This window comes from Coptis chinensis, chromosome 3 (genome assembly GCF_015680905.1).
Source record: "Coptis chinensis isolate HL-2020 chromosome 3, ASM1568090v1, whole genome shotgun sequence".
Classification (NCBI taxonomy): domain Eukaryota; kingdom Viridiplantae; phylum Streptophyta; class Magnoliopsida; order Ranunculales; family Ranunculaceae; genus Coptis; species Coptis chinensis.
In genome coordinates this window covers 10,555,887-10,607,818 of record NC_141458.1, presented here as the reverse complement: position 1 = coordinate 10,607,818, position 51,932 = coordinate 10,555,887, and the positions used below count along the sequence as shown (strand labels likewise).

Genomic DNA, 51,932 nt, shown 5'->3' with positions numbered 1-51,932 from the left:
ACATGCAGAATTTGTAAGACTAATGAGCCAAATGTATTGTTGCGACAACAAATGTTATGCAAAGATTGTTAAGATTCCAAAAGAGTCGTGGTGTTGTGCTTTTGCTAAAAGGAGAAGGCATGGCATTTGTTACACAAATCACATAGAGCTGGAATAAGATGATACTTCCAGAGAGAGCTATGCAAGTGACATCTCATTTTGTCAATGGTATCAGGTTGAACATAATGAAACATTTCTATGACTACTGGGTGATGGCGTCAAAGTTGAAGACAAAACTGACTAAATCAGCCGAGGATGTGCTCATCTCGTCGAGATATACGAGTAGACCTTTTACAGTGGTAAGGGCAAGTGAGCACGTTTACTCTGTGCAATCAGTGGATCGTACTGACACCGTAGACCTTTTGGAGAAGACTTGCACTTACAGTTTCTTTTTTGACTTGGTCTTCCTTGTAGCCATGCTATGAAGGCAATCGATGACGGTAAGATATGTGCATATGACTTTTGCATGCATTGGTACACAAAGGAAACGATGATGGATACATATAGGAAGAAGTGAACGCCATTAAGAGGAAAAGAACAGTGGGTTTGGGTTTATGATGACATCATTGTCCTACAAGTGAGAGACTGACAAACTCACATGCACTGTATATCAGCAACTTTACTACTGTTATTTGTTTTCTAGCTAATAGTTTTTCGGCTCAATTATTCCCGCTTAATAGTTTTCCCGCCAAATTCATCTGTCTATTTTCATCTTATAAGTGAGGGACTGACAAACTCATGTGCATTGTATATCAGCAACTTTACTGACGTGCGTTGTACATTGACTAATAATTATCCCATCTATTGATGAAACTATTTCATGACTTAGAATTTCGATTTTGTTGGATTGATGTAATAAATTTGAAAAGAATATAAATTTTATCATTTTAATGGAATATATATTTTGTTAATTTTATTATGAGGTAACTTTTATTATTTTGCAAGGAATATGAATTTTGTTATATGAATGAAGATGGATTGTGTTAAATTTATTGTTTTATTATTTATTATTTATTTTTATCTATTATATTTTTAGTCATTTTAATTAGTTAAGAAATAAAAAAAAAACACTCAAAAATAAATGATTGAGTGTAAGAGGAGAGAGAGTACTGTTTTGTTAAAAACAAACTCAAATAGGTCAACATCATGGGGACAAGGAGAGAGAAAAGTGTAAGAGGTGAGAGATTGTAAAAGGAGAGAGAAAAGTGTTTTGTTTTTATTTGAAGGGTAAAATTGTCAAAAGCCACGTTGAAAAGTCAAAATTAGAAGTGGGTTACTACTTGGGAACACATTGACATTATGGGTTACTAATTGGGAAATTACCCTTCTTAAGGCCGTCAAGGGGATGAAATTTCAAAAGTTAATGACATTTCTAAGGCATTACTATGCAACACGCTGGTTCTGCAAAAGATTTGGTCTAATCCAAACAGGTGGAGAGTACCGAGAAAGAACATCAACCCCTTCGTATAAAGGCTCAACTGTGTCAGCTTTCATATCGTAGATCCCATATCATTACCTTGTAGATGTCCATTACTCTCAACGTCATCGGTGAAGTAGACACAATTGGGCTTGCACCCAATATATTCAGTAGCATTTAGAGAGAAAGAAGTATTACTGCCAACTAACAGAGCATAGTCACCCAAAGTTTCCAGCTCTTCCCACTTGTAAGTGCACATGTTCATCTTGTAGACTTCAAAATAGATCGTCTTCTCAGGATGGTGGAGTTCAACGAGGAGAAATAGATCGATTTCATCATAATGCAAGAACCTCACCGCTAAATGAAGTTACCCATCAATTCAACAAGATAATATCTCTCTACTACTCCTAGCAAATCTTCTGGTGGATTTGCAAAAACATCCGCCACCGGTTTAGGATCATTAATGTTACATATCGAAGTAAACGTGTGAGAATCGATCTTCGTTTTTGAATTGGTTGAAGAAGACGGATCAATAGTTACGATTACCTTGCGTAAGAAATTCATGCGATCAAATCCAGCTGGAGTATCAGTAGAAGAGGTACGTTCATTGAAAGCTGATAATGGCTACGTGATAAATAAATGGTTTAAAATGTGAAGTTGTTGATCCAATCCTAAAGTGAGAATCCAACCAAAAGGTGTACCCCAACAATGGCATCCACTATAGGTTGTTTAAAAGTCCATAAAAGTTGGAGTCGGATCAGAAGTAAGTAACATATATGCGCCTCAAATTGGACTGAGTTTTTGACACATAAGATCCTCTAACTGTTTTTTTTCCCCTCACAGCTCTCTCTCTGTACTTTCTTCTTCTCTCCCTCTCCCTCTCTCAACTTGGTTCTGTTGGCAATTTTGCGTGTGTTTAACAAGATGCTGATCCAGAATTGGTCCGAACTTCCTGAGGAACTTCTTAGAGCCATAGCAGAAAAAATAGAATCAACAGAAGATTTTATGAGATTTAGTGGAGTTTGTCATTCATGGAGATCTTCTGTTTGGGCACTGCAAGATAAGCCTCACTATTCATCTATTCTAAAGCTCCCTCCAGTTAATGCTAACTGCAGACGAAAATGACATAAAACGAAGATTCTGTAATGTACTCCATGATAAAATATACAGTCTTGATTTTCCTGAAGCTAGATATCTTTTTGGTGTTGTCGTGTTGATCCTGTTCATATACTCTAGGATTTCATATTGGTCCAAGCTTCCTATTGAGCTCCTAATGGAAATAGCTAAAAAGATAAATTCAATCAAAGATTTCAATTTTCACAAGTGTGGTTAATTTGCCTCTAATCTCGGACGAATTATTCATTTCTATTTCTTTCGATTTCACAAATAAAACCACAAGCTTTCTTTCTCAAATTTTTTTTTTGGGCATACTTTATTATAAGGAAGTGATAAAAAATAATAATAATAGCAAAACAATAAAAGCTATCACTTCTTATAAATAATCAATATAACCTGGAAGAAATTATTATGTTTTCAAAACCAATTCCAACACAAATAGTTCTTAGAGCATCTCTAGGTGGTGGTAGCATACTCTTCAAATTTGAAGAATCTTTACGTATCTCGATAACAAAATTTCGACCAACTCTGGGTGGTTGTCGAAATTCGCCGGTCAAAGATTCATTGGAGATGACCCCTCGCGACATTAGAACCGCCCCGATATCATTGTCGTAGCGACATTACAACTGTCGCCCCCAAGTTAAAAAAAAAACTCACGCGACATTCCCACTGTCGCATCAAATTGAAAAAGTAAAAAAAAAAAACCTTGTGCGACATTAGTAGTGGCCGCATTTACCGGGCTTGGCGTGGTGGTGTTAAAGTCAAAAAAAAAACTTGGGGCTTACATTAGTATGTTGGCGACATTACTATTATTCGCTCAAGATCCGCATCCAAACCTCCGGATTTTGCGAACAAGAATCGCGAGCACGATTGGGTTATCACGACCACGAATGCGACCACCTAGAGTTGGAATTCCGGGAAATTCCGACGCATTTCTTTAAATTTGAAGAATGCGACCACGGATACGTCCACCTAGAGATGCTCTTAGATAAACATTTATAGAAGAAATGATACCAATTACCAAACAACCAAATACAAATCAATTATGGATTTAATTATGAAACAAAAAATGGAAAGAGAAATTACTAAAAACCAAAAAGAATAAAAAATATGGCAACTCATTTAAAAAATAAAACTCTATAATTTTTGTTTCTCATTATTTAAGCTGTTTTGTTTTGTTTATATTTTAATAAATGATCCCATTTTGATTTTTGAAAATGAGATATGGCTTTTTAAAAAATTGACCAATTTTTTTATTTATATCCAGAATCAATTATAGAATTCATAATACATTATTTTCCATATAATACATTATTGCCAAACTTTATTAAAGAAATGATAAAAATGATTTCACACTTTATAAACAGAGACAGATGTCAAATGTCATTAACCACTAAAAGGTATCTTCCCTTGCCTCTAGAATAAAAAAGGGCATATCCAATCTCTTGTGAGTTTACCAATATAAAATATTTTCTCAATAGTAAATTGTTTAACTTTCCTTGACTACCAGCTGTTGAAATCCTCCTAGTTAAGTCGGATAGATTATGATTCATGAATATTATAAAACTGTTATTAAAAAAAATAATAATAATAAAATAAAAAATTGGAACATAAAACATCATGGACATGTTACATGTGGCCTTACGAAAGAGACATGTGTTGTGGAGGGCTAATTCATTCACACTTGTCTTTGTCCTAATATTCTTATTTAATAATAATTGCCAAAAAAACTTTACAGTTCATAGTCTCTCACATGGAAATATAGTCGACCTAATTAAATGATTAATTACTTGAGTTCTGAGATCTTTCTTGATTTAATAATGTGTTTGATAAAAAAAAAATTCCAAGAAAAACTGATTTTTTTATTAATTTTTTTGGCTAGGTAAATGAAAATATATTAAAAAGACGATGTAAAAAGATATACAAGAGCAACAAATTACAAACCACTACTACTATTGCTTAAGATATTATTATTCAATCAATCACTCATTATTTGCCATATACTATCTTCATTCTTCAACGGTCGCGTACACACAATTAAAATCCAGTGAGATAATATTTCAAGGATTTACTTAAATATATATATGGACACCTCATACACATAGTAACGTCAGCAAACAATCTCCCTCTCTTATTTTTTTTCTCCTCTCAGTTTTCCAGACCACCCACACTTCTCTCCATATTCTCTTATTACAGTTTGATATCAGTACTAGTAGTACTAGTAGACTAGTAGTACAACACCCTGTCCTTATTCAAACCGAAAACCAGACTAGACTTAAAATAAAGCAAAGATAAACTGGTCTCTGTATCTGTACTTATCATCATCTCTTCACTTTAACTTGAAAACTAAGAAGGAGAAGAAGAGATTGTTATTTATTTATTATTATTGTTATTATTTGTTAGTTAATTTAGTTTGAGAATGGCGGGAAACGATTGGATAAACAGTTACTTAGAAGCAATACTAGACGTAGGACAAACGGGATTCGAGGATGCGAAGAAATCATCCTTGTTGTTAAGAGAAAGAGGTAGATTTAGTCCTACTAGATATTTTGTTGAAGAAGTTATTACTGGTTTTGATGAAACTGATCTCCATCGTTCTTGGGTTAAGGTACTCTATTTTTTTTTTTTTTTTGTTTTTTTTTTTTTTTTGCATGTAATATTTTTATTGATTTGATTGTTTTTTTTTTTTGTAGGCAGCGGCTACGAGGAGTCCCCAGGAGAGGAATACTAGACTGGAGAATATGTGTTGGAGGATTTGGAATCTCGCTAGAACTAAAAAACAGGTTTCTGCACATTTGAGTTGAAATTGTACTTTTTTGTGGTTGATTCAATTTAACTACACTGTTTAAATTAAGTATTGCTTAATGCAGTAAGGAAAGAGAATAATATGGTGTAAAGAATGGAACTTGGTGGATTTCGAGTAGCAAAATTAGTGTTAAACTTGCATTAATGTATTCTAGTAATCTTTGAGGTTTTGATGGAAGGAATGTTTGGATTCATGAACATGTGTTTTGGAATTTGCTTTGTTGCAGATTGAGGGAGAGGAAGCTCAGCGTCAGGTGAAACGTCGTGTTGAGCGGGAAAGAGGAAGGAGAGAGGCAACGGCTGATATGTCTGAGGACTTATCTGAAGGAGAAAAAGGAGACGTTGTCGGTGACATTTCAGCACATGGTGATAGCAACAGAGGCAGAATGCCTAGGATCAACTCGACCGACGTGATGGATTCCATGTCTAATATGTTCAAGGATAAAAAATTATACATTGTGCTAATCAGGCATGGACTGAACCTTTATGCTCCTTTATCACCACTATTTTGAACAGGGGGGGAGGGGCGCTAGTTGTATAATAGGGGGTTAATAACTATTATAGCATAAATTACGTCTGATCTATGTGACATCGCCACTGGTATGTAGCGCTCACTACAGCATTTTCAGAGCATTTAGAAATGGGGACACAATTGTGTTAGTACTCTTCTTTCTCTATTTTTTATTTTCCTTCTTCTTTTGAGTTTTGAAAAAGGTCTATCCTCAAAATGGTATGCATCACCATATGTCCATGTCTGTGCATATTTTCTCTGAATGTATGAAGTGTCTATGTTATTTAGCATCTGATGTTATTCAGTACATCTTATAAGATATTCACTTTGAACTTTTGATGTTGCATATATTGATGATATATATGAGTCTGCAATTTAAAGATCTTCCAAGAGAACGTTTGCCGTTTTCTGTCTTTCTAAGTTTGAATTCTGTTATCCTGATATGGATGTGATTTTTGTTTCCTGATCTATGGTCTCATGCAGTGTCCATGGTCTAATACGTGGTGAGAATATGGAGCTTGGGCGTGATTCGGATACAGGTGGTCAGGTATGTCCTGGCTCACACTTCCAGAAGTCCTTTGGTATGACTTTCTTGACACTAAGTTGACAAGAGCTTAAATAATCTGTCATTTTTTACTAGGTCAAGTATGTCGTGGAGCTTGCAAGAGCGTTGGGAATGATGCCAGGTGTTTATCGCGTTGATTTACTGACGAGACAAGTACAGGCACCTGGGGTTGATTGGACGTATGGTGAACCAACAGAAATGTTGACTCCATTAGGTTCTGATGGTTTAATGAATGAAGTGGGAGAGAGCAGTGGATCTTATATTGTTCGTATACCATTTGGACCAAGAGATAAATATGTTCCCAAAGAACTCCTATGGCCTCACCTCCCAGAATTTGTTGATGGTGCACTTAATCACATTGTACAGATGTCAAAAGTTTTAGGAGAACAAATAGGTGGTGGGCAACAAGTTTGGCCTATTGCCATTCATGGTCATTATGCAGATGCAGGTGACTCTGCTGCTCTTCTTTCAGGGGCGCTAAATGTGCCAATGATTTTCACAGGACACTCACTAGGCCGAGATAAGTTAGAACAGCTCTTGAAACAAGGGCGACAATCTAGGGAAGAAATCAATTCAACGTACAAAATAATGCGTCGAATAGAGGCCGAAGAGCTCTCTATTGATGCCTCTGAAGTAATTGTCACAAGCACTAGACAGGAAATAGAGGAGCAATGGAGTTTGTATGATGGTTTTGACGTCAAACTCGAGCGCAAATTGCGAGCAAGAATCAAGCGCAATGTTAGCTGTTATGGCAGGTTCATGCCACGTATGGTGGTAAGTAGCAAGTGATAGTATGTAATCTCGTGAAGTTCTAAAGTAGCAAGCAGCGTCTTATGTTGATAGATTTTTACTCCCAAAAGTAGAATTGATTTTTTTTAAGCGGCTTTCAACCATTTACCTATTGGTCTCCTTATTTGAATGATGAAGTTGAATACACAGATAATGTGAACATTCTGTGGTAATCTTACAGGTAATTCCTCCTGGGATGGAGTTCCATCATATAGTTCCACATGATGGTGATATGGATGGTGAAACAGAAGGAAATGAAGATAACCCTGCTTCTCCTGATCCACCTATTTGGCCGGAGGTTATTCTGCTTCTCTTACATGCAACATCCAATCGACGATTTATATAATTTATATATGAAGCTTAGACTTACTGCCCTGGAAAAAAATTCTCTCTTCATTGTAGGTCTTATTTGGTACTTTACTCTCATTTTTTCCTCTTCTCAAATTTAACTTGTTCTGCATTTGGCAGATAATGCGCTTCTTTACCAATCCGCGCAAGCCCATGATTCTTGCCCTTGCTAGACCAGACCCTAAGAAGAACATTACAACTCTGGTCAAAGCATTTGGAGAATGTAAACCGCTGAGGGAACTTGCTAATCTTGTATGTGCAATCATTTAATAATTGCTTTTTAGCTTATTGATACGCCTATTTTTACTTCTTTTTCCCTATGCGTTTGAATATTCTGTTCAGGAGATGATGCTAATAGTGAGTACTCTATGCTGTTATGCTGCAGACATTAGTCATGGGTAATCGAGAGGGAATTGATGAAATGTCAAGTACAAGTGCATCGGTTCTTGTCTCTATACTTAAGTTAATTGACAAGTATGATCTTTATGGTCAAGTGGCTTACCCCAAACACCACAAGCAGTCTGATGTTCCTGACATTTATCGCTTGGCAGCGAAGACGAAGGTATGATTGAGCTTCTTTGGACGAAGTTATTATTTCCAAGTGTTTTGCTTTCAAGCCTTAAGAATGTTGAACTATTTTGAAGAATTGAAAGCAAATAATTTTGTGTAGACAAGGAATGTCGGAAAAAAGATGGCGACGTGAATCTTTTCTTTACCCATTGTGTTTCGAACCCCTTTTGATACTTTTTCTCATTGCTTTTGACTCCTTGATGCTTTGTGTGGTTATCGTAATCCAACTCCTTTGCTAGTTAATAGTGTATGCTCTAGTCCTCACCTTTTGACGTGAGGCAAGCTTTATGTTTATTGAATGTATTTCCATGCATGTGTCCAATTGCTAGTATTCTCTCAGTCTCAATAAGTTTTCAATAAGCAAATGTACGCAAAACCTTCCTCAATCCTTCATTGCCTCCTTCCTGTTGAAATTGTGGAGACCAATTTGAGCCCAAGAAGCCCAAAGCCAAAAGACATAGGAGACACAATGCACAAAAAGACTTTGATATAGGGACTTGCTTGTTCCCAGATAAAATTCGTAAATGTAAGGTACATTGACCATTTTATTGGAATTCGGGAGGGGCTGGTTTCAAAATGTGCAAATATAAATGATTAAAATGAATGGCATCTGCTTTGAAATATATCGAGTTGTCATGTCTGGTTTCAAAAACTATTCGTGTGCTCCTGTTTTTATCCATGTGCATAAACTTACTAATAACACTTTTTTCCTTCTAATTCTTATCAATACCCTCCATTTGGGCTACATAATTCACTGAGCATTCTCTCTCTCTTTCCAGACACAAAATATCTCTTTAAAATTTAGAAAAATGATTTAGAAATCATTCTGCACCTCAGGACTACAAATTCTACATAAATCTTTTCGGATGGGCAGTGACTGTGGGACCCTCCATTTTGAACGCTTGTTTTTGTTGGATTTTGTCAGATACAATGCTTATTAGTTTTATTTACCTTATCGAGGCTTGCTACAGATTGGATGTTTCAGCTGTAATTGTAAGGATCTTTTTGGTCCCCTCCACCTTCTCAAGTTTTCTAATTTCTTTTTTGCTGTTACAACCTGCAGGGTGTCTTCATAAATCCTGCTTTCATTGAACCATTTGGACTCACATTGATAGAGGTGCTTATAGTTTATTCTTTATTGCTTGTAACCTTTTACAGTTCTATAGCTATATGCATATGTGTTAAACATGGTAACATAAGCTTTTCTATTTGCTGAGCAGGCTGCAGCTCATGGCCTGCCTATGGTTGCTACGAAAAATGGAGGTCCTGTTGATATAAATCGAGTGCGTCACAAGCTTCACTTTTGAGTTGAACTCGTTATAAATTTTTACATTGTGTTATGAGGTTGACTTTTTCGTAGTTCTAATGCCAAAGTCTGACAGGTTCTTGACAATGGCCTCCTTGTTGACCCTCACGACCAGCAGGCTATTGCTGATGCTCTTTTGAAGCTTGTTGCTGATAAACAACTATGGGCTAGATGTCGACAAAATGGGTTGAAGAATATCCACCTTTTCTCATGGCCTGAGCATTGCAAAACCTACTTATCCCGTATAGCCAGTTGCAGACCAAGGCAACCACAATGGAAAAGAAGTGATGAAGGGTTTGAAAATTCAGATTCAGAATCACCAGGTGATTCATTGAGAGACATACAGGACATATCTTTGAACTTAAGACTTTCAATGGATGGAGATAAAAATGAAGGGAGTGGCAATCTTGATAATACCTTAGATTCTGAAGATTCTGCTGGTGGAAGGAGCAAATTAGAGAATGCTGTTTTTTCATGGTCAAAAGGTGTTCTTAGAGATACTCGAAAGGCTAGTTCCAGTGAGAAAACAGATCAGAATATTGGTTCTAATAAGTTCCCTGCACTGAGGCGGAGGAAACAAATTTTTGTCATTGCTGTGGATTATGATAGCATTCCGGATATTGTCGAAATTATACAAATGATTTTTAAGGCTGCTGGGGAGGACAAGGCATCTGGTTCCATAGGGTTCATATTATCAACTTCCATGACCATATCTGAAGTAAATTCCGTTCTGGTCACTGGAGGTCTGAGTGCCACTGAATTTGACGCTTTTATCTGCAACAGTGGTGGTGAGCTCTACTATCCATCATCAAACTCTGACGACATGCTCAGTCCCGGGCTTCCCTTTGTAGTTGATTTGGATTATCATTCACACATTGAATATCGTTGGGGAGGAGAAGGGTTAAGGAAGACTTTGGTTCGCTGGGCTGCTTCAGTTATTGACAAGAAGGGAGAAAATGAAGAACAGATTGTTATTGAAGATGAGGAGAGATCAACTAAATATTGCTACGCATTTAAAGTGGAAAACCCGTCCTTGGTATATATGGTTTTCCTTAAAAATATATTCCAGATGTATTTTTTACCATCCTTATCAATTTACTAATGCAAATGTCTATTTTCTTTTAATAGGTTCCTCATGTTATGGAGCTTCGGAAGGTGATGAGAATTCAGGCTCTCCGGTGTCATGTCATATATTGTCAGAATGGTAGCAAGTTGCACGTGATTCCTGATTTGGCTTCTCGATCCCAAGCTCTCAGGTATATATTTAAGGTCATCAAGTTATGATCTATATTTTCCATGGTATCATGTTGTACGTTCTCTTGCTTTTCTTTTATACCTGAATATTCTTGGCACTGGTACTTTTTGGAAACCATAATATCAGTTAGCTATTTTTTAAGTCATGTTGAATTGTATTGAGATACTTGTTACACTAGGCAATGAATATATAGGAAGAACATCCCGTAATTGCTAAAAGAGTTTACCTGTCCAAAAATTTCACCATTTCCTTCTTCCACCACTTTGATGTTCTACCCTACATATACAGGCTGGACATTCTTTTACTTTTGATTAACAAAAGATTTTATTAAAATCAATCAAAGTTGATTACAGATAATTGCTACTGCACCTCATTTGGAGGGAGAGCAAAAACTACAAAGACGGACATCCTCTCATTCTACAGGAAAGGAAAATAACATAACAACCCAGCAACTATAATGATTAATTGAATAATGGTGTTTAGGGAATGTGTATCACAGTGCGGTATTGAGGTTGGATCTCGGAGTAGATCTTTAGTCTGTGTCTTTGCATGTAATGTACTCATTACATCATATATATGGAATTAACTTAGGGTTGGCGGACGGGTTTGACCCGACACATCTAGTGTAAATGTAAAACCTGACCCTTTACCATCCTTGAATTAACTCGCTCAAACTTATGATTAATACTTGTGCAATTTATCTATTTTACTTATTCCCCTTTTTTTTTCCCCTCATGAATAAGATGCCAATTTATCAAAAAAGAAACAATAATTAAATAGAAGAGCGAGTTAGTATGTTATTTTCTTGGTAAATGTGACTCAACTATTTTTCATACCTTTAAGAGCAAACATTTGCTAATTCTAATTGTATCGTATGCCTAGGTATCTTTACATACGATGGGGGGCAGATATATCAAAAATGGTTGTCTTTGTGGGGGAAGGCGGTGACACAGATTATGATCCTTTGCTCGGTGGAGTCCACAAGTCGGTGATACTGAAGGGAGTTTGCTGCAGTAGACGCGCGCCGCAGCCCCAATCGAGCATGAGCTACCCTCTTGAAGATGTTGTGCCATTTGACAGCCCCAACATTGTGCAGACTACCAATGAGTGTAGCATTGATGAAATACAAGTTGCAATGAGAAAACTAGGTGTTACTAATACCTAAATCATACAAGCCACTTTCCTGCTCCGATTGTACATGTGAACAATTCTGCACAGTTCAATTTACAGTTGTCTATTACCTTCTCGAGCTGTCTACTATGCTGTGATGTCATTTTCGCTTTCTGCTTTGGTATAGAGTTCCCAAGTTGAAACTTTGTGATTATTTGCCCTTTTCGAACCGTAGCCCTTTTCGATTATTTGCTCTTACTGTTTTTTCTGCAATAGTGCTTTAATTGTACAATACTCAGAAGATTGGGTTGGGGGGGGGAGTGTGGTTCGTGGTTTTGAAATATTATGTTGTCAAATACGAATGCTGGGAGCTATTTCAGCCTGCTATCTTAACAAAAAAATTATGATCCTTTTTCTCAGTATACACGTGGTGTTAGTTGTAGAAACTAGAGGACAACAATGTGATGACAGATGGGTCTAATGAGTGTGTTTTCAGGAAGATAGGATTTGAATTCAGAAAGAGCTTGCACACCATGGGTCATTTTGGGTCTAAATGAGTATGCTTTCATGAAGATAGGATCAGAATTTTGGGTCTAAATGAGTATGCTTTCATGAAGATAGGATTTGCAATTCAGAAAGAGGTAGCTGTGCAACTTGTAGCGCCACTTGTCTTTTACTACTTTTGTACTTTTGGATGATTTTTTCGATATTCAATTAACGCCAACTTTGTATTCTCTGTGTTTGGAAGTTTTAAGTGTAACAGTTGGTGGATGGTTTTATTATGCCAATACGCCGATCCAAACCCACAAAAGCACCCGCCTTCTTAGTTGTGAGTTGTGACTCGTGACGAGAATCAAAGATTCACTTAGAAATTCCAGGTTTTTAACCAATTCGCTTACTTTATAAAATTATATATATTTTTTGGCATTTTGATCCATGGGCCTGAGAGCATATTTTTAGGAGTGATATCAATCTAGCATCAAACATCAAATTTCCAATAATTTGGTGTTTTTTCAACTTCAAGAGTCACATGTTGATGAAAACACTAAAAAAACACCAAACCAAAGACCAAATTGGACAATATTTAGTTCTAGATTTGGTGTTGTATCAAATCACTCACGGTTTTGCCAATACCACGTGGGCTTGGGCTTATATGGAGCGGTAAAACCCTTATCTAAACTCATCTCCTTGAAAAAAAAAAAAAAAAAAGAAAAAAGTTTATGTGCGATATATGGTGCGGTTTTCTCAAAACAGTGTGGGTTTGGACCTATCATTTGGGCTTTAGTGGTTAGCGGTTTTTGGAAAAAGCTGCGTGGGTTTATATATCTTTATATAAGCGGTTTTATCCAAAACCGCGTAGTTTTGATGTCGAAAATTTGATGTTGCTTCTAAAGTTGCATAGTGTTTTATAATGTTTTTTTAGTTTAGTGTTTTTTTTGTTCAAAATTTTGGTATATTTTTGGTAGCTCTCCTAAAAATGCTATGAGACTTGAGCCTAGAGCAATTAGCTCGATCATTGAATATAGTTTGGACATTGGTTGAAATTGTGAATAACTAAAGGGTGTCAAGTTTAATTCATTTTCAACTAGCTTCCTGACACGTGGCTACGCCACGTGAACGGGCAGTTTTTGGGCAGTGGCAGTTCCGTAATTGTTTGCAAAAAGGAGGCTAATGCCTCAATTCTAAAAAGAGGAGTCCACGTGTCAGTTTTTTAGGAAGTGGTAATATTGTAAATATTTGCAAAACTGAGGATAATGTGCTAAAATGAGAAAGAAACGTCTAAATTTTACCGGTCAAATACCGGTCTTACCCTTTCATAATATATCTTATTACGAATTTACCTTTTAATAATAATTGTAATAACAAAACTTGTTCAGGGGTATAACCGGAAAAAAGCACTATTCACCGAACCAAACTCTTTAAAGTAGTTAGATTTGTCGCTATGGGCCTCATTTCCAGCCGGGACTCCAACGAAACGTGGGTGAAATAAGGCAATATGTTCGTCCTTAAGCCTACCGCTAATTTCGAGGTTTAGTGCATATTAAATGGGGCACATTGAAATGAGTTAGACCATAGAGGTTGCTTATGGTTGACCTTCTTCTCTAGTGTACTATCAGAATAAAAAGCCGTACTTGGTTCGATACTTCCATGTCAGAGACGTCTTTGTTTTCTGTTTTTCTTTTCGATAAACGCGTCTTGTTTTCTGTTGAAACTTTGTTAATCTAAATATCCAAAATAGCGAGAACACGTATTCCATATTTTGACCTCAAAAGCTCAAAGTGCAAACAAAGAGGCAGTGCATCGCCCCCCCACATGTATCATACCATTTATACGTTCATATTCTGCCAAATGAAAGAGAAAAGGTTCAACTTTTTCCATGATAGTATTAAGCTGTCCATGTGCCTTATATTCTATGCTAACACCAGCAACTTTATTCTTCTAAACTCAATTACTATTTGCCTTCACATGCAAGTTTTACAAAGAATGTTAGCATGTAAAGTGGGGATAGCGGGGGGATCCCCATAATTAAATTGTCCTCCATGACTCCATGAGAAACTGTTTGGCATCAAACTATCCTCTTGCATTGTAAGTATTAAGAGTATTTTTCAGGGAAGAGATAATATTATATTTGCTACTAAAAAATGATAAAATTTTGAAAAAAAAACAAAAAAAAAAAATTATTTTTTATTCACAACCAAACATCTTTAGGAACAACATCAAATTTTCGACATCAAACTTATTCAAAAGTTTTAGATAAACCGCGTCGTATAAATAACGAAGCTCCGTGACCATAACCAAACTATTATGTTTCTTGGTTTTGAACCACGTCACTAAAGCCCAACTGACAGACCCAAATCCACGCGGTTTTGAAAAAATCGCACCATGTCATAAACTTTTTTTATTTTTTTTCCTTTCCCAATCTTTTGTAAAACCGCGCGGTTTTCATCAAAACATTGGTTGAAACCATCATAAAACAAGTTTAATTCATTTTCAATTTGTCGCTATGGGCCATTTCCAGCCGGGACTCCAACGAAACGTGTTAAGGCAAAATGTTCGTCCTTAAGTGATTTCGATTTAGTGCATATTAAATGGGCCAAACATGGAACCAAATATTTGACCTTCTTCTCTAGTGTACTATCAGAAAAAAAAGCCGTACTAAATTGTTATGAAATTTTTGTGTTTTCTTTTTCGATAAACGCGTCTTGTTTTCTGTTGATTTGTTATCTAAATATCCAAAATAAAAATATTCCATAAGTTTGTAAATGGTCAAAGTGCAAACAAAGAGGCATTGCATCCACAAAATCTTTATCGTTCATATTCTGCCAAATGAAAGAGAAAAGGTTAGATAGTATTAGGTCCATGACACATTCTATCCATTTTTATTCAAACTCAATTACTATTTGCCTTCAAATTTTAAATGCATCCAATTAACTATAATTAAATTGGTCCATGTGTTTGGCAAAACTATGTCTTGTAAGTTTACTATTTTAGGGGTATATGGGTTCTAGTCTTGCTCTTGAGTCTTGACAAGAGCATAGTTAATTCGAATTTTTTTTTTTTTTTTTCGAATTCCGACAAATTGAAAAAATTTTAGAATTCATTAAATTTTTTTTTTTTTTTCCACTTTTTGTATCCATTTGGATAATTGAATTTGGATATTTTGACTGGTGTTTGTTCTTGGGTCGATTTTGAAAATAATCTAAAAATTCCGCTCCCAAAATCTCGGAGTTCCGTTTTTTATTCACTGAACTGAATCATCCGAACTATGGACAAGAGTGAACATCTTAGCGTTGTCCAAAACTCCCAATTCCCAAAATAGCATGGTGCCCTAAGCTAGCCTCACGAACTGGTGATTTGAAATATATGTATTTTGATAAATATAATTTTCAGATTTGGAATATTTCGGTCTATTCCTATAAAGTTATAAGATTATTTCCAGTATTATCAATTCGTCTTATTATATGTCGTTTTCTACCTTTGCATTATCGTCTTTTGTCTTATCATAGTCATGCTTATACCGTTCAACTATTTTGTTTTTTTCGATGAAATATACTGTTCTTCTACTATTCTGTGTCCACACACCATGAATCTATTTCATCATCAATTTCGTATCTGATCGTATGCTCAATACGTATATATATGAATATACCTTGAATTGAATATATATCAATCAATAGCTTCATCTCTATAGCCCAATCATCTTTTTTTTTTTGGTAACTGTATATCCCAATCATTCTAATAAGCCATGCATTCAGACGAGGAACTGAATTCTTTTAAGGCTCACAAGAATTTTCAATTTAGTTAACCATCAGATGGAGACAGATCACAGTACTCATGATACCCTACATGGGTTACTTGATGGAATTTGTTGGGCGGCTGGATATGTCCATTGCGGACTACTCTGTAACTCTGTTCAATGAGTCAATCGTCATTCTCAGCGCAACAGCAAAGATGCCCAAAACCAAGGCCCACATGATATAAGACGCCCGTCCACATTCTTTTAGAGTTTTAGCTAGAGTTTTACTTTTTTTTTTTTTTTTAAAAGATAGTTATTTATTTCATAACAATGCGGGATGTGGAGGGGTCTTAAACTATTTACAACAAATCGTGGTGGTCTCATCCATCAAGCTGAACATAGAGATGGTAAGAAAATAAACATATTCGCATTTACATCATCCCTATGTATATTAGGATTTGTCCACTATTGCTGATTAGCAACAAGGTTGGTCGCTCATTTAACAAATGCATCAGCTGCAAAATTCACTTATTTGTAAGTCCACAATATCATGTACTCATCTATCATCATAATCATTTCTCGTATATATCATTTGCTAGAATTTTACTTGTGAACCTGGTCTCTTGGATATCAGGAGGCTTTGCATATTGTGTTCAATTTGTAGGAATAATTTTCATGGAAAAATAAATTTTTATAGGTAATTGTGGATAAAAACTCTTGAATTTGCGACTTATTACTTGTAATTGGTTAGATTAGAGATTTTGAGTGGAAAATGTTCCCACTAAAATGGTTTATAGAATAGCCAATAATATCGACTGATATATCAATGATATATATCAGTTTTTGAGGTACTTAATATGTATATATCATGATATATCGGATGGATATATTTATACATTTGGGATCCGATATATATCAGATTTTTTGAATATATATCTACTGATATATCCCGTATATATTTTTGATATATATCGGTTTTTGGAAGGTTCGATATATAGCCTGATATCGAAATATTGGGCCTTGGTTTACATTAAATCAAACACACCCGTAAGCTAGAAAAGAGGTGATATTGGTCTTGAAACAGAAAAAAGGGAGGAGGCGGAGGGCTATTAAAGAGTGACAAAAGTATTGAATACTCTAAGTCTCTAAACAGTGCTTGACGGGCTGATTTTCCCTGGTCAAATTTGGGGCAGCCCTTTGGTTCATATCATCATAAATTTAAACACAAAGACTCGATATCTGACGGATTAACGGGACCAGCCTAATTATCTTAATTAAAAAAAAAGAAAAAAAAAAGGAAGCCAATTGCCACATTACTCAAAATATTGGCTGGAAGGTAGTTTATAACTTTATATAATAACAAGTTTCTCCAATACCATTGCCTTGAGTGGAATACTTTCCAGTTTAAGAATAAAAGAAACCCCAAAGAAGATAAACCATTAACTGAAGAAAGAAAGCAAGAAAAGCTATGGGTCTCTTCAGTGCCAAACCGTTGGTACTAGTTCCAGCTTTTCTTCTTCTCCTTCTCTACTTCTCTACTTTCAGTTTCACCAAACAACATCTCACTACTAATATATCTTTCTATTCTTTCCCTTTGTATCAAGAAAAACTCACCAACCAAACTTTTATTCCAATTCTCTCACCACTTTCATCCACAAACATCTCTTCCACTTCAAATTCAACTCATCAGAATGAAGCGTTCTCCAATGGCTTCTTTTCATTCAGTTCTTCCAATCTCAACACTAGTAGTACTACTAATACCACCAGTGGAGTCGAAAACGTGCCTGAAGCGCCCATTATTAAGGTTAGTTTTATCATATTTGAGTCATTAATTAACTATCAATCAATTACAGCTCAAGTGTTATCTGTTTTTTTATAGTACGTAGTAAGTTGATGTAGTTTTCTATGTTTATTAGGAGAAGACTAGTTTGGAAAGAATTGAAGAAGGTTTAGCTAGAGCTAGAACCGCGATTAGAGAGGCAGTCCGGACGCGTAATTATACATCTCCTAAGCATGAAGATTTCATCCCCAGAGGATCTGTGTACAGAAATCCATATGCCTTTCATCAGTAAGATCATAAACTTACAAAATTTTATTTACTTCAAGTTTTATATATCACTCAGGTTCTATACTTCTATGTCATAAACTCATAATCATGAAACTTTAGAGTCGTGTGGTTATATATTTTAGATTTTAATTATCAAATTCATTAAACTATTAAGTTTTTAAAAAGCTCATTAGAAACTTCCTAACATAACTCTCCCTTCTGTCTTCTGAAACGTGTTTTGAAGTTCTGAAGCCACACGGGCATACTGCGGTACTGCCACAGTCAGTTAACGTGATGTTTGAAATTTGAATTATACTAAATTCCATCAGACAATTTGTCGACTTAAATAGGGCCCCATTTTTATGTAGTAATAATAAGATTTTCCGGTGATGTAGAATGACCATCGTGAATGATCGAATAAAAATCAACTCGTAAGACCGGGTTCGGTTTGTCGTGAAGTGGACGGCAAAGTCTGATGGTTTAAATGGATACATCTGCGATTTTATTACATGGTTAAAGAACATCACCACTTGCATTAACGTGTGGCCTTGCGTTCTGTGCTCACGCACACTGCTATTTTTCTCTTGAAATTGGGTTAGCAAATAATAAATTAGCAGCTAACTAATCTAATGGACCACGTTGATTTCAGATCAAGTTTTGGGAAGTTGGGGTCCACTTGTTCGTACCCACTGACCCACATCAAAATCCTTTTACCTCTTAATGCCACATTCTGTGGTCCCATCTCAACCTACAATAGTTAGGCCTACTTGATTTTGTTTTCATAGCACATTTTTTATTACTGGGGCAACCTTCTTTTTTTTAATTTTAATTTTCTTTATCAGACTATATAAGCTATCAACTTTTCCAAGTGCGAAATTTATGGTCTGCCAACACAGCCTCTGTATATCAGCAGTTCAGCACTATCTTCAGAGATCTAGCGGTTGAAATTTTGATTGAGAGTTAGAAACTACAAAGTGGGTAATGTAGTAGACTATTATTATATCTATGGATTCATTCTTTTAGAAAGTCCACCCATAATGTATCCCAAGGTTTGAGATTAATGCGCCAATATGTTAAAGTCGTTAACTAATTCTATTCTGGGCTAAGTTAGTTGACTTGAAGATTCTGGTATATATTAATTTTTAACAAAAATGGTCAATGCTTAAAGTTACAGGAGTTACTTGAAACTAAATGATGGACCGCCTACTGAGTTCTGACCTCATTTATTCTGATCTTAATAGTTCACATGAACATCTAAGACGGTATGTTCCATACTTCCATGTCAAATATAAGGATAAGATGAATGGAAAGGTGGTTCGACGTAATTATTTACCCAAAGTTGGCGTTTACTATTGAAATATTTTTCTTGGGATACCGGTGTTTATTTATTTTTCTTGAAATGGCTCTAGTGTCTAGTCTATTTAAATTCGTATGTACTTGTAAAAAATTAAATAAATAGATGATTGTCTACTTCTGTCTCGTGAGTTCTGAGTACCGAATATGTTTTCAACGATATCTAAGGGTAACAACTTAAAATTCCTAACATTTATTTCATTTGAATTTATATCAGAAGCCACATTGAGATGGAGAAGAGATTTAGAGTCTGGGCCTACAAGGAAGGTGAGCCACCACTCGTCCACGATGGGCCATTGAACAATATTTACTCAACAGAAGGGCAATTCATAGATGAGATGGATAGTGGGAAGAACCCAATGATGGCGAAGAACGCTGACGAAGCCCATGTGTACTTCCTTCCTTTTAGTGTGGCTAATGTCATCCGTTATGTTCTCAAGCCAGAGAGAACCTTCAAAAGGGACAGGCTTCAACTCTTTGTGGAGGACTATATTGGTGTCATTGCCAACAAGTATCCTTATTGGAACAGAAGCAATGGGGCTGATCACTTCATGGTATCCTGTCATGATTGGGTACGTTTTTATAGCTTGATTTTCATTTTCATTTCGTAAATAACATGTGGAATCCCCATGAAATTGTGATTTGATCACTTGACGAGTTGATGTGGCCTCTTTAAGGTTGGTATCTGAGTCATCTCGAGAAGAGCTGAACTCTAAAATACTGTTCAGGCACGGCTCATATTGCAACACGGGCGAGCTCAAGCAAGCCATAAACGAATAGCACCCCGAGTAGCTAGGTCACTTAACCACTTTAGAATAGTATAGGGGTCGAGCCTAGTCGATAAGTATGTCACGGACCCAACTCGTTCAGGCTCAAGCGCTCAACTCATGTTGTGAGTTGTGACTATAGAAGAACTCTCAACTTGTTTTCCCCTACTAGTGTAATTGATGGAGTCACACTCATACCAAGTGTGAGGGAGTAATATTCACATCCAAATATATCATATTGTGACTATAGAAAGAACTCTCAACTTGTTCCCCACTAGGCCTGAATAGAATTAACAACCAATTTGAAGTCCTTGTCCTCTTAGTTCGCTTCATAGTGACTCAAGACAGTAAACGACTTAATCAGCTCACCACCAGTTTGATGTCCCCTCTAGCATTCGACCTGCGATCTCACTTCATAGTGACTCAAGTCGAATGGACGATCTCGCCCAAGAGCGACCTCAATACACTCACTCCTCTCATAACGGCTTGTAACACATATTTTTACTATAGCCATCAAGACCGGAGTTTCATAACTACATAAGCCCTTTTCACTATAGAAGTTGAGTATATTGCAGCCACTGAGTGTTTCAAAGGGATGCTATGGATGAAGATATTCTTCGATGAACTAGGGTTAAAGCATGAATAGTTTGTAGTTTTATGTGACAGTTAGAGCGCAATCTATTTGAGCAAGAATTAGAGTTTTCATTCTAGATCAAAGCACATACATGTGCGTTATCATTGGATTAGAGAAGTTCTCCAAAACAAGCATTTGTGTATTGAGAAGATCCTTACCGATAGGAACGGGTCGGATATGATGGCCAAAGTCTTACCGAAAAATAAGTTTAATGTTTGTTGTCTACCGCCAGAATTATAGCAGACTCCTCCTGAGAAAAATTGAAGAGGGCGCGCGCGTTCGAATTGGTCTTGCTAAGAGCGCGCTCATGCCTAAACTTGCAAACTTCTATTTTTCTACAGTAACCGCGAAATTGTTTTTACTATAAAAATAGAAGTTAGATTTTGGAAAACCAAGTTTTGAATAGAAACCCAATTTTGAGAGCAATCAAAATTGAGAGAAAATATTTGCAAAGAGAAAAACTTGTAAGGAGATAGAAGTGATCTAGTAAGTTGGAGAGACTTGAGAGGAGTGATTGTAATCTTCATTCCCATACTTATAAAAGGATTAGCTCTTGTAGAAGTAGGCATCATTGGTCGAACCACGGTATATCTTTGTGTTGTGATATGTTTTAGTTGCTTTATATTTCTATTGCTTGTTTGTGATAGTTATATCCATAGATTATGATTGTGGTTGTTGGTTGTAGTGAAATATTATATTTTTTATTGGAGTAGTAGATTGTTTAAATACAAATTATCTTAGTGGGGATTGATTGGTATCGTTTTTCCCAACAAATAGTGTCAAAGCCAGGTTGGATTAAGCCCAACAAGGTTGTTATCAAAACCTTGTCTAGAAGGTGTTTGAAAAAATTTCATGGGAAGAGGTTTGAGTTGAAATAACTTGTGGAGATGGATCATTCTGTAAACACTCGCATGATTAGTCATAATAGAGCTAACTATACTATTTGGAAAGCCAAGATGGAAGACTTGCTCTATTGCAAAAACTTGGCACAACCCATTGAGAATGGAGGAGTAAAACCAGACGTAATTGCCGCGGCTGAGTGGAAAATGCTTGATGAAAAAGCGATTGGGTGCATTAGACAACGGATTGACAATAATGTAATTTGCCTTGTATCCCAAGAGACCACCGCTTTCAGCCTGTGGAAGACATTAGAAGATCTCTATGAGAAAACAAGAAAGGACGCACAGAATAACTCCTATCACTCAGAGATTCTTGTTACAAAAAAGCAAGAAAGAGACAAAAGTAGAAAACCATCTCATTCTAGAGGTGATGACAAAAGAAAATCTAGGAGCGCGAGCAAACCTCCTAATAAAGACTTGTTGTGTAATCATTTCAGTATCCATGACCACTTCAAGTATGAATGCATAGAATTGAAGAGGGATGAGAAGACTAGTACCGTACATGAAGACAAGTTAGAGTTGAAAGAAAGCACCACCGGTAGAGATGCCACAGTCATAGCTTCAGAAGGTGAAGTAGGAATTATGTCAGATGGTGACAAGTTATGCTTGAGCACTTCATGCCAGGGTACATAGTGGGTGGTAAATACAGGTGTTTCCTACCACGTCATACCCCATGAGAGTTTCTTCACTACCTACAAATCGAGTGATTTTGGTGAGGTGAAGATGGACAACAATGAAATCTCGAAGATTGTAGGCATTGGTGATGTTCATGTAGAAACCAATGTCGGCTACACCTTGACACTCAAAGATATAAGACATGTCCCTGACATTCGGCTAAGCCTAATTTTCGCCGGAAAGTTAAATGATGATGACTTTCAAAACTCGTTTGGTAACGGGGTATGGAAACTGAGCAGAGGTTCTATTGTAGTAGCCAAAGGGAAGCAAACTTGCTCGCTTTACAAAACATAAGCTAGTTTGTGTAAAACAGAGTTAAATGCGGCACAAGAAAAAGCTTCCTCCGAACTATGGCATAAAAGACTATGTCATATGGGAGAAAAATGCATGGAAGTTCTTGCCAAACATCAAAGGTGTGCATTTAAATAGATGTACTCATTGTTAGGTTGGAAGCAACACATGGTGTTTTTCCAAAGATTCCCCTCTCACAGAAAGGACAATGTCCTTGAGCTAGTACACACAGACTTATGTGGTCCTATGAAAGTAAAGTCCCACATGGGAGCTTTGTACTTCTTGACTTTCATTGATAATGCGTCAAGAAAGATATGGGCATATAGTCTTACGCATCATCAATGCGAGACTTTAAATATGGGCATATAGTTTGAAGACCAAGGATGAAGTACTTGGTGTGTTTAAGTACTTGACTCTGGAAGTACTTGGATGAAGTACTTCAGCATCAAGAAAGATATGAGCATATAGTATGAAAACCAAGGATGAAGTACTTGGCGTGTTTAAGACTTTCCATAGCATGGTGGAAAGAGAGATAGAGAAGTCTTTGAAGTGTATTCGCTCAGATAATGAGGGTAAGTACATTGGGTCATTTGAAGAGTATTGCAAGAGTCATGAGATTCGTCATGAGCAGACCATTCCTAAGACACCGTAACACAATGGTATAGCGAGATGATGAATCGTACCATTGTAGAAAGAATGAGACGCATGTCTTTACTATAGCCATCAAGACCGGAGCTTTAGAACTACAAAAGCCCTCTCCATTACAGAAGCCGAGTATATTGCAGCCACTAAGTGTTACAAAGAGATGTTATGGATGAAGAGGTTCTTCGATGAACTAAGGCTAAAGCAGAAATAGTTTGTTGTTCTATGTGATAGTCAGAGCGCCATCCATTTAAGCAAGAATCAGAGTTTTCATTCTAGATCTAATCACATACATGTGCGTTATCATTGGATTAGATAAGTTCTCAAAGACAAATATTTGTGTATTGAGAGGATCTATACTGACAGGAACGAGTCGGATATGATGACTAAAGTCTTATCAAAAGGTAAGTTTGATGTTTATTGTGCCATAGTCGGAATAGTAGCACACTCCTCATGTTGATTTGTGAATACATGGAGGTATTCCCCCTCACTGTTCGGGAGGGGGAGATTGTTGGAGTTATTCCTCACACGAGGAAGAAGGAGAGAATCCGGTATTTTTGTGTGAAGAGGTTTGAGCGAGCGCACACTCAGAAATGGTTTTGCCCAAGGCTCCTTTGGAAAGAAAAAGAATATAGTTTTTTTCAGCCCTCTTACGAAACAAGTCTACTTGACTTTTCTGAGAAAAATCGAAGAGAGGCGCGCGTGCGCTCGAATTGGTCTTGCCGAGAGCGCGCACTCGCTCATGCCTAAACTTGTAGACTTCTATTTTTCTACAGTAACCACGAGATTGTTTTTACTATAAAAACAGAAGTTAGGTTTTGGAAAACCAAGTCTTGAATAGAAACCCAATTTTGAGAACAATCAAAATTGAGAGAAAATCCTTGCAAAGAGAAAAACTTTTAAGGAGAGAGGAGTGATCTAGTAAGTTGGAAAGACTTGAGAGGAGTGATTGTAATCTTTCTTTCCATACTTATAAAAGGATTAGCTCTTGTGGAAGTATACATTATTGGCCGAACCACGGTATATCTTTGTGTTGTGATATATTTTACTTGTTTTATATTTCTATTGCGTATTTGTGATAGTTATATCTATAGATTAGGATTGTGGTTGTTGGTTGTTGGTTGTAGTAAAAATTAGATTTTTTTATTAGAATGATATATTGTCAAAATACAAATTATCTTAGTAGGAATCGATTATTATAGTTTTTCCCAACAAAATTAATTCAATAACCTTACCGTAACAAATGTATTCTTCTAGACAAAAGGATCATATATAATCATGGCTGCATAAATTTGATTCCTTTTGAAACTGTACTTTATCTGAATTGTGCCAAATAATCGATAATTTATAATGTGTAACTCCAAAAGTTTGCCCGCATATGGATCTATAAAATTGCGTTCTCTGCCAACAAATGATATGCAAAAGGGATGGCATTTGTTTATTTTGTTGCAACTAGGCCCTTAGTTTATATAATATACTTTGTGCCATACCTTTACATTCGATAAACGTGTGATGCGTTCATTTGCAGTACGGACAATATATTCTTTTAAGGAATATTGTTGTAGACAATACACTCGTACGCATGCTTTTGTACCACTGCATCTAATAGTTTTTATTCCCTTTGCTGGTCATTTGCTATCATTCTGTGATTTTGTTAAGTAACATTAGCAAATCTTTTACTAATTTAAAAATTCTGACCCTAGACTACAGTTCTGCAACAGTATTATAATATTTATTTATTATATAATTTGTAATTTTTTATCACACTTTTTAAAACAGTTTTGTTCATATTATTTTCCTATATTTACAATAATACTTTTACTGTCTTTAATCATTTAGTTTGGACATAAAAACATGTGCGATGCATCAAGCTAGTAAACAATAAACATATTCCACAGCACAACTGGCTAGTTGGACATGTAAATAGGCTGGTCGTCATATCAGGCTCGGTTAGGCTAGAGCTAGCTCATTTAATAATATTATGAGTCACATTTTAAAGCTCGAGCTTGAAGCCAATTAGCTCGCGAGCTACGTATTTCAAATAATTTTTGTTAAAACTCGGTATAATTGGTATAACTGCGTGTTGGATTGTAATAACTTAATCACATATTGACTGTAATCACAGTAGGTTCACCTTACTACTTATTAGATAGTGGTTTATTGTCATTGAATCATGAGAGTGTCTTTGCATGTTATTTCAATAATTTGGTCTTTAATAAGAATTATATATCTAGTTTGTGCTCACTTATCTTTCGATTGTGTTCTAATTCAAATTTAATTATATGCAAAACAAGTTGAATCAAGCTTGAAAATCTGTGATTGAGTTCAAAGTTCAAACATTTAGCTCTGAACAATTTGGATCCAAACTCGATGAGCTACTCGATTACTCCATCGATACGAGACTCGAGCTCGATTCAAGCAAGAGACACACGAGCTCGACTCGAACTCGTTAAAACTCGTATCGACTCGCTTAATTACCGGCCCTACAAGTAAACATAAAGTAACACGATAAAATAATTAAGACATACGTAATTGTAGTTGATCTTATACTTGTTATAAAGCATAAACAAGTATAGTATTTCAAAATCTTCGCACTATGGCTGAAACATTTCTTTATAATTTCAAGATAGGGTATAGGATACGTAAATGTCAATATCATGATTTATTTAATTGAATTCATTACATATTTGGTTGAAAGAAAACGACATAATCAGGACGTAGCACAAAACAAATTATTATATCTGTATTTTCTTTTCTTCTTGATAAAGAAAAAACTTTATTATACAGAAAATTGATAATTTATGTATTTGTAGTTTTGTACTGCGTTTTTTTTTTTGGATAAATAGCATTTTTATTAAAAAGTAGTATGAAATATTACATTAGGTAGCAAGAGGAAGATGAGGGAGTCCAATAACAAACTACATTACAGAAAATCATCTCCTCTAGTTACCATAGCCACCCTAAAATGGTACTAGTTCTATCTATTGTATTGGGCACGCTAATATGCTCTTATTTGATCTTTCAGGCACCAGACATAATTGATGCTCATCCGGAGATGTTCCAACACTTCATAAGAGTTCTTTGCAATGCAAATGTCTCTGAAGGTTTCCAGGCACAGCGAGATGTATCCTTACCGGAGATCTACCTTCCATTTGGACTCCTTGGAGCACCGAAACTTGGTCTGTCAACGTCAAAACGTTCCATCTTCGCTTTTTTCGCAGGTGGGAATCATGGATATATCAGAAAAATATTATTGAAACAATGGAAAGATAAAGATAATGAGGTCCAAGTCCATGAGTATCTCCCTAAAGGCCAAAATTACCACCAATTAATGGGCCAATCGAAATATTGCTTGTGCCCCAGTGGCTGGGAAGTTGCAAGTCCTAGAGTAGTAGAAGCCATACAGTCTGGTTGTGTTCCAGTTCTTATTTCCGAGGACTATGTCCCTCCCTTCAGTGATGTGCTTGATTGGAGTCAGTTCTCTGTTCAAATTCCGGTTAAAAGAATACCAGATATTAAGACCATTTTGCAGGAGATACCGGTCGACACATTTTTGAAAATGCAGAAGAGACTGAGAAGAGTACAAATACATTTTGAAGTTAATCGGCCTGCAAAAAGATTTGATGTCATGCATATGTTGCTTCATTCAATATGGCTGAGAAGACTTAATCTACGGCTCCCGTTTTAGCAACCTCAATTGCATGTATCTTTTGTACATTTTTTTCCTTTTACATATCTTATATATAAGGAAAAATTGTAAAATGTAAAAGGTGTTTCTTTTTTTGATTCATGGTATTAGTAAATATACGAGTTGTCTATAGTCTTGTGTTAAAATGGTGATATTAGTGAGAGTAACACCTTGTGTTAAAATGCAGAAAGCTTGTAGCTAATTTCGTCAATTATGATGTTTCACACATCTACAAATACAGCTTCATGAATGCGATCGTCTTTAAATCTTGAGAAGTAAAGCTGGGTTGGAAATTTGGAATCGTGCTTTCTCAGATTGATTCTTGCCACTGGACATTCTGAATAGCTCAACGCCTCAACCTAGTCTACAGAATTCCCAATACTGATCCTAATTCCTAAGCCCAATACGGACCCCAAGCCCCAAGCATCGTAAGTGGGAGACTTGGAGTGCGCCCAACCAAATCCAAATTGGTCCAGTGCAAGTAGAGTCCGACAAACGGTGGAACTTTTTTTTTTTTTGCAAATCATACTTATATTAATTAAACCAAAAGCAATAAACACCCAGTTTTACACTACCATAGGCCTACAGTTCGTTACTAACAAACAACTTGGAAGATCTGCAAGGTCTAACTGTTGTCTTGCCCAACTGGCTAGCCTGTCAGAATCCCCATTTACTGAGCGACTTATCCACCTAAACATCCAGGAGCTAAACTCAGCCACCTTTTGCTTCATGGCTTCTCCCACTGCATTCCATTCCCATCGACATCTATCCTCTTGTACTGCCCCTATGACCTCTTTGTTATCTCCTTCAAACACAAAATGTTGCCCATCCATTCTTTTTGCTAGCTCACTTGCTACTTCAGCTGCTTCCATTTCAGCTTCTGCTGGGTCCATTGTCTTGTATCTCCTCACCGCAGCTCCAATGATATTCCTTTCACAAATGGTGGAACTGATCATACGTGTATGAATCTTCCAAAAAAAATACCCATATACCCATGTTCTAAAAAATGCTAGGTGGTAGTTAGGCAGTGGGAGAGCGCCTAAGCTTTTCAGGACAGTGCCTAGACAAACTAGGTGGTTTTTTCCCCTAATATATCTTATAATATATATAGTAATGCATACATATACTACAAGAAATGAAGAAAATTATTTAACATAACTTAAAAAATAAACACAAACAAAAATACTTATTACAAAAATGCATAATAGTTGAAGAATATCGACTTCATATAAAACATACTCTTTCTTATAGTGGCATATAATTTACATTAGTTTATCGGAAAAAAAAATATAATTTACATTATACTTTAATCTTTTAAACTCATTCAAATCTTAATTCTACACGTGCTTTTAATTTTCGACATTTAATCATTAAAAAAAAAAAAATTGATTCGACTGACTAGAGGCCGATTAGTCTGCCTAGCCCGTCTAGATGGCCGCCTAGACCGATTTTCATAACACTGGAAAAAAAAACCTAATTCTATTCGGAATGGGCTAGTCTGATTAGGATTAAACTGATAACCTATCAAGTTCTAATCAGAAATGAATTCAACAACTTCATCTCAAATTTATATATAGATATGGCTTCTTTATTTGAGTTCATATACATGCAGTTTAGTTTAAGCTTTCTTCATCTAGTATTATTCTTGTTCTAAATTGTTCTATATTTGTGACGAGGAGATGGACCTTGAAACAGATGTGCAACTTGGTAAATGCAATTCGAAGACTAAAGCTGACTGCTCCTCTAACAATGATAAAGTGTGTTGGGAGATTTCACTAGAAAGTCACACCTCAATCTAGTTACTTTCTATCCCAAATGATTTCAACTTGGAGCTCACACCAAGAAAATCACCCACCCAAGACTTTGGTAGTTATCACAACAAACTCAAACAAGCAAAGCCACTAATTTATCATCACCCATAGCAAGCAAACAATAAATAAGGAAGTAAATATGCAAAGAGACACAAAGATTTAGGTGGTTCGGTAAATGTTACCTACATCCACACAAGAGCCAAGTTTCCTTTATAACAAAGATTGAAGAGTTTACAAGAGATATCAAGAATCAAGAACAAGAGGCCTCACTCAAACCTTAGCTCAATAGAGCTCCCACAATACCCAAGAAATGAATCTCTCAAAAAGTTGTCTCAAAACCCTAATCTATTTCCTTTATATAGGTGTACATAGAAAAAAAGGGGAGAAAAGGTTTGGGGCCGAAATATTGACAAATCGTCGAAATTCCGAAAAGTTTAAGAACTCTAAAGCTTGCCGGTGAGATACCGAGCTTCATACCGATGGTTCCACATTGAACAATCTCCCACTTGGAACCTTCGAGATTCTACATGCACATCACATCTCAATTGTAACAACTCCATCCAATTCCAATTTACTAAAAACACTTTCGGCTCATCCATCATGGTCTTCAAGCAAGAAGACCCACCGGTTGAACACAACTTCAACTTCTCGATGAGCATGGTCTTGGTCAACATATCCTACCGGATTCTCACTCCCTTGGATCTTCTCAAGTGCCAAAACCTCATCCTCTAACGTAGATCGGATAAAATGATACCGGAGACCAATGTGCTTGGTCCTAGAATGAAAGGCGAATTCTTAGCAAGATGTATAGCACTCGACCTCAGCGTGTAACACACTTCTCTCTTGCTTCATCCCAAGCTCTTCTATCAATCCCTCAGAACCCAGATCATCTCTTTGCTTGCCTGCAGAACGCCACATACTCTGCTTCTGTAGTAGACAAAGCAACAATCTTCTGTAACTGAGAAATCCAACTCACTGTAGTAGCACCTACTGTAAAGACATAACCAGTAGTGCTTTTTCTGCGATCTACTTCTCCTACAAAATCGGCATCCACATACCCTTGCAGGTTCACAACACCCCTTCCATAACATAGGCATTTCTCTGTAGTACCTCTCAGATATCTCAATATCCACTTCACGGCTTCCCAATGTTGCTTGCTAGGATTAGACATAAATCTACTGATAGCTCCCATTGCTTGGGCTATATCCGGATGCGTGCAAACCATGGCATACATAAGACTTCCAATGGCAGAGGCGTATGGTACCTTAGCCATGAAGTTTCTTTCCTCAACAGTCTTGGGAGAGTGTTCCTTGACAACTTGAAGTGGATCACCAAAGGTGTGCAAACTGGTTTCGCACTACCCATGTTGAACCTCTTCAATACCTTCTCAATATACTTAGCCTGAGACAACTCCAGAATACCTTTCTGCCTATCTCTTCTGATCCTCATCCCTAGAATCTGTTTCGCTGCACCCAAGTCCTTTATAGAGAACTTACTTGCTAACTTCTTTTCAAATCTCCCAATTTCGACATATCGGAACTTGCTACTAACATATCATCAACATATAGCAACAGGATGACGTAGTTGGAGTCGAACCTCTTGAAGTAGCAACAATGGTCAGCGTTGCACTTATAGTAGCCATTTCCTTGCATGAAGTTATCAAACTTCTTGTACCACTGCCTAGGGGCTTGCTTCAAACCATACAAGCTCTTTCTGAGCCTGCATACCATATTCTCTTTACCCTTCTTGATGAAACCCTCCGGTTGCTGCATGTAAATTTCCTCAACTAGGTCACCATGGAGGAAGGCAGTTTTAACATCCAACTGCTCAAGATACAAATCTTCCGCTGCAACAATACTCAACACTGACCGAATAGTATTGGTTTCACCATTGGGAGTCAACGTCGCTTTTCAATAAAACCCTTGACTACTAGCCTCGCTTTGTATCTCGGGAACCATCATGTTCCTCTTTGACTCTAAACACCCATTTGTTCGTAGAGCCTTCTTGCCCATGGGTAGTTTGGCTAACTCCCACGCGCCACTAGAGATGAGGGACTTCATCTCATCTTGCATAACAAGCTCCCACTTGCTTGCATCACTCACCCTCCAATGCTTCATCATAGCATTGAGGCTCGCCACCATCGATAAGTAGCAAGTAATTCACATAGGTAGAGGGTGGATATCTCGTTACTTTCGGTACATGTGGCCCGGATGTCTTCCTTGGGGCACGAGGTGGAGATGGACTTCGGTGGTGTAGTATCCTCATTATTCTCTCGAGTCACTACTACCGTCATCCTTTGACCGGGGGGCCCACTATACCACTTACTTACATCGAAGTCTTCCAACTCAACATACTCGTGCCACTCTCTCATCCGATTCCTTGGTTTGTGCTTCATCTCTGTCCCCTGTACATCACCTTCTCATTAAACCTGACATCTCTACTACGAATAATTTTCCGATTTTGATCATCCCAAAAGTGATACCCAAAATCATCACCGCCATAGCTGATGAAGGTGCACTTTAGTGACTTAGCATCAAGCTTGCTTCTAGCTTGGTCACTAATGTGGACATAGGACACACAACCAAACACCTTCAAATGGAAAAGGTTCACATCCTTCCCACTCCACACTTCCTCTGGAATCTTAAAATCCAAAGGTACTGATGGTCCTCTATTGATCAGGTAAGCTACTGTGCTAACATTTTCTGCCCAAAACTACTTGGGCAAGCCTGCTAGTGTACGCATACACCTAGCTCTCTCTGTCACTGTTCTATTCATCCGCTCTGCAATCCCATTCTGCTGAGGTGTCCCTGGCAAATTCTTTTCCATCTTGATGCCATTGTTAGCACAGTACTTCTTAAAACCTGAATCCTCATACTCTCCACCGTTGTCGGATCTCAGCTTCTTTACTTTCAAGCTTGTCTCATTCTCAACCATGGCCTTCCAAGTCTTGAATACTTCAAATACTTCTGACTTGTGTCTCAAGAAATAGACCCACACTTTCCTAGTATGGTCATCAATGAAAGTCACAAAATATGACTTTCCGCCAAGTGAAGAGACATTAGCTGGCCCCCAGACATCTATATGAATCAACTCAAGCCTTCTTGCTTTGAGTCGACCCATTCTCTCGAAAACTCACCCGCTTTCCAAATTCCAAATACACAGTTCTCCACGAAGTCAATTTGATCATTGTAACTTTGGGAGTTTACCGTAAGAGTGAAGGATTTTCATTCCTTTCTCACTCATGTGACCAAGTCTACGGTGCCAAACATTCGATCCTCTTTGCCATGTGCCCGACAATCGACTCACAACTATGTGCGCATGTATGTAGAAGTACCATCTTTCTTACCATTTGCAACAATCAATGAACCGCCGAGACCTTCCAAGTATCACCCGGTGAAGACTTTATAACAAATCCTTCACTTGCCAATTGCCCCACAGAAATCAAATTCTTCCTCAAATCCGGAACGTGTCTGACGTCCCTCAATAACCATGACGAGCCATTCATCTTGACATGCACGTCACCCTTGCCGACAATGTCACAAGGTTGGTCATCACCGAGAAAGACCGTTCCAAGGTCACCTTCGGTGTAGTTCTCAAGGAACTCTCGATGTGAGGTAGCATGAAAAGATGCGCCAGAATCAAATACCCAAGACTCCTTCTTGTGCTCCATCGAACATATCAAAGCGTCATCTACCATCTCAACAACATTAGTTTCTTGATTCTTGATTCTTTTTCTTGTTCTTATTAATGTTGTTGTTGTTTCTTGGTGCCGGACAATTGGGGCTATAGTGGCCAGGCCTACCACAATTATAGCACACCACTTCACTTATGTCTCGAGGTTTGTGTTTAACGCTTTGCAATTGGGGGGCTTGAGATTTCGATCTCCCCTCCACTTCTTCTTCTTACACGCGATTCTGTTTAAATTTCTCCCCCTACTTTCAGTGCTCAATGCCGACCCCGAAGTTGACCCCGAAGATGAAGGACAATCCTGTCTCCGAATTTCCTCGGTTAGTACCATACTAACAATGTGCTCAAACTTCAACTTGGTCATTCCCCCAGAGCCACTAATAGCCGCAACTGTAGCCTTCCAACTTGGAGGCATTTGTCCAAGTATCGCCAAAGCTAGCACCTCATCACTAAATGTAATCTCAACCGACTCCAATTGGTCCTTAGTTTGGTTGAATTCATTTAAGTGATCCTTGAAGGATGTCCCCTCCGACATTCTCATACTAAATAGCTTGGTGATCAAATAGACTTTGTTCACGGCCGAGGGTTGTTCATACATCGTAGTAAGTGCCTCCATGAGAGACTTCGCCGTCTTCTCAGTCTTAATATTGAAGGCTACCGACTTCGAAAGACTCAATCGGATTGTGGCCAAGGCCTTTCTATCCTGCAAATCCCATTTGTCTTGCGGAATCTCCTCAGGCTTCTCACTTATCAACGTTTCCATCAAATCCTTTTGATAGAGAACGTCCTCAATTTGCATCTTCCAATAGCCAAAGTTTGTTCCATCAAACTTTTCTATCCTGTAGCTTTCTTTGTCGGTCGTCATGACTTTACTGAATCAAAACCAACGGTGGAGAACCTCTCAGAGGAATTTCCTCAAACACTTATCCTCCAATGCTAAATGTGGAGTCTTTTTCTCACACACTCTGTAGCTCTGATACCACTTGTTGGGAGATTTCACTAGAAAGTCACACCTCAATCTAGTTACTTTCTATCCCAAATGATTTCAACTTAGAGCTCACACCAAGGAAATCACCCACCCAAGACTTTGGTAGTTATCACAACAAACTCAAACAAGCAAAACCACTAATTTATCATCACCCATAGCAAACAAACAATAAATAAGGAAGTAAATATGCAAAGAGACACAAAGATTTAGGTGGTTCGGTAAATGTTATCTACATCCACACAAGAGCCAAGTTTCCTTTATAGCAAAGATTGGAGAGTTTACAAGAGATATCAATAATTAAGAACAAGAGGCCTCACTCAAACCCTAACTCAATAGAGCTCCACAATACCCAAGAAATGAATCTCTCAAAAAGTTGTCTCAAAACCCTAATCTATTTCCTTTATATAGGTGTACATAGAAAAAAAGGGGAGAAAATGTTTGGGGCCGAAATATCGACAAATCGTCGAAATTCCGAAAAGTTTAAGAACTCTAAAGCTTGCTGGTGAGATACTGGAGCTTCATACGCTCGAAGGTTCCACAGCCCAACAAAGTGGACTATGATGACTTTGATGAGAATGCGTTGCCTGAAGCAAGTCGCCAAGTTGGCCAGAAGAATGGATTTGTGGTGAGAAAATTGAACCTGAAGATAACGTACAAGTGTACAACTTGGTATGTGTGACACGACCTACGATTCTAAGATTAAGGATTTAAGGTGATGATTAAAGACGAAACTCCAGGGTTCAATTTAGCGTTGTCAGCAAGTAGTGATTCTTATGTAACACTAGGAGACTTGCTATTAGGGGTGGGAATTTGGCCCTAACGACCCTAACCCGGCCCTGACCGACCCGACCCTAAGCCCTATAAAGCCTTCACAACTAAAGCCCTCCACGAGTTTAGGGTAGAGGTAGGGGCGGCCCTATGCCTTCTAGAATGCTGGGGCTAAGATTCTAAAACATAGGCCCGACCTAACCAAGCCCTAACCAAGCCCTAACCGCCCCTTGTTTTCATACTTTCACTATAAATACACATACCATAATTGTCGACTCTTTGTTAAATATTTTCAATTAAAATAATATTGTCCTTTGTAATTTATCACTTACACCCAAAGGTACTTCCAATAACTTGTTTTATATAACAAAAACTTGTCAACTTAGCGACCATGAAGAACAATGAGCACTAGCCTAATAAAAATAAGACTTTATTCCTTTGATCATCAAGTCAAAGTCCATAACTTATTATTCTCAATTTCTTTTCTCACTTATTTCTTATAAATTATATTTTTATTCACATCCAAGCCAAGTCTAAAACTAAAGGTTTCCTTCCACACCATTAAAGCAAAATACAGAGCAGACATTTGTAACATAGAAACCAAAAAACACCCTTTGTCAGAAAAATGACATTTGTAATCTCAAACCTTTCTCCATCACTTGTTCAAAAGCCAATATTTTCATTTCCATATACAAAGCTTGAATCACTTTTAAATTAGAAGAAAGATAATATTATATTTGTTTGAATCTATTATAGAAATAATTTATGATATTACAAATAGTTTAACAACTTCCATGACCCTTAACCAAAACTATTATGTTTCTTCTTTATATCTATTACTTCTTCCTTTAAAATGATAATATAATTATTTGTCTATGTATTTCAATGTTAAATGTAATTTTAGTGAGGTTTGAGTATAAAGAAGAACAAATTCCGAACTCTCGGTGTGCTTCAGTTCATTAGATTGTGGATGTGCATTTTAAATTTTTGGACTTATACAGGATTATTACTAGATTGGTTGGACTTTGAGTTTGTAGATTATTGTACATTTTTGTAATATAAATGAGTTTTAAAACCGATGTAGTAAAAAAAAAAAATATATAGGCCCCCCTAAAGCCCTACCCTAAAGCCCGACCCTAAAGCCCTTAAAGAGGGCTAGGGTCGTGGTCGTGGCTTGAGATTTAGACTTGTGACCGGCCCGACCGATACCTATGCCGACTTTAGGGCCGGGCCAACCCGGCCCTAATATCTGAAGGGCTTTAAATGTTTAGGGCCGGGCTAGCCCGACCCGGCCCATTGCCCACCCCTACTTGCTATGCGACCATGGCAAGAAAAAATATAAGTCAGTATCGAGTGTGTTCGAGTTTATTTCAGTTGCGTTCTGTATGTATTCTATTTTTGTTAAATAAGTTTATCATGAAAAGAACCTACATTCCTACAAATTTGATTTTATGAGTTTATTGCGGATAAGTCAGTATCGAGTGTGTTCAAGTTTATTTCAGTTGCCTTCTGTATGTATTCTATTTTTGTTAAATAAGTTTATCATGCAAAGAACCTACATTCCTACAAATTTGATTTTATGAGTTTATTGCGGGGTAGGTAAGTAGGGCTGCCAATGGTTTTGATAACCGATCCGAGCCAAATCGATAAAAAACAGTTTGAGTTTTGATAATTTGGTTTCGGTTTGGTAATGAGTTCAATTTTGAGCTCGGATAAGATATTGGTTTGGTTTAAGATTTGCCCTCCACTAAACCAATAAGATAATAAGATGACATTTTAATAATATTTATGATTAATTTTGTATAAATTTTATCAATCATATAGCTGAAACTAATTTGTTTAATTTAGAATTTAATTGATTTTATAGTTTTCAGTTCGAATTCGGTTTGCAATATATCTTATCGATTTGGTTTTGGATGAAATATAATAATCGGTTCGGTTTTGAGTACCCAATTATTTTATGGGTTTAAATTTTCCATAACTGATCCTTTGATAGCCCTATATGTAAGCATGTTACTCAAGAAAATGACTAAGTCTATCTATTATTTTTAAATATTATTTTCGAATAATTATGGAAATTACTTTTAAATCAAAATTTGTGAACAAGTTTGTGGATATGGGCGCTTCACTCAACTTGGCTGGTGCACTTCAGCTGCCGCTTGAATTTTTTTGTTGAGTTAAATGGTTTGCATACTCGGAGTTGCACCACTTCAAGTGGCGACCAGTTTTTGATTCCACACCTAGAGTCGGCAATGTTTTCCAACCACAATTTGCAAACTTGTTCGCCAATTGCCACCGCCAGTCCAACACACCTAGAGACTCTCTTTAAGGCTAGCTTAGAAACAAACTATGTTGCACGGACGCGGACACAGACGTGGCGACTCAGTTATATCTCAAAAATGTAAGATCCGGACGCAGCAAAATAGGTGGAAATTAATTAATATTTATAATTTTATTTTATATAAATTGAACATTAAAACTAAATTAAATGTATCAACATTCATAAATTCAAAACTATTAAAGATAAATAGCCACAAAATTAAGTTTAATATTTCCTAATCAAATTTTAAAAACATGTCATAAATCTTAATAAAACAAAAAATAAAAAAATTGAGTTTTTTAATATTATTTTGATTTATTATATATTTTTTTGGGTCAAAATCCGCGTCTTGACCATGTTGACCCGCGTCCAGTTTAGTTGACCGCATCTTGACCATGTTGACCGCGTCCATATACCGCATCCGTGTCTGTATCTGGGTCAGTCCATGGGTTGGTGCGTCCGTGCTTTAGAGGAAACAAGTTATCAAACATGCACGCCTACGCTGACGTACGCTATCTCAGCATTCATGTACACGCCCGTCACATATCTCAGCACAAAGCAACAGTGTTAATAATAAAACAGAAACGAAGGAACAAAAAAAAAAGAGAGTCCTACCTTTTCCAGCTTCTCTACTGTCTCTTGTCTTCATCATCTTCACAATTCTCTCCTTACCAAATTATCAAAATAAAAATAAAAAAATGTCATCTTGGCTTTCACTCACAAACCCTTTCAAATCCCAAAAAGAATCATCATCATCATCATCATCAGAAGGAGAAGATGAAAAGAGTGCAAGTGTGAAAGAAGACTTATCAGAGCTGGGCAAAACACTAACTCGTCAACTTTGGGGTGTTGCCTCTTTTCTAGCTCCACCACCTTCCACTAACGCCCCAACCATTTCTTCGACAGAAGAAGGTGATTCGCAAACACTAGTCGGCATTCGGAATGATTTTGCTGAAATAAGTGGTAGTTTAAAGTCTGGGCTATCTTTGATTTCTAGTAATAAAGCTGTTAATCAGATTTCTAGGCTGGCTTCCAATATATTGCAATTTAATGATGATGATGATGATGATGATGATGGGACTTGGAAGTGGTGTTGTTGGGATTAGTGAAGAAGCTTTGGAATTTGTTCGGGAGATTTCGTTACGGCCTCAATGTTGGACTGATTTTCCCTTGGCGTTGGATGATATTGGTAATTAGATTAAATTTGCCTGCGTTTTATGGTTATGTAGTAGTTATTGTGAATGTGGAATGTAGTATGATTTACATTTGGAAACAGTTACATTAGTTGTATAAGGTAAAGAAAAAAAAGATATCCGAGTTTGCTTTGTTTTGTTTGTCAACATATCAAAAATGTGTTGATCGTTCTATTGGATTGGTGTTGAAAATATGAGCGTGGTCATTCATTCACATAAGTATACTCTGTGAGACTCTGAATATGCATTCAGAAGCTCGCAACTATGCCTTAGCTGAAAGTCTAGTGTCCAGGTCATGGTACACGTTCAATTGGCATATTCAACTTGACTGACCTATCCATGTAAGAAATATACACAGTGCCCATGTAGACTACACATGCAACTATCCCATGTAAAGTAGGACAACGTGATGATACTATATGTCCACCGCCGAAAAAAAATTCAGAAGTCATGAAAGACTTGTACATGCTTTCACATGTACTATACAGTTTACAAGATTATATTGTACTCGTGCATTTATAAACAGTTAAGGAAGACATTTACAAAGAACAGAAGTACACTAGCACACACACACACAGAAAATGAAAATATAATTTCAATATGAGATCATAGTTGAATTACCATATGATTCTTTGGTACATATGGGTAATTTGCAGTGATAATCTTTCATAACAAATTCTTGTAGCAACTGATTTGTTTAGGATGTTCACTGGATTGGATGTGTCCGCAGATTTGAATTGTCAAACTGGAAGCTTGTCTTGATTTTCTCAATTTCAGACTACTTACAACTTTGAGCAATTAATACCATCTCTGAACTTTTTGTTTGAGGTTTTGTAGATTTTGATATGTCAAGTGCTCAAAGGGAGCATGCCTCAACTGTTGAACATTTGGCTCCTAGTTTAGCAGATCTAAAAATGAACCTTTGCCCAAGTAACATGAAGGAAGAACACTTTTGGATGATATATTTTATTTTGTTGCATCCGAGGCTGCATAAGCATGACGTAGAGCTTCTATCAACTGCTCAGGTAAGAATCCTGTGTTTATATATGATCTTATACTATATCACTGGCATGACTGCAGAATATTATAGTATTTAGGCATTCCATAGACTAGCTTTCTGTGATTGCGCATGGATTTTGACATATTGTACAAGTTGTGATTTGTTTGCTAAAAAATAAGCTAAAATCCGCTGTTGTATCTTCTCGTCAGCTTTTTATATGAGTTTCATCATACATGCTTTTATCGTTTCTGTTATCTCTCCCCTCTTCATCCATGTTCCCTCCTTTCCTATATATCAATAATTTCGATTTTCTCTGTGAAATTGTGTGAAGTGTTGCAAATCTTCACTTTAGGTTGAGGGCTAACGAATGCAAACTTGGTGGCACAGGGAATCTAAAAAATATCGGACGCAGACACGGCAATGGAATAAATATATATAATTCTTTAATGACAATCGAATATTGAAAGTTAAAAGTCATAAAGTCAAAAATCGTACTCATAACATATGTAGCCAAGGGGACATGGGATGAACCTTACCTCATTTCACAAGACTAAACTAAATGTAGAACGAGTTATCTAGGAGTAAGACTCTAATTCTTGCTGTAGGTGCCGCGATGAACAGTTGTCCAAGCCGTGTCCGGAGCAGACACTAGAGACTTTAACTCATGTCCATAATATTACATTTTCTCAGGCACCTCATGTTACATATCTTATGCAACTTACGTGGTTGTTTCTCAAGTATTTTGCAAATAAATGACTCCTTGGTGTAAGAGTTTCTGCTTCTTCTCAGATTGTTGAAACACGAGACATTCTGTTACAAACGCTGCAAAAGAGGACCAATGCACAGTTACAGACCTCAACAGCTGATGGTTTGTCCTTGGAGGTGAATGAAAATGGTAATGATATCCAAGAAGAGAGAAGCTCAGTTGAGGAAAAAAAGGTTTTTGGTAAGACTGTAATTGCAGAGGATCAGGAGGATTTAGATGTTTATAAGTGGTTAGAGGAAGATGTGGAGACAGGACCTTTTTTTAATAGTCGAAACCAGCTAGGAAACGAGCAAGATGTCTCATTCAGTGATCTTGAGGATGATGATAATGATACCTCAAGTTCCAACCCAGCAAAGAACATACATTTATCTTCACCTAATGAATCCAGTGGATGGGTTCAATTAAGCGAAAATTCAAAACCATCCCAGCCAGCTTCTCAACAGAAAGACTCAGAAAGTGAGGAGTCAAATGAGTGGCTTACCGTCGATGAATTTGATACCGAAAGTGTCGGGACTGCTTAAGTTGATATGTTTCTGTAAAGTTGTGTGATAATTTTCTTCGTTCTATACCATGGTTCATAACCTAGTAGAAACTACGTTTTGGTAAATAATGGGTCCCTATGAGTTCACATAATTAATAACTTGTTTTCATTGTGCCAAATCTGATCATTGTGAACTCTACAATCTGTAATTGTTTACTACTGTATATACATCATCTTTCTGTCCACAATATCTGTTTAAATGAAGAATGAACTGTGTTGCTCTAGAAATTCATAAATTTCATATTTTCCACGTCTTTTGCCACTCTTATTATGTTATATATATATCAACTGAGTGAACTGACTAACTTTGTAGTCTCTAGTTCCTTTGTATCAATGGATAATTCAAGCTATGAGGTGGAACTAGCTACTTATATTTACCCAAACTAAAACAAGCGTCATTAAATTAGTTCGTGATGGTAAGACAGTGGAAAGCTATATCATTTTTCCTTTCTAGGTTTCATTGATATATCAGATGAGTGTCATTACATTAGTTCGTTATGGTAAGATAGTGGAAAGCTATATCAGTTTTTCCTTTCTAGGTTATTGATATATCAAACGAGCGTTATTGTGAGATTCCTACTTGTGACATCCTTTATAAACTTCAGTTAGGGTGGATAATACTTTAGTCACAGTGGTGTACAGTGTTTAGCTTCTGCCACTAAATTTCATTAACCTGATGGAATGATCAGTTAAACAGTTCTGGGATAATTTACCAAAGACGTAGTGAATAGTGGTCAGGGGTTAAGCTGTGGATTGTGGGACTGAGCCTTCGTGTCCAGACTTCTGCCAGCCCCCTAGTCAAACAAGTATGTATCTTTAGTGTGCTAGAGAATGGTGGGATGTATATCAGAACCTAGGACGTGAGACAATTCAACAGCGGAATTTACCAGTACTAGCAGTATTTCTGATGAGAGCCACATTGTTTTTATCATGAAGATACCACTGAGCGTTTATGAGCAATCACACCCCAATAGATATTAGTCCTGGGGACTGCATCCAGAATTATTCCTCTGAGACCAAGCCGAGTTCCTATCATCGGCTGCAAACCTGTCAGGGCTACCTCTTCAAATACCTTTGCAGAATTGTTCCTCAATGGGAATTCGAAAGAAGAAAAGCACACAACCTTCTCTTATTGTTTTTTGCTCACCAAACATTACGAGGAAGTATGGTCAAATTTTTCTGTTGATGAAACTAATAATGTCCCTTTGTGAATGGCCTGGACAGTATAATGGTTTTGTGAAGAGAAAATGTTAGAGAAAGGTATGTAGATCATACTGTTTCCATGATGAGGTTTAGGAACCATCACAATTTATAGTTCGAGTGATATCTTTGGTGACTGAATCTGCTATTTGGAGGTTTAGGATAGGCAGTTGTCATGTAACATACCGCAAAAATGGAAATCCATTCTTACTTGGTCTAATTACATGAGTACGAGGACATGGCACATTGTGTACAGAGACAGAGTTCATATCTTGGGAGCCCTCATTGTGGGTACTGAGTACACTTAGTGTCATGGAGACATGGAGTTGTACTGTATTGTATTGGTTGATGTGAACGTTACCGGACCAAGCATATTTTAGTGGATGTCCACTTCATGGTGAAGATATTTTTCTTCTGTGACCACAGGAGATCTACTGGGGAAGGAGAAACAGGTAGTTGTTATTTAAAGGGATGTAATAGACAATCATAGAATTTTTGGGAAACGAAAAGAAATAGATAAACTGACGTTGAAACAAATGTCTAGGCTTATTGTTGGGACAATGTTGAAACTAACTGAAGTTCATTATGTTCAATGTTAGCACATTCGAGTACAACTGCACTACAAGTTATTTACGTACAAACACAATGCTGTTACAATTACCTAACTCTAAGTTATTTGTCTACACCAAGAATGTGATTGATTGATGATCATGTTCACTTGATCGGATCTACCAAAAAAAATGTTCACTTGATCGGAATAAAGTTGTGGGAGATGCGCTCAATCTGCGATCTCAGCATGTCGCTAAATGAAAATCGAGTTCTATCAGGTGAGCTTGGCCTGGCTGTGTCAGTTTTCACTTCAAGAGCAATAGATTCCATTTCCTTTTTAATTGATTCAACAGTCCGCATGTCCACCTTATTTCCTGAAATATCACGCACATAGAAAGCATTCACCATCTTTTCTCCCTTTGTGGCCACATCCGCTCGAACAACGGCAAGCCCATATTCCCGTAGAATCCTTGTTATGTCAGAAAGCAGCCCCACCCTATTGTCAGCTCTTAACTCCAGCCGTATCCCCTGCCCAATAGTAACTAAACTAGTATAACCGGCTTAAACAAATATCTCTGCTCTAAAAACATTAGATGGACATGTATATCAAATAGAGATAAAGATGACAATGGAGAACATGGCCTTTACTTATAGGTATCGTGCCTACCTCACAGACCCTGCGTTCTATAGCAGCCTGTAAGCATTTTCTGACTCGAAGCTTCTCAGTTTCTGTGTTCAAGGGGCACCCATCTATATGCCGAATATAGTACTCCTGTAGGCACATTGTCCATATGAAGCATTGAGTCAGTCATATGCAACACCTAAAATATTAAAGCAGGGTCATACATACTTGACTCTTGGTAGCTTCAAACATACCTGGAATGCACAATCTCCATAAGACCTTATCGTAGCATGGAAAATCACGTATTGCATATCAGTAAGTGTGCAGACAGTGTCAAACATGAGCCTCTGTCTATCTTTAGATTCTATACTAACAACTGAATACCCTTTCTCATTACAATTCTCAATCAGCACGACTGTTTCTCTTCCCTCTTTCGTGCTATTGATTGCCACAGCTAAAGCTGAGCTGCGTATGGACCCTTGTGGGTAGTCGAAGTCATGGACAGAAAACATGAGCTGGTGCAACCTGCGTTCGACACTACTTGTTGTCCCATCACCTCCAGGAAGTCCTGCAGTCTCCACGCCTTTATGATCATGATGAACCCCTTCAGCATCAGCAGAATTAGTGGCATTGATTATAGTGGCAAGATGATCTTTGATGCTGGAAAGGCGTAGAGGGTCATCAATGCAGCTGGCTGTAGACTGGTCAGAAATGTAAGCGACACAAGCGAGTCTCTTGTTGTGGCTCCAAGCATGTGCCTCTTCAACGTTGCACCTCAAGTCAGTGAGAGCTGCAGATATCTCGGAGAATAGACCAGGGCGGTCTGTTCCTGTTAATTCAATGGCTGTGTGCTCTTTTGAGATCTCTGCCCCTACTGCTTTTGCGGTAGATGTCTTCACGACACCAGTGTCTTGGAGCTCTCTCCTTGCGTATATGGCCTGCATGTTTTGACATCTGAAGGATTAGGTTTTGTTGCTTTCTCCAACATTTCTGTTATTTTTCCGAATATATACTATTATACTTGTAAGTAAGCTGGAGAAACAGATCACATGCACGGATGCACCACATTTAAGGCTTGGTGGTTCACAGTGGAAGATGCCTTCAATGTGAGCAGAGATTTAATTGTTGTCCCTAATCAGCTTCTTAGACAAGGTGATGAAGGCGAAATGGACTTTTGCCTTATCTTACTGGTAACTAACTCCCCTGTTCTCTTCATTTCATCATCCATATTGTTTGTTTCTTTTCATTCCTCAGACTATTTTGTTTTTTTAAATAATGTTACTTATTGTAAAACTGGAATGAAAACCAGGCATTGTTCAATTACTGTTATTGCCTCGATCTAACTGCAGCTTAGCTAATTTAGATTGTTCTTTATATTAAAATTGGTCCATTAGTGAACTGACTCTTGCGTAACAGCCACTGATAACGTGGAAGGCTTACAGAACATTATGCACCAAATAGTTTACCTGCTGAATGTAGTTAATGACACTTTGATCCCTCAGTTTCTTGCCATGCTCATCTTTGACATGGAAAACTGCAAAAAAATACAGAAGCATCTCAGCAGTTGTAAAAGCAGGGATCATAGTCGTTTGGCATGTGGCCGTATAGCTAAGGTACACCAGCTAGTACAACTTACGGGGATACATGCATACCTCTTTAAGGCTACTATATTGTTTACTCAGTACTGATGTATGATGCATTCTGCAACTTCAATACTATTTTGAAATTATTCTGAGGTAAATAGGGTTATCGTACCATCCATGAACCATCCAGCGTCAGATGAAATGTAGCCTTTAGTAATGGAAAGGTTCATGTCTGTCAAAGCTTGCACCACTTGCAACAGAAAACCCTGCTTATTTACACTAGCTACCTGCAGTACCATAGTATACAACATTTACACTAGTCACATGACCACTCTCTCATACACGCATGTGCAAGTATCCAATATTTACAACACTTGCCTTTACTACTGTACATTGGATACAAGTCTCATTGTCGATGCACACCTGACAACTACAAGATCAATGTTAGCTTAGTCAGCCAAAACATTCTCCTTTATTTTCAATCAATATGTGGTACATGGGTGTCATCATCACAAACCGTTTAATTTGTTGGTTAACATTGAAACTTAAAACTGACCTGGGACCATTTATTCTCTCTGTGAAGTTCTCATAATCAGGATCAAAGTAAGGCCAACAAACGTCCATGCTGCGAAACTAGATAGAATAAAGCTTCGAAAACAGAAAAAACAAGTCTACCAGACTACCAGTAATGAGGAAATAACTTAATGTAAGCCCCTTATTGAGTATGCAATGCAGAGATGTCAGTACATACAGACATACAGTACAACCAGTAAACTACATTTTCAAGTACCCCTCATCGAGCCTACATTTTTGCAGACTTTACCGACTAATGAAATTCGCATTTGACAAAACTAGCTGAACAAACTAGTACTTGATTCGTTTCATTCTAATTACGTTCAGCATCAGCATTACCACAGATTTTTATTTTTATTTTTTTTAACCAGAATACATGGAGGCAAAGAGCAATCTATTAGGTGAAGAATGTAAAAAATGCTTAAAATCAAATAAGAGAAGTTTGGAAAGGTGCTTTTAAACGGTAGCAGGCAACGCACCTAGCTAGCAAGTTGCATAGAGGCTACTCATTCTTAGATTCTTCAAGTAGGGCGCATGGGCTTTATGCAGCTCTTTGGAAAGAAACAAGCGTTGTCTTTTCTGTCAAGAATAAGTACAAGCTAAGACAGGTACATGCAAATATGAATTTCTAAATAAGAGGATAGAAGGGTAGGCGCGTAGCTTACCTACTGAGTTCATACAAACTCAGCAATGCCAAAGCAAGTCCAAGAAAAAGCAAGTTCGTTATAATTGGTGATCCATTTAAATTATAAAGAGAATGGAGTTTTGAGTTTGAACAAGTTAAGCGGAGAAGAATGTGAATCGTTGTGATTTATGGGCCACATTTTAATTGTTTCTTATGTACATGTCCCTTTGTTTGTGGCAAAACCAACGGTAGGAAGTAGGAACTGATGGCTCAAAATCTATCTCCATTTTCTTTGACCTTTACTTTCGTGGTCAAACTTGATGTAATGCACGAACTAATGGTGATTAGTAAGGTTTTGGAGAAGCAGAGTACACAGTCATTTCATCTAAGTTTCAAACAAGTACCTGCTCAAAGTGGAGCCACACGCCCACACTGGCACACTAGATATGGAACCAGATCTTTTTTCGCTTCAGAATAATATTCTTAAGATCGTTGTTTTATGGCTGCATCAAATCCGAGGCCAATATTTGTGCTTTCAATAACATTTTGGTAACTTTTCAATCATTTTTTGTAACGCAACTATATGGAACCGAAATGTAGAAGACGCGCCAATACCCGAAGTTAAGTTTCAGTGATCAGATTCACCCAATCAAAAACCAACTCAGAGATATGATGGGCTCGTCTCTCTTCATAACCAAGAAATCAACTTCTCCATATAAATGTTTTTGTTATGGAATATAGCCTACCGACTAACATACCGCATATGAAAGCAACTTCCAAGTGATTGCCTCGAACCCTTCAGTTTTCAATTGGTAAAACATGTTTCTAAAATTTCCAACACTCATTACTGAAGCCATGGCGTTTATGAAGTTTCTTGTTCGATGGAATGAGGGGATATTCTGGAGATATGTGAAATCTACTGAAGTAAATGAAAGAAATATATGATACTTAAAGCAACTTCACCAGTCATACGGTCATACCCATCCATTGTTGCAACTTTTAATGTTGCAAATTAAATTAGGGATCAGGGACAAATTTTGACTTCATGGAAAGGAAATTTTTTTTCCAAAACCCAAATTTTCTGAAAAGAATAATGATATCCGAATTTGTTTGCAAAATATATGTGTTCCGAATCCCATTTTTGTTGAAAATAATTGATTAGAATTGAATATGTTTTCAAAATCCCTATCCGATCTATTTTTCTTTTACTTTCCTTTTTAATGTTGTAAAGGAGCCAAAATTTTTCGGGGTTACCTAAGGACACATAACCTTTTCCATTTGTTTCTATGGAAAAAGAATCATTCTCATTAGTTCATATAGGTGGTAAACAAAGGCATTAAAATTGATCTTCCGAAAAGGTGGATTCTCTTGTTATTTTCCTTTCCTTTCCAATAAGTGTTTCCATCATGGTTAACACACCCTTAAATCATTGGATTAGGGACAACGGTTTGAATTCCCGTGATTGGAAGTTTTTTTTTTTTTTTTTTAATATGATATCCTAATTTGAAAATATCTATATGTGTTCGCTTCTAGATATCCCATTTTTTGGAACGCTCTTGACGGTTTGACCACCTACATGAAGCGAAATGATCGAAGTCGATCTTGGAGGACGATGTCTTGAGTACGCTGCAATCTCTACTCATATTTAACGTGTGCTTAATATTCTTTAATGAGAATATTACTCCCTTACACAACCCCCTCTCAGTAGATTGTGCTGTCCATTGGAGCGATCTGCTGAGAGAAAACGGCAATACGTGTTGAGCATGAGTGGAAGAGTGGCTGGTGTAAGTGGAGCGATTGGCCCATCATAAAGTGCGAGTTGTGTTGTATGACGATTTGGTGAAAAACAAAAGTTGTCACGTGGTTAGCACGTGACATAATCATAGCAGTTGGTAGATAAACGTGTCGCTGTATTTTCCGAAATCATGAAAAGACAGGTCCTCGAGCCACGTGTGTGGGCTAATTAAGGCGTAGGTTGTAATCATAACTCCTTGGTAACTGAATGGGCGGTTGCACAAAATCAAATTTGGGACAACTGAAAAGCTATTTTCTGTTTTCTTCTTCAGCAAAACCGCAAGCTAGGGTTTCTCAGGTGAGTGTTTCTGTTGCTGCTGCTTTTCCGTTTTCTATTTTCTTTCATCTTAGTCAAGTGCTGTGTGTTTAGTATATAGGTCGGTGTTAGGTTTTATTGTTTAAGCTTGGGTATTTGTTAAGGAGAAAACATAAAAATGTCTGACTCTAACGATACTCGTTCTGAAGAGGTTCGAGAGGTCTCTTTAAGTTGTGGTGAGTATGAGGATGATAAGGAAGAGTCCATGAGTCTTGGGAATCAATCTGAGCATGGTGAGGAAATTAGGGGAAATGAGGGTAGTGTACGATCCGCTCATTGGTGGTCTTTGTGGCTAGCATCGTCAGTCGAGTGAGGGTCGTCTTCAAGTAGGTTGCCCCCTAGGATGGTGGATCGACTTGCAGCGAGTATGTTCCCCAAACTGAGGGCAACTTATGGGATAAACATACCAGACCTGGAGATATACAAACCAAGGTCGAGTGAAAATGTGCGTAGTGAAGAATACAACCCGCCGGACGGTGGGGTAATAATCTGTGAGGGCCAGCTGAGATCGTATATGCAAATACCGTTCTCTCGGGGTGTTTTGCAACTTTCAGCTCATTGTTGAAAGTCCCCTTGTCAGTTTGTTGGTAACACCTGGCGGCTGTTCAAGGTGTTCGACCAATAATGCAAGTGGCTAATACCACGTAGGGTATTTGATATTACCGAAAGCACTTCGTTGTAAAGGCGTCCGGTAATTTCAACTTTAGCTTGCAATATGACGACGCCGCTTCCGTGTGTGATTGACGGTGTAAGCAACAAGGCTTGGACAAAGAGGCCGCTGCTAGTTGGCAACCACCGGCTAGCGGATGTAGGTTGTAAACTAGAATTTGCAATATCTCCGGTGGGTGGGAGTGTCTTGTGCATGTCGTTTTAATGGGTGAGTTACTGTTATCTTAACCGACTTGTGTCTTTGCTCGCTTTTGTAGATTTTTCTCGCCAAAACACGAACCGACCGGGGAGATAGAGGTTCGCGTTGGTTAACTCGAGCGATGAAAAACAAGCCGGCCGCCAAAAGCTCACTTCTTTGTAGAAAAGTGGGGTCCAGCGATCCGGGAGAAAAGAAGGGTTCAGAAGGATCGAGCTCGAGGTCAAGCTAGGAGGGAAGTGATGGATAAGCGTGCAAGTGACTTGGTAACCAGGGAGGATAGAAACCGGGGTCGTGGTAGTTCCAGACGACCCATAGAGGTGCTGGTGCCTCAGGGGCAGGTGGGCCAAGCTGGCGACTTGAGGGTGGGTCGATTGATGCTCATGTAGAGCTGGAGACGGTGGTCTTCAACCCTCGTGTAAGGAGTAGGTCATCGAAGAGGAAAGCCGACGCGTCGGAGCAAGACGCTGTAAGGGTTGCCAAAGCCGCGAGGCATGCTCGGGGAGAGTTCCAAAGACGGGTTCGGTGGTGGTGGATTGATGGTGGGTGCCATGTAGGGCGAGACCGAGCAAGTTATGGATCCGGTCTTTTGGAGGGCCGAACCCTCGTGGTGCGAGAGCCTAGGGTTCCGTTGAAGAGGGGAAGTCAACTATGCCCGCCGATGACGTGGAGGACCAACTTGTGTACTTGATCATTGGGGTGCAGCCGCGACCGCGGAAGCCGATTGATTGCGCCTTCAGTCGAGTAAGGTATCGGCTTGTTTGCTTGAACATATAGCTCGATGGCAAACCGTAAGGAGCCGGATGAGAGGGGGTTGGTGGATAACCTAAAGCGGATGGAAATCGCTCAATGTCCGGGTAATGCGGAATTGTCTCGCTTGAATTTATTTGTTCGTTTATGAAACTTGTTGTGAACTGATTATCGGTATATGTGTGCAACTGCAGCTTGTGAGTGGATTTCAGAAGTTGAAGGAGATTGCTTTCGGTTCTTTGCCGACCAATAGTGGAAACAAATGGTAAAGCTGACCGAGGAGCTAAAGAATGTTCAGGACGCTGCTAAGATGGAACGCGGGGAGCTTGAAGACCTGAAGAAAACACACCAAGCTATTAGCTTGGCGAAGATGCTGAATGATACTGAGGTGGAAGATCTGAAGATGAAACTATAAGGTGCTGAAGAGAATGTTAATGCAAAATGCGCGGGCGAAAAATTGGTAGGTCAATGAAAGTACGCCTCGCATTGCAAAGGGAGTTGCTCAAGACGCTACTAAAAGCTTATGACGAAATAGAGACCGACTTTGTTGAGCTAGAGACCGATTATAAAGCTTTGAAAGAGGCGCGATGAACGCGGACTCCTCGCGACCTCGGTAATACAGTTCGTGGAGATACCAATGGTGTACCTACTTTTCCATCGCTTTCTCGGAGGTCAGCTGCGGCTCCTCGACCAAAACCGCCGCGGGCTAATGTAGTTATGAGCTTAGATTTGGATGGTGTATCAATAGTGGTCGAGGGGAAAGAAGCTGAAGTTGAAGACTCACTGGTGGCCGAGGTTTGGTTGCCATGCTTGGAACTAGCGAGTTGTGATATAGGGCTGTTGATTTGAATGGTTGTCAATTGTGATACAATAGAACTGGTATCCCAGGGTAACTTGGGAAGTTCGCTTTTCTTTTTTCTGTTTGTTAGGACTGGATGACCATATAATGATGAATGTTGGTTAGCCGAGCTGGATTTTCTGAGTAGACTCAGCAGCTCGGCTGAAATGTGAACTGCGTTTGGGTCGGCCCTAGCAGCGCAGCTAGCTTTTTGTTTATATATATGCTATGCTTAGTACTTGCTTCTTTGCTTTGTATGACTCTTGTATGGTTGAATGTATGAATGTAGATAGTCCTATATCTATGTAGCTGCGTAGACGATTCCTTGTGATAGTAGTTACCTTGAATTAACTTCTGCGATCTTTGAATGAGTGTCCTGTCCGTAATAGGTTCTTTAGCGTTGTTGGTCGCATATAACGCGGGTTGGCGACTCGAGAGGAGTTGCAAAGATAGTAGGTCGTAGGTCGAGTTCTTCGTTCTGTAGAGTTGAAACAGTTTTGCACGTGCGTGATACGTGTAGACAAGTGAGCGGTTAGATATGTGCAATGATGGCTGCCAGGTGGCCTGACGTTTGGCGTCTCGATGTAATTATGATGTACCTAGGGAAGATACGTTATTACACAATAAGTAACACCATTCGTAGAAGAGCAAAGGCATTTGTTCCCATTTGCTCTTCCCGTTGCTGCATCTCTTCGTCTCCAACCTGTGCTGCTTCATCTTCTTCGCTGCTTCTTCAGGTACGTCTGTCTTCCTTATGTAACTACCACGTTTGAACAAAAATTGTTGTTTTGGTTGTTAACTCACGTATTGTCATTCTCGCTCGTAGGTTACACTATGGCCAGGTGCCACAAATATACAAGGGGAGAAAGAATTTTGAGGGAGACTTCTCCTCTGATAATGGAGGAAATGGAATTCCATCCCCACGTGCATGGTGATCAGGGTAAAAGGAAAGCTATTGCTGTAGAGGCCAAAAAGAACAAGCGACCTAGAAGATCAGGTCGTTCGATTGGTGGTGTTGTGTTCAGGTCGCCCTAGAGAGTGGATGATGCCGATCGGCATGCTGCGAAGCGTAGCGATCTGGGGCAAAGTCACCACGTCGCTGGTGAGAGTTCGTCCCCGCGTCTCGGTGATGTGGGGAGCGAATTCTACTATATGGGGAAGATAGGGAAGAAGCGTGCGGTGAACGCTCTGACTACAGCTTCCACTCGGCACCCATAACGACTAGTCTTTTGAAGGGGATCGTGTTAGATGGTGACAAGGCTGAGGTAGAGGATGAAGATATGGAGACGCTGATTGGGGACCATGGACATGGCTGCTTGTTTGGTGAGCACCTTATGCGTGATGTTTTTGTTTCTATTACTTGGGCAGTTTTGACTTTAGAATTGTGCTTGCAGTTTTTTGCAGGGTATGACAAGTTGAAGGATGCTGTGCAGCGCGTCGATACTGACGCTAACCCGCACGTCAAGCTAGGATGTATGCGAGCTGCGTGGGGAGTTGACAAGAAAAAGCTGGAGGTGATGACCAAGAAGTGTCGATGTTCAATTTGACGAACGAACGTGGTTGGTTACGCTATGACCGATTTGTGCGGAGCTGGCTAAAGTGACTGAGTATGCTCAAAGGGTGGTGTGCAAGGCGCAAGATGCGTATACCATGGCCTGTGTCCAATATCTTTGAAATGGGACGAAAAATATCACCCGAAAAAAAGCGAAGTGGCGGCGGGAACAAGGTTCGTATCGCGTGTGGTGCCGAGATCTGCCAGGCACACCCCTTCGACTAGCGCTGCCCTGAAAGATAAGCATGTTGTGGCTGATTCTTGATTATGACTTCTCTTCTTGTCTTTGTCAGTTGTGGGAAATTTATGAATATTTTGTAAGTTCTCCTCTCTTATATGAAAGTTAACAATAGGGTTGTGTCTTCAGGCTTGCCTGAGCAATTCGCCATTTTGATACCGAGAACTGGTTTCCACGAGAGTGGCAGCTCGATGTTTTGTTAAATTGGTAGAAGTATCGATCTGGATTTCCTGGGTAGACCTAGCAGATCGGTGAACTAGTGTCTTGGCGTTGGCCTAGTATTCCCCTT

At 38.1% G+C, this 51,932-nt stretch overlaps 3 protein-coding genes and 1 pseudogene across 6 annotated transcripts; 3 read left to right on the top strand and 1 right to left on the bottom strand.

The window, feature by feature from the left end:
- The first annotated feature begins 4,669 nt into the window (after positions 1-4,669).
- On the top strand, positions 4,670-12,045 carry LOC147507863 (putative sucrose-phosphate synthase 1). Its single transcript, XM_086600526.1, has 13 exons — positions 4,670-5,180; positions 5,266-5,355; positions 5,605-5,846; positions 6,372-6,435; positions 6,529-7,227; positions 7,424-7,540; positions 7,711-7,842; positions 7,976-8,152; positions 9,224-9,277; positions 9,381-9,443; positions 9,543-10,502; positions 10,595-10,722; positions 11,604-12,045. Exons 1-13 carry the CDS (start codon positions 4,992-4,994, stop codon positions 11,884-11,886), a joined length of 3,198 nt encoding a protein of 1,065 aa, XP_086456652.1. The 5' UTR covers positions 4,670-4,991; the 3' UTR covers positions 11,887-12,045.
- A 5,379-nt stretch (positions 12,046-17,424) lies between these two features.
- Positions 17,425-27,194, top strand: LOC147507862 (putative glycosyltransferase At5g20260). Its single transcript, XM_086600527.1, has 4 exons — positions 17,425-17,872; positions 17,985-18,136; positions 19,686-20,040; positions 26,402-27,194. Exons 1-4 carry the CDS (start codon positions 17,537-17,539, stop codon positions 27,062-27,064), a joined length of 1,506 nt encoding a protein of 501 aa, XP_086456653.1. The 5' UTR covers positions 17,425-17,536; the 3' UTR covers positions 27,065-27,194.
- Positions 27,195-37,204: 10,010 nt separating this feature from the next.
- On the top strand, positions 37,205-40,326 carry LOC147507861 (uncharacterized; annotated as a pseudogene). The gene is made up of 3 exons (XR_015217816.1): positions 37,205-37,827; positions 38,669-38,856; positions 39,621-40,326. The product of XR_015217816.1 is annotated as an uncharacterized LOC147507861 (transcript).
- A 1,575-nt stretch (positions 40,327-41,901) lies between these two features.
- Positions 41,902-45,447, bottom strand: LOC147507860 (ACT-like superfamily protein). 3 transcript variants are annotated; one of them, XM_086600523.1, is made up of 9 exons: positions 45,331-45,447; positions 45,145-45,244; positions 44,649-44,725; positions 44,471-44,522; positions 44,265-44,379; positions 43,976-44,043; positions 42,764-43,447; positions 42,555-42,659; positions 41,902-42,415 (listed from the first exon to the last, which is right to left on the bottom strand). In XM_086600523.1, exons 3-9 carry the CDS (start codon positions 44,714-44,716, stop codon positions 42,083-42,085), a joined length of 1,425 nt encoding a protein of 474 aa, XP_086456649.1. In that variant the 5' UTR covers positions 44,717-44,725; positions 45,145-45,244; positions 45,331-45,447; the 3' UTR covers positions 41,902-42,082. The 3 variants fall into 3 exon arrangements, with proteins under 3 accessions (XP_086456649.1, XP_086456648.1, XP_086456650.1); XM_086600522.1 differs by having other exon boundaries at positions 44,649-44,717; positions 45,331-45,432; XM_086600524.1 differs by lacking the exon at positions 45,145-45,244 and having other exon boundaries at positions 44,649-44,717; positions 45,331-45,441.
- Positions 45,448-51,932: the final 6,485 nt, after the last annotated feature.

Coding starts and splice junctions, on each gene's coding strand:
- LOC147507860 (XM_086600523.1), bottom strand. CDS start 44,716: ATGGACGTTTGTTGGCCTTACTTTGATCCTGATTATGAGAACTTCACA. Junction 44,523..44,648: donor GAGAGAATAAATGGTCCCAG/GTCAGTTTTAAG, acceptor TTGATCTTGTAG/TTGTCAGGTGTGCATCGACA. Junction 42,416..42,554: donor TAGAACGCAGGGTCTGTGAG/GTAGGCACGATA, acceptor ACTATTGGGCAG/GGGATACGGCTGGAGTTAAG.
- LOC147507862 (XM_086600527.1), top strand. CDS start 17,537: ATGGGTCTCTTCAGTGCCAAACCGTTGGTACTAGTTCCAGCTTTTCTT. Junction 18,137..19,685: donor AATCCATATGCCTTTCATCA/GTAAGATCATAA, acceptor AATTTATATCAG/AAGCCACATTGAGATGGAGA. Junction 20,041..26,401: donor TGGTATCCTGTCATGATTGG/GTACGTTTTTAT, acceptor TTGATCTTTCAG/GCACCAGACATAATTGATGC.
- LOC147507863 (XM_086600526.1), top strand. CDS start 4,992: ATGGCGGGAAACGATTGGATAAACAGTTACTTAGAAGCAATACTAGAC. Junction 5,847..6,371: donor TTATACATTGTGCTAATCAG/GCATGGACTGAA, acceptor GGTCTCATGCAG/TGTCCATGGTCTAATACGTG. Junction 10,723..11,603: donor TCTCGATCCCAAGCTCTCAG/GTATATATTTAA, acceptor TCGTATGCCTAG/GTATCTTTACATACGATGGG.